The sequence below is a fragment of the Helianthus annuus genome, chromosome 12, assembly GCF_002127325.2.
Source record: "Helianthus annuus cultivar XRQ/B chromosome 12, HanXRQr2.0-SUNRISE, whole genome shotgun sequence".
In the NCBI taxonomy this organism is placed as follows: Eukaryota; Viridiplantae; Streptophyta; class Magnoliopsida; order Asterales; family Asteraceae; genus Helianthus; species Helianthus annuus.
Genome location: NC_035444.2, coordinates 23,799,433 through 23,871,521, shown reverse-complemented (window position 1 = coordinate 23,871,521; position 72,089 = coordinate 23,799,433). Strand labels below are relative to the sequence as shown.

General features: G+C 37.9%; 3 protein-coding genes and 1 long non-coding RNA gene across 4 annotated transcripts; 1 reads left to right on the top strand and 3 right to left on the bottom strand.

The window, feature by feature from the left end:
* Window positions 1–12,084: 12,084 nt before the first annotated feature.
* LOC110894400 (plasmodesmata-located protein 6) lies at window positions 12,085–14,342 on the bottom strand. Its single transcript, XM_022141630.2, has 3 exons — window positions 13,658–14,342; window positions 13,365–13,571; window positions 12,085–12,603 (listed from the first exon to the last, which is right to left on the bottom strand). Exons 1-3 carry the CDS (start codon window positions 14,340–14,342, stop codon window positions 12,323–12,325), a joined length of 1,173 nt encoding a protein of 390 aa, XP_021997322.1. The 3' UTR covers window positions 12,085–12,322.
* A 12,798-nt stretch (window positions 14,343–27,140) lies between these two features.
* On the bottom strand, window positions 27,141–29,700 carry LOC110894399 (plasmodesmata-located protein 6). Its single transcript, XM_022141629.2, has 3 exons — window positions 28,997–29,700; window positions 28,752–28,910; window positions 27,141–27,554 (listed from the first exon to the last, which is right to left on the bottom strand). The coding sequence occupies exons 1-3, from the start codon at window positions 29,679–29,681 to the stop codon at window positions 27,310–27,312; spliced, it is 1,089 nt and encodes a 362-aa protein (XP_021997321.1). The 5' UTR covers window positions 29,682–29,700; the 3' UTR covers window positions 27,141–27,309.
* A 7,758-nt stretch (window positions 29,701–37,458) lies between these two features.
* Window positions 37,459–50,409, bottom strand: LOC110894397 (plasmodesmata-located protein 6). Its single transcript, XM_022141628.2, has 3 exons — window positions 49,701–50,409; window positions 49,441–49,596; window positions 37,459–37,823 (listed from the first exon to the last, which is right to left on the bottom strand). Exons 1-3 carry the CDS (start codon window positions 50,401–50,403, stop codon window positions 37,624–37,626), a joined length of 1,059 nt encoding a protein of 352 aa, XP_021997320.1. The 5' UTR covers window positions 50,404–50,409; the 3' UTR covers window positions 37,459–37,623.
* Window positions 40,017–42,981, top strand: LOC110894398. Its single transcript, XR_002566293.2, has 3 exons — window positions 40,017–40,146; window positions 40,992–41,059; window positions 42,785–42,981. It is a non-coding gene; the product is annotated as an uncharacterized LOC110894398 (long non-coding RNA).
* Window positions 50,410–72,089: the final 21,680 nt, after the last annotated feature.

Sequence of the window (72,089 nt, the reverse complement as noted above, 5' to 3'; positions counted from 1 at the left end):
TTATATTATTTGGACCCCAAAATCCAGAGTGTGAACCTTAAACCCATCTAAAACAAGTCTCTGAACTTGTTGGGTCAGAATCACACTCCATTCTCGGTTTTCGCCTTTTCGCGCGATTAAACCGTATTCACATATCGGAACCAACCGGTCTAGGCTACGGCCAATATAAAGACTCGTTAGGATTCTAATAGGTTAATTAAAACCTTCGTTCTAGAATAGGAGCCCCAGTAAAAGCTATCGGTGATTTAATCAAATTAAGGATAATACTTGCAAAGGTAAATACTTTAACTTATTTCCCCTTATACGGGCTTGGGATACGATATATTAATACCGCTTGATTGAGCATTATATCTTCCATCGCTTAGGTGGTTAATTGAATAATGTGATCGGCTCATTTAAACAATCTTGTTACTTAAAAGCCTTTGGGGGGTTAATGACCGTTGTCCCGGATATCCTTGGCATCATTTTACGAAATGGCCACGACCTCGACATCCCGGTGTAGGCGTACACCCGGTATATTATGTCGACATTATTATTAAAAGACGTAGCCGTTGGTTTTTACACTACGGTTTTACGCAATGTGGTGTGTCTATTAATCTTTAACCCGGACAGGATCCGGGCTACTGAACGCATAAAAGGACATGTAATTCGTTCACAAGATTTTAATAATTTTCCCAAGTTATAAAAGAGTTTGTGCCTCGTGCATTCAAATCAATTTTAATAAACATTTTCAAATGTGTCAGTTGAACGTATTTACCAGTGTAAACTGACGTATTTTCCCCAAAAAGATTAAGTGCAGGTACTACACGAAATTGGCTGGTAGTAGCTTCCTAGCATCGTGATAAGTCTCGCAAGCTTGATGCTGTATCTGACTGAACAATATTTTATTTTATTTTGATCCGCTGTGGATACATTCGACTTCTCTAAAACATTTGATATTACAACCAGAGGTTGAAGTATATATTTATCTTTAAGCTTCCGCTGTGCATTTATATAATTGTGTGGTTTGACTATAATGTTGCCAACTACGTCACGGTAATCCCCCACCGGGCCCACCGGTGATACACGTGGAAATCGGGGTGTGACATATTCACATTACACATATAACACATAGCATGATAGACGTAACATTCTGTTGAAACCAAGTACATTAACTGGTCACGTATTGTTCAAACAAGTAGATCAAAGCATAGCAAGGAGGTTCTAAAACACAAGTTGTCACATTATCCCCACGTTGAAAGAAATTTCGTCCCGAAATTTGGTACGTACTCACTGAGGAAGCTAGTTGAGTTGCATGGTTTCCTAGTTTTCCTGGGGTGTCACATCCTTCCCTCGTTGGTTTGGAATTTCGTCCCGAAATTCCGCAGTAGCTTCAGCCTCAGTAGTGGTTGCACTGTTTTCCAATAGTTGGGGATACTTTTGTTTCATTTGCTCTTCGCGCTCGCAGGTGAACTCTGGGCCACGATGGGAGTTCCAACGAACTCGAACAAGAGGTATTCTGGTGTGCTTGAGGACCTTAACATCCCGGTCCGTGATTTCGACTGGTTCCTCGACGAATCGAAACTATTCGTCGATAGTGAGCTCCTTCATAGGAACTATGAGGGTCTCATCTGACAGACATTTCTTCAGATTTGACACGTGAAAACCGTTGTGAACTCGACCGAGTTCTGTTGGTAGGTTCAGTTTGTAGGCCACTTTGCCTATCCTTTCTATGATTTCGAACGGTCCGACATACCGCGGATTGAGTTTGCCTCGTTTGCCAAAATGAACCACACCTTTTCAAGGTGAGACTTTGAGTAGCACTCTATCCCCAACCTGGAACTCGAGTGGTTTCCTGCGCTTATCAGCGTAACTTTTCTGACAGTCACGAGCTACCGCCATTCGTTGTCGTATCTGTGCAATCCTTTCAGTAGCATCAACTACAAGTTCTGGACCCGTGATCTGACTATCACCCACCTTTGCCCAACAGAGAGGTGATCGGCATTTACGCCCGTACAATGCCTCAAATGGAGCAGCTTGAATGCTGGTGTGGTAACTATTATTATACGAGAATTCCACTAAAGGAAGGTGTTTTTCCCAGCCGTTGCCGAAATCGATTACACATGCACGAAGCATGTCTTCAAGAGTTTGGATGGTGCGTTCAGACTGCCCATCCGTTTGCGGGTGATAAGCTGTGCTCATGTCTAATCGAGAGCCAAAGGACTTATGCATTGCCTACCACAGTTCAGAAGTAAAAAGCGTGTCACGATCGGAGATAATGGAGGTAGGCACCCCGTGCCTTGAAACCACTTCTTTTAGGTAGATGTCTGCTAAGCTAGAGAACTTGTCTGTTTCCTTGATAGCCAAGAAGTGTGTAGACGTAGTGAGTCGATCCACGATCACCCAAATAGTATCATCCCATGTTGAGATCTAGGTAAGCCAGTAACGAAATCCATGGAGATTTCCTCTCATTTCCATTGTGGTATCTTTGGTTGTTGTAGAAGGCCCGATGGTTTCTGGTATTCCGTCTTGACTCTCGCACAAGTCAAACACTTGCTAATGTAAGTTGCCATGTGGGCTTTCATGCTAGGCCACCAATACGTAGTTTTCAAGTCGTGGTACATCTTATCCGAACCAGGATGTACTGAGTAGCGAGACTTATGAGCTTCATCCATTACAAGCTCGCGTAAGTTTCCATAGAGTGGGACCCAGATGCGTCCTGTTACGTAATAAGCGTCGTCTTCCTTTTGTTCTAACCATTGCCTTGAGCCGCGTAGGGCTTCAGCCCTGACGTTTTCTGGTTTCAATGCTTCTACCTGAGCATCTCGTATCTGTGTAGGAAGACTAGGCTGAATGGTAAGTTGTAACGCCCGCACGCGTCTAGGTGCAGTATCTTTTCGACTGAGGGCATCAGACACAACATTGGCTTTGCCTGGATGGTACTTGATAGCGCATTCGTTAATCATTCAACAGCTCGACCCATCGTCGTTGTCGCATGTTCAACTCCTTTTGCTTGAAGATATGCTCGAGACTCCTGTGATCGGTGTAGATGGTGCACTTGGTACCGTATAGGTAATGTCTCCATATCTTAAGCGCGAAAACCACAGCTCCCAGCTCTAGATCGTGTGTAGTGTAATTCCTTTCGTGGACCTTAAGTTGACGCGATGCATAGGCTATGACCTTGTCACGTTGCATCAACACACATCCAAGACCCTAAATGGATGCGTCGCAATGAAAGAATAGGTGCGCTGCAGAGCCTATCCTTTAAGTGCTGAAATGCTGATTCCTGTGCATTTCCCCATCGATAAGTAACGCCCTTCTGCGTTAGTGAGGTGAGAGGTTGCGCAATCTTCGAAAAGTCTTTGATGAACCTCTTGTAGTAACCTGTCAAACCCAAGAATTGGCGAATTTCTGTTGGTGTGCGAGGTGCAGGCCAGTTCTTAATCGAGTCTACCTTGGATGGATCAACATGAATCCCATCCTTGTTCACCACATGGCCTAGAAAATGGACTTCACGAAGCCAAAAGTCGCATTTTGAGAACTTGGCATATAGTTGCTCTGTACGAAGGAGTTCCAGAATAAGTCGTAAATGTCGTTCGTGTTCCTCCTGACTCTTAGAATAGATCAGGATGTCGTCGATGAAAACTATAATGAACTTATCCAGATAGGGCTTGCACACCCTGTTCATAAGATCCATGAAAACTGCAGGTGCGTTTGTTAACCCGAATGGCATGACCAGAAACTCGTAATAGCCATAACGAGTTCTGAATGCTGTTTTGGAGACGTCCTCGTCCCTGACTCTCAACTGATGGTAGCCTGACCTCAGGTCAATCTTCGAGTAATAGCTCGACCCTTACAACTGGTCGAATAAGTCATCGATGCGTGGAAGAGGATAGCGATTCTTCACGGTCTCCTTGTTGAGTTCACGATAATCTATGCACATTCTGTAGGTACCGTCTTTCTTCTTCACGAATAATACCGGAGCTCCCCAGGGCGAAGAGCTAGGACGAATAAAGCCCTTATCCAAAAGCTCTTGTAGTTGTGCGGATAGTTCTTCCAATTCCGATGGAGCTAAGCGATACGGTGCACGAGCTATTGGTTCTGCTCCTGGAGCTAGCTCGATCTGGAATTCGACCTGGCGATGAGGCGGTAGCCCAGGTAAATCTTCAGGAAACACTTGAGGAAAGTCGCGTACTATTGGAATATCTTCTAATCTCTTCTCTTTCGCTGATGTGTCAGTAACAAGTGCTAAGATAGCGGTGTGGCCCTTTCGTAAACACTTCTGGGCCTTCAAGAAGGAGATGATGCCAACCACGGCACCACTCTTGTCGCCTTGAACTTCGAGAGGTTCTTTACCAGAACGGGGAATACGAACAATCTTCTCCTTGCATAGGATCTTTGCTTGTTGTTGAGATAGCCAATCCATACCAATGACGATGTCGAAACTACCCAGAACTATGGGAATGAGATCGATAGAGAAAGTCTGACCAGCGAGGATAAGATTACAACCCTGAACTATGTGTGTGGCCTCTAGACTTTTACCGTTAGCTAACTCTACGACATGTTTAGTGTTCAAAAGTGTTGGTGTGCGCTTGAGCATTTGACTAACTTTCAGAGACATATAACTGGTATCCTTACCCGAGTCAAATAATACAGTAACATAAAAGTCGTCGAGAAGAAACTTACCCATCACCACGTTAGGATCATTCCTTGCATCACCCTGACCCAGCACAAATGCACGACCCCTAGCGCCGTTGTTATCATTGTTTCCCCCATTGTTGTTCCCATTGCCCTGATTATTGTTGTTGTTGTTGTTCTGATTCTGGTTTAACTGGGGGCAGTCTCGCTTGAAGTGGCCTTCAGCACCACACTGAAAGCATCCCCTGTTGCCTCGCTGCTGTTGTTGCTGCTGGTTTCGTGGAGCTGGTGGTTGTTGTTGCTGGTTCTGATTCGCATGTCGTGAGCTCCTGCAATCTTTAGCTTCATGACCCATCTTGAGACACCTCTGACAACGACCCTTGTTGCACTGGCCATTGTGGTGCCAGTTGCATGTATTGCACCTTGGGAGGTTTCCTCGATATCCACCCTTCCTCTGACTACCAGAAATTTGCTGACCAGGGCTCTGGTAGTTATCAGTCTTTCGCTGCCGTGCCTGGGACTGAACTGTAGCTGAACCCTTGCTGGAATCCCCATCCCATTTCCGCTTGTTGTCACTGGGAGTAGCGGAAGTAGTAGTATTAGTAGCACCGATACGTTTGGGTAGCTTGTTCTGTTCCACTGCCTGATCTGTGAGGCGATCAGCAAGACGAGTAATATCCTGGATAGTAGCAAGGTTTGCCGATGTCACATGACTTTGAATTTCTGGTACTAGTCCTTTGAGATACAACTCAATACGCTTGACAGGAGGGTCCACCATAGTTGGACACAAGATGGCCAACTCGTTTGACCTTTTCGTATACGCCTCAATCTCTGACCCCGTCATTTTCAGATTAAAGAATTCCACTTCCAACTTGTGGATGTCATCACGAGTGCAGTATTCCCGCTTAATTAGTTCCTTGAATTCGTTCCAAGAGGTGGCGTTAGCAGCTGCCAACCCTAACATCTGAACTTGCGCATTCCACCAGGTCAGCGCAATGCCTTCGAGAGTACCAATGGCATACTTCACCCTGCGAGCCTCATGGCATTCACACATCTCAAAGACGGACTCGAGCTTTTCAAACCAATGGAGGAGTCCAACTGCTCCTTCAGTGCCACTGAATGTGCTAGGACGACAGTCCATGAAAGTCTAGAAGGTGCAAACAGGTGGCTGAGTGTGCTGACCTGTTGTGTGTAAGAATCGGGACAAGGTTAAACACGGGAGTTGGTTTAGGAGTGTAGGATCTAAAGATCCTAGTGTGAGTTACGACTGCAGGGTATACCTCCTGCTTGAGTGGCTGCTAGGGCCGCAACAACTTGTTCGTTAATCAGAGCCGTCAACTGGGCTTGAGTCATGTTAATGCGTCCAGCCATGATCTTCATATCAAGGGCAACCTAAGTAAGAGAGGTTCGTGAAAAAATGCGATGACAGAAGAGAGTAAGCACACAAGCGTTCTCAAGCAATAGTTGTTATGTTATCTAAGCATACTATGAACAAAGTCCTATGTAATCTAGTAAGTAGGCAATGTAAGCATGAACAGTATCACGTATAGTGTTGAGTCTTGCACATGGAGCGAAGCGTCGTTGAGGATCGTTGAGCGCTGTACAGGTTATAGTCTGGTTTTAATAAAAACATTTTTCCCTTATTAAAACCGAGTTCACTATAACCAATGGCTCTGATACCAATCTGTCACACCCCCAAAATCCACACGCGGAGTATCACCGCCTGGAGGCGTGACTGACCAGGATCAAGCCACCAATCATATTGAACAATGTAAATAGTAAATGTAATTCAACCAAGAAATATGAAAGGTGTTCAAAACAAAAGTATAGTTCAATGTTTAGCGGAAGCATAAATGTAAAACCCAACCTCAGTAATAAGTTTGAAATGTCATAAATGTTTAACATGGCATCCACGACCCATGTCCCACAACGACTATGCCTCCCTGTGCAAGCTCCCTGAGTACCTATCGACCTGCAAGGCATGTAACAACGAGTCAACAACAAAGTTGAGCGAGTTCACAGTTGGTTGTTTAGTCATAGAATTCGTTTCGTAAATCATATGTTCGTTTTGTAAAACCACGTACCGTATTAATTCGTATCGCGGTCTCCCAGACATGTTTGCGATGGTTAGTGGGGGTTTCCCATGTGTCCTAGACTAGTTGTATTTGTATTTGTATCGCGGTCTCCCAGACGTGTTTGCGAAGGTTAGTATTCGTATCGCGGTCTCACAGACATGTTTGTGAAGATTAGTGCTCGTATCGCGGCCTCCCAGACATGTTTGAGAAGATTAGTGGGGGCTTCCCATGTGTTACTAGTCCAGTTGTATCTATAGGTGTCCTTCTCCTAACGAGGATAGTGGTATGTACTCCAGTAGCGGTGATGGTACCAGTAATCATTCAATTCCATTCCCAACCCACCGGGAATCCCATGCCTTGGTAAGAGTGTGAACTCACCTTGGTTTGCTCGGCAGATACACGAAAAGGTTACTTGAGCTATATGTGGTCAACCACGTCCTAACATGGTTACCGTACGTGTCAGATTCTAGGTTTTAAGTAGTGCACATAAGTTTACATAAAAGCTTACAGGTTACGAACACGTATTGATCATGGCATACACGTATTTTCACGTTAACAGTCAAAACATAACATTCTCGAACTTGTGCGACTCAGATGATTGGGCTGTTGAGCTTGTGCGAGCCCAATCATCTTGTGCGATTCAGTATTGAAGACCATTGAACCTTCGGCCCAATTAATAACAAACGTGGGTCTTGTGCGTCCCAGTTGGACTTGTGCGATCGGATTTTGGGCTGTTCGGCCCAACTGCTTATCACAATAAATTATGTTGGGCGGCCTAACATCTTGTGCGATCAGCACAATCTTGTGCGATCCACAAGATGTTGTGCGATCCACAAGATGTTGTGCGATTGTGCTTAATGAGGTTGTACAAGATGCTTTAGCCAAGGTACCCTAGTTTAATTAGCTTGTGCGATTCCCTTGTGCGTGAGGTCTTGTGCGACCGGAACCTCTTGTGCGATCAAGAGACTTGTGTGATCGGTTAAACGTTTCCTAAAATTGTGCAATTAACTTGTTTCCTTTTATTTTGTAAGATCAATTCTAACAGTTTCCAATTAACAAATACTCGATAAAATCAAGAAATCATCATTAATTCACATGAACCCTAATATCATAGCAACTCATCATCATCATCAACGAATTAACAGTAGAGTTAACGCCAAGATTCTTAAGTCAACATGCAACAACTATTGACAACACACAATAATCATCCGAACCCAATTACACTTCAGCCGACTAACATGTATTCGATCCTAGACCCTCCTTAGCACCAAACGATTATCAAACCCTATCTACGCATCACACATGTGAGCCAAAATACAAAACATCAATTCTCATCAATTACATTACGATCAAATACATACCATCCATCAACAAACAGTTCCATTATCTATCCATATTGAAATCGAACATATACTTCCAACTCGAAATCATAATTTCCATCAACATTTCTACTAGCATGAAACCCTAGTTTACATATAGAATCCTAGCAATCACAAAACCATGAATAATAACAAACTAACCACAAAAGATCACTAACCGTGATGTTCGAGTAGGTTGGTTGGATCGATGGAAGGGACTTCGAATGGGGCTGCCGTCGAGTTTCCAAGAGATGAAGGAGAGAGCTTAGGGTTTTTGAGTGTTTATCTTGTATTATGAAGATAATGAGGGTTACATGTTATTCGAGGGTTATAAGGGTCGGGCCCGGCTTGGGCTTCCGTTGAGTTGTATTTGGGCCGAGCACAATCATGTGTAGCCGTGTGGAATTGTGCGACCCATGGAGGGTGTTGTGTGATCGGTCAGATTTTGTTCGACTAAGTTAGTGTTATGCGACCACGGTTTAGTATATTCAAATTACACATATAACACATAGCATGATAGACGTAACATTCTGTTGAAACCAAGTACATTAATTGGTCAGGTATTGTTCAAACAAGTACATCAAAGCATAGCAAGGAGGTTCTAAAACACAAGTTGTCACATTATCGAGCCTGACAGGTGAAGCTCGTCAGGCCCGTTCTTGAGCCTTAGTGTAATATTTGTTCTTTATAAATATTTAATTAAGCTTAATAAACTACCAACGAGCCAAGCTCGAGCTCTCACAAGTTAATTGTGCTCAAGCTTTGTCCAGCTCGGGCTCATGTATGTGTGTGCATGTTTGTGTGTTTGGGGGTGTCACAAGGATCTTAGGAAGTTTTAGGGATCTTTGGACACCCTAAAAGTATAGTAGCAAGATCAAAAGTTAGTGATTAGTTAACGAGGTAGTGACAGAACACACTAAGTGTTAAGTTGGGGGTGACAGACGTCAAAGTGAAACAACATCAGTTAACGACGTATGCGTATGTGTGTGTTTCATTCTTGAAGTTTTATTCTTTAACTTTTTGGTTCAACCCTTTGATTTTAATCATTCGAGTTTCTTGAGCTATTTGATTACACGTGAAACAACATCAGTTGGTATCAGACCACTACCTACCTACCTACCTACCTGCCTTGACCACCACCACCTTCCACCTCTGCCACTTAAACCCAACGCCAACATTAGCCCCCTCAGCCACAACCCACTACCGCAAACCCTAACCCCCAAACTCCATCATCTTACACGACGACACAGTACCAAATACAATGTCCGCACTCATTGCCACCACCCCCAACCGAAGTTAACCGAAACCCTAGATTGCACCAACAGCTGCCTTTGTAACCCACCCCAATCACTTGAACCCAAAAGGAACCTATAAACAGTTAGGGTCTCATCTTTCATTCCCCACATTCTCCACACCTTTTACCACATTGACATTGGTGGATGCTGACTTCACCGGAGTCATTGTGGATGTATCTGGTGGTGATTGGGCTCGTAACCGCGATGATTATAGTGGCGGAAGTCATACGTATGCGTTTATGTATATGTAATTGCATCGTATGTGTGTACGTTTGTATGTGTATGTGTCAGTGTATGAATGTATATACGTGTGTATGTACTAATGTGTATTGTATGTACATAGTATACGCGTGTATATGTGTGTACGTGCAGGAATGGCAATGGGCCGGGCTTGGGCCGGGTATTGGTAATCCCAGGCCCGTACCCGATTGTAATTCTTTGTCCCATACCCGGCCCGTTACTCGTCGGGTATTCGTCAGGTAATTACTCATCTGGTATCGGGCATACCTGCGGGTATCGGGCATACCTGCGGGTATCAGGTATACTCGTTAATTTCATAAAAATAACCATTTGTACAAATGTGCAATTTTTACTTTGATGTTTATATAATTACTATTTTAATGACTATAACAAATGAAAATATGATTAATAACTTATATATCATATTCAGACCATATATACCAAACTAAATCAAAACGATGACCACCTAATTGCATAAATCTTCACATAATAAAGGTATAAAGGTTGATAGCTTCCATATCCAATATACGTGCTAAAAAATAAGTTATTTGTTTACTAAGCACTTACCAGATACATATCCACATATCACTATAGGGAAGTTAATAAGTACATTTACTAAGTTTATATATATAAAATTCTATAATATGATACTTTCGGGTATTATTCGGGTAAATGGGCCGGGTATCGGGCGGGTATCACTAAATCCCATACCCATACCCGATTTTTTCTTTTTTAAGCCCGTAGCCGGCCCATACCCATTGGGCTTCAGGTATACACGACTCGTATGTTTCAGGTTTTGGGTATACCCATCGAGCTTGGGCTTTTTTGCCATCCCTATGTACATGTGTGCATATTATGTATATAATTATTATCAATATAGTAGGCAAAAAATAGTTTTTTATTTTTAAATTTTATAAATACAATTTTCATTTTGTTTGGATTGTTTTAAGAAATTAAATTAATTAAGCTATGTAGAGTTGACCAGTCAAAAAATTTCAGGGTGGGCGGTGTGGTTTGCGGGGACTTCATCGGTGAGTGGAGTCACCGAGTGATTAACCACACCGTGGTGATTGAGTTGGGTGTTTGAGTAGGAAAGAGGGTGAGGAATTGGTGTATAGTCACCGAATGTGATTGAAGAGTGATGGAGGAGAGAGAGAGAGGAGAGAGGAGAGAAGAACCAATCAAAAAATATATAACTCAAACACCTTAGAGTGATTAACCATACCAAGTGATTGAGTGCAAAATGGAGAGTGGAATGGGGAGTTGACATGGCATAATATTATTGGACAGAGAATCACTCAATCACCCTAGAGTGATTAACCACACCGTCCACCCTCATATCTCATCCCTAACCAGCGCCAATCATCTACCCTTATTTTCATTTCCCTCCTAATCTTCACCCCATTTCCCCAACTCATGCTTCCAAGGTCTTGCAACCCCTTCGACCAATCCCCACCTCTTGCCACTGTCGCCACCACTTCCACATTTTTTCCGTTGTCACCGTTGCAACCCCGTTGCCGCCGTCACCACCGCAACCACCTCCGCTGCCGCCACGGCCACCACTCACCCCATTCCCGTCGCGTCACCACCTCCGTCGCTATTTCGGGCGAGTCATAGAACTTTTTTTGTTTGATTCATCCGCTGCCGCCACGGCCGCCACGGCCACCACTCACCCCATTCCTCTCTACAAATGCATCTCTAGCGGCGACACATATAGAGGCGACTATTGTGACTTATAGGGATGGGGCGATAGAGACAAATCTTATAGAGACGACATGTCGTCTTTATAAGCAAAAAAGACCTATAGAAACGATATGTCCTCTCTACAGACCTTAAAAATTTCGTCTATATAAGGTTAATTTCTTGTAGTGAGACAAATGATCATAATTAAGTTTACAGCATCCAATATGTTTTATATTATCGAAAAGATTAAGAAGTACTTATTTAACTGATTTATGTGGTTTTGTATTATATACTTAACTAGTCTTTAGGACCCGCGCTTTGCGGCGGGATTGTTAAACCGAACCAAAAATAGAAGTAAAAACGTTGGACCATGCACACGCGTTGCAGCGTGTCAACTTGCATAAATTAGAGTGAAACTTTAAACATATAAAAGAATAACCAAGTCGACTTAGGACCCATACATTTCCATAGGGTCGTTAAACCGCAAAATAAAATAACGTAAAAACTTTGAACCACACATGCGTGTTGTAGTGTGTTAACTAACAAACTTTAGATTCAAACGCAAAACGACAACTTTGAAAAAAATAAAAAGTATATGAGATCAAAGTTGAAAATGAAAAAGTGTTTGAGTAAAAATAAAAAAGGTTTTGTGACAAAGGTGTAAAATACAAAAAAACTGTAAGTGTGAAAAATGTAAAAAAATGAATTGTAACTCTTACAAACAAACCAAAACTTGGTAAAGTAGATTGAAATGAAAGGTGCTTTTGCTAATTGTACTCAAAGGCTATGATAACTTGTACAAAATTGAATACTATATTCACCTCACAAAACCTTTTTTGTGAATTAATATAGGGGAAATAGGTCAAGGTGGAAACAGTATAATAAAATGTTGAGAACAATACAGCACAAACCATGTGAACTATTCACCAAGGTAAAGTTACATGTTTATCCAAACATAGACGAGTGAATCGTAAAAAGCGAGCACTTTTTTCTGAATCCCTTTAATTACCCATGGCTGGGGACTTTTTGCTAACTTTGATCAAGCACTGGAATTTTACATGACAGAACACCCATTCGAATTGGGATCTGAGTAATAATAATTATAGGTAGGCGGCATTTGCTCTGGATAATTAGGATATTGTAGCACTTTTCTTTCCTCGGCTTTCTTTGCTTTTTTCTCTGCTTCTTCTGCTTTTTTCTCGGCTTCCTTTGCTTTTTTCTCGGCTTTGTCCGCAGCATCCATGGCTTTTCCCGCAGTGTCTTTGGCATTGTCTGCGTTTTCGTTGGCTCTTTTCACATCGTTTTGGAAGATATTGTAGTTTCTAATTATGTTGTCTGCCAAGGATTCATAAACGTTCTAAAAGCATGTATTACTAGACCTTTAGAAATTTTGTGACATACATGCAAATAATATTAGAAGGCAAGCAGATATTAAACAACTATTAATGTACGTTTATTAAAAGAAGGTGTGTATATATATCTCATTAAATGGACCTTAGTTTAGAAATAGCGTGTTTAGATGAAAAGTATTAAATGGTCACTACAAGAGAAAATTACTATTAGCGGCGACACCTTTAGCGGCGACAAAAGTCATCAATACCGGCGACGCCTGTCGCCGCTAAAGGTGGGCCGTTCTTGTAGTGGGTGTTTGCTCCCACAAAGTATAACAAATTGTTGTTAAATATGATGAAGAATATTTGGTAGTTAGAGAATAATAAAGAATAACATCATTTGTTTATTAAAATAAAAACATTGTATATTTATATACCCAATAAAAAATATGAAGAATATTAAATAGTTATAAAATTAAAAAGAATAGCATCACCATATCATCATTGTTTACTAAAATACAATGATTGTATATTTTATATACACAACGAATAACACAGAGTGTTTAGATAGAAACTATAAAATAAGTAGATATCTAGAATACCAGTTCTTATCTTTGACTGTATAGAGAACGAGAAAAGATAAAATCAGAATTCATAAAGGGGAGGAAACGTAGTTATCTAAAATGTGTAATCATAATTCATTTTTAAGAGCCAAAAGTTATCTCATATGTTCAATCATATATTCTTATATAAAATGTTATGTACCGTTTCTATTTTCGATGGAGTTTTTATTTTCGTTGGCGTTTTTATTTTTGTTGGTGTTCTTGCAAGCAAAAGTTACACCCACTCCGGCACCGAGGGCGGTAACGACTGCGGCAATAATATACCCAATCCACTTCATTATGTCGTCCTTGCTCGCCCTGCTATTGCTGCTATTAGAAGTGGAGTTACCGTTATTTACAAGACCATTACCTGCATTAATTTATGCAGACTTTATATGTTATTGCTATATAGATATGACTCTTAATACAAACCATGACGACCACAAACATACTTACCCTGATCAGCATATCGAATATAACATTTTCCTAGGTACATATCACCCCAGGTAGATGTCTCACACTCTGATCTCAACCGTCCACTTGCCTCGGCAAGACAATCTTGACAATCGCTTAAACTCAAATCTTGTACGCATTGTGCCACACCTTGTATGCTTCCAAAATCCCCCCCACGAAAGTATTGTCCGTTCCCACCAACTAGATATGCCAACGCACCATCTATACGATTCAAAACATCAGAATCATAGCCAATCGATGGGCCACATTTCCTACACACCTCCATCTTGTCTTGGGCCCCAAAAAATGAGGTATCATCATACTTCACAAAACATTCTTCTAGCTGTATTTCACCACCAATCGATAGAGAACAAGTTGTCTTGAGTTGACCTACAGAGCTGGCCACACACTCTTTGCAATTAGGGGAGCTAAGGTCACCTCTACATTGGAAGAGGCCATACACACCATCGTTTTGTGGGGAGGTTTCAAATTTGTTGAAGTTGTAGATAGAGGCTGAGTCAACTAAGGAAGTGAATAGTGAGTTGACATTCGACTCATATGGTGTCATTGAGGTGAAATTGACCTGAGAGCATTTAAGATAGACGTTGGAGTATGCGGTACAAACTGATAAGAGGGATAAGACTAAATAAAATATGAAGAACGAAAGGCAGAAAACTTCTTGAAACATTTTTAGAGAATATAGTAACAATCCTTTATTGAATTCTACACCTTATGAGTCATACACAACATGTTATATACACATATACAACTTGCAAAAGTTCTATATGTAAACAAATAATATATATGATAGTTTTGGAACTTTATAACTTAAAAGATAATATTATATTATATCATCTCAACTATCTACGGGATAAACTCCTATAATATTTCCATATGATTGATTTCTTCAATTATTAGTTTGACTTTGTAATTTTCAAAAAAAAAAAAAATAGTTTGACTTTGTAATATACTTTAACTATTTCCTTTTGTATGTAACTAGGTTATAACCCTGTGTAACCCGTGTATTACACAGGGTTGAATAAATAAATTTTATATACTAAATAATAAAACAATATATCTTTAAAAACCTTATTTATTGTATGAGTTGAATAAATATAATTTTATATATTAAAAAATAAAGAATTTATATACCAAATAAAAAAAGTTATATCTTTAAAACCACGTGTATTAGGGATGAGCATATCGGTATCCGATACCGAACCGATACCGATACCGCCTAATACCGATCCCGAATTTCACCCAAACTAGGTACCGATACCGATACCGAAACATGTCGGTTAGGTATCGGTACGGTACGGTATCGGTATTATACCGTATTTTGAGGGTCGGTATCGGTATAATACCGATACCGTACCGTACCGATACCGAAAACGCCAAAAAGTGGATACCGATCGGGATACCGATCAGGATCGGTACGGGATCGGTACGGGATCGGTATGGGATAGGTATTCGGTGGCATATGCTCATCCCTAACGTGTATTACACGGGTTGAATAAATGTAATAGGAAAATTGGTATTTAATAAACCAACCTTTAACGAGTTGGTAAATAATAATCCAACCTATAGAATTGGTATATAATAATCCTACCTATCAACATGTTGGTACTTAATGAACTTCCGTTATTTTTTTTAACTGAAGTTAGTTTTTAAGTTTTATTTATTACACAAACAGTCCCTGTAGTTGTAATTTACTCGTTTTAACTATTTTATAAACCTCAAATCGAGAAACAGGAGGATTTTCGAGTGGTTTTTTTGTTTCATAAAATAGTTAAAACTAGTAAATTACAACTACAGGGACTGTTTGTGTAATAAATAAAACTTAAAAACTAACTTCAGTTAAAAAAAATTAACAGAAGTTCATTGAGTACTAACATTTTGATAGGTAGGATTATTATATACCAATTTTGTAGGTTGGATTATTATTTACCAACTGGTTAAAGGTTGGTTTATTAAATACCAATTTTCCAATGTGTTGTTTACCAAATAATAAAATAATACTTCTTTAAAAAACCTCATTTATTACACGGGTTGAATAAATGTAATTTTATATACCAAATAATAAAAAAAATATATCTTTAAAAATATGCGCATTACACGGTTTGAATAAATGTAATTTTCTGTACTAAATAATAAAAAAAGATATATATATCCTTAAAAAACCACGTGTATTGTACGAATTGAATAAATCTAATTTTATATATCAAACAATAAAAAGTTATATCTTAAAAAACCTCATGTATTACATGGGTCGAGTAAATGTAACTTTGTATAGTGAAAATAAAAATATTTAATATATTAATACAAAGTTTGGTTTTCGTGATAAAAATAGATTATTTTGTTGTTGCAAAATTTGTTAACAAAGTCTCAATAAATTTAACCATTTATTTAAAACTACGTAAATGTATAAATGATAAATAATATTAGTTAATTTTATTTTAAGTTTCATAAAATCTATTTGATACCAAACTAAACAAAACATTCAAATATAATTAATTCAAATAAATAATATTATAAATGAGAAAGAGATTAAACTAAATAATAATTTTCTATAAGATATTAAAGTTATAATATTAAGTAGAAGGGTTATCTATAATATAAAATATTAAATTAAATAATATTTAGTAGAAGGGTTATCTATAATTAACTAGAAGAGATTAAACTAAAATAATAATTATCTATAAGAGATGGCCTAATATGATGACAAATGTTCGTAAAGTGGTTTCTTTTATTATATAGTATAGATTGTAAAAGTCTATATAATATCAATATACAATGTCTTTCAATCATAGAGAGTTTTGATCCTTTTATGGTATCAGCCAGGGTACATTTCATTTGATCTTCTTGTTTTTTTGATCACCTCCCATGGCGCCGACTGTTTTTGCATCGTTTTCCTCCTCTTCCTTTGAATCCAAACTTCCTATAACAACCATTTTACACATGATTACCATTTAACTCTCCACCTCTAATTATCTCTCTTGGCAATATCAAATTTTACCTCTCCTTGCTAACCAGGGCCTTCTCGGCAATGTTGATGGATCTTCCTCTCCGCCTTCCAAATCTATCCTGATCGATAATAAAGAATAACTGAATCCTGAATATTCGGCTTGGTCCCTTCTTGATCAACAAGCTATCCTTATTCTTAATTCCTCCCTTACCGAAGATGCCATTGCCGAAATTCTCGGCTTAACCACTGCTAGGCAGATCTGGACTGCCCTTGAAGCGGCTTATAGCAACACGTCCCTTGAACGTATGCATCTTCTTCGTGATAGTCTGCGTCAACTAACCAATGGTTCATCAACCGTGGCTGATTTTGGTCGAAAATTTAAAGGAGTATGCGACCAGTACTATCGGCCATCGGTCATCCGGTTAGTGACACGGATAAAACTCATTAGTTTTTGGGTGGTTTAGGTCCCACTTTCGAAAGTTGGTCGACGACCATTAGAACCAACCGTGACCCGATGCCTTTCCGCGACCTTCTAAAAAAAGCCGAGAGCCAAGAACAATTTCTTGCGTCTCTTCAGCCCCCGTCTCCTGCTCCGGTCGCATTCACTACCAATTGGTCATCTGGTTATAATCAAACTCGCTCCCGCAATGCTTCTTCCTCTTCCCATGGACAGTCTACTCAACCGCCTGCCAAGGGAAATTGTCGCCCACCGCAGTGTTAATTATGCAAACAAATGTCCAAAACTCGCATCCTTTGCTACTTTGGCCTCCCTGCTCGTGCGTTTCACTACAAGTACAATGTTCATGATGATGTTCCTGATTGGACCGCGGATAGTGGAGCCGATCTCCACATGACCAGTGACACCGGTAAGCTTCATTCTTTTTCACCTTATAATGGTAAAAATTCCGTTGTCTTTGGAAATGGTTTATCTTTGTTCATCTCTCATAAAGGTCATACGGCAATTAACAAAACCATTCCTTTAAAAGATGTCTTCGTTGTTCCCAAAATAACAAGGCATCTTCTTTTGGTTAGCAAGTTGACCAAAGATTATCCCGTTGATGTGCTTTTCTCAGATTCGTTTTTTGTTATTCAGGACCGGAAAACAAGCAAACCGCTCGCTGAAGGACGATGTGAGAATGGACTTTATGTGATTCGGGACAAATCTTTTACTTTTGTTGCTTCTGTTTCGTCAAATAAAGCTTCATTTGAAGTGTGGCATAATCGTTTGGGATATGTTTCTTTTGACACTATTTCTATTTTGCAAAAACTTGGTTGTTTGTCATTTACATCTATTTTGCCTAAACCAAATATTTGCTCTCCTTGTCAACTTGCTAAAGCACATAAATTGCCATTTTCTCTAAATGAAAAACGTGCTTCTCATCCTCTTAAGGTCATTCGACTCATATGGTGTCATTGAGGTGAAATTGACCTGAGAGCATTTAACATAGACGTTGGAGTATGCGGTACAAACGGATAAGAGGGATAACACGAAAGAAAATATGAAGAACGAAAGGCAGAAAACTTCTTGAAACATTTTTAGAAAATATAGTAACAAGCCTTTAGTGAATTCTACACCTTATGAGTCATACACAACATGTTATATACACATATACAGCTTGCAAAAGTTCTATATGTGAACAAATAATATATATGGTAGTTAGTATTGGAACTTTATAACTACTTGATAATTGGTACATCTTTCTATTTTTATTCTTAAATAGAATCTTTTGATTACATGATAATTAAAACTTACATGAGTAAAATAGAAGCTCTTTTTATTTTATTTTTGGAAAAATTACAAGTTTTGTCCTTTATCTTTATACCACTTTTCAGGCGGTGTCCTTTTTAACAAATGTTGGCAGGCGGTGTCCTTTACTAGGTATTTTGTTGCAAGTTTAGTCCTTTACACCCAACCCAGTTAAAAAACCCTGTTAATTGTTGGGTGTAAAGGACTAAACTTGCAACAAAATACCTAGGTAAAGGACTAAACTTGCAACAAAATACCTAGTAAAGGATACCGCCTGTCAACAATTAACAAGGTTTTTTAACTGGGTTGGGTGTAAAGGACTAAACTTGCAACAAAATACCTAGTAAAGGACACCGCCTGTCAACATTCGCTTAAAAGGACACCGCCTGAAAAGTGGTATAAAGATAAAGGACAAGACTTGTAATTTTTCCTTTATTTTTTTTGAAAATTGAGAAGCTCTTTTTAATGAACAATTGATCGTATGTTTTCCAGAGTAGTAAGGTTAGTTGTCCAAGACAAGTTTAATCCGGTTTTCAAAGCATTAGCCCTATCATGGTTGCATGGCTGATATAAAACTTTTGAGCCTCGTAATAGACAAAAACAAATAGGCCCCTCCCTGTAATATAAACTCATCAATCATATATCAAAAAACCATAATATAACGTATGCTAATTGCGATAAAATTAACATAACAAAAATAGTATAGCAAAATGATCAAACTCACTTACTTACGCGGATCGTGAGACTCTCCTAGCGTTTATGGAAGTAACGATCTCGATCAAGTATTTATAATCCATATCGATTCTTCCCTATATTTCAATGTATCACAATTATTCATGTTCATAAAGTGAATGCACAACTCAAATTAGCAATGATTAAAAACAATAAATCCTAGTTTTATCTTACAAATAAATTGATACACCTAACATTAGTTTCAATACCATCCGGACAAATAAAAATAACTAACACTTGAATCTTTTTTAGCAAAAAGAACTATATATTGAGTTCTTCTAAGTTTATATTGTAAATGGTTAAATGAGAAACGAAAAGTAAAAAACCCTACAAATTTAAACAAGTAAACATGTAAAGTTTGTTATGTAAATGGTTAAATAGAAGGAAAAAATCAAAGAACTTATAAATTTATGAAGGCCTAAATTTAAATGTGAAAATTCCAAATTAAAACTAAAAAATAAGGTTGTAAAGCTGTAATTGGTATGAGTTTCTATCGCGTAGTGAAAAATCCAAATTAAAACTAAGTGAGTATGTACGAATGTATGCACGTATGTAGGGTTGTGTGAAGACATGTAATAGGTATGTATGTAGGTATGTATGTAAGTATGTATGTAGGTACGCATGTATGTAAGTAGTTATGTGTGAACATATGCATATATGTAAGTATGTATGGAAGTATAAATGCATGTATTCAATGAAATTGAGTATTGACGATAATAATAGCTTGCCTTGTGAACGAAGTGTAGCACAGGTACAACGAGGAAGTCTCACCACGGAATGTATAATCAGATGGAAAGCTGGAATGTAAAGAAATAATGAAATGAATAGTCAGTAAGGAGGAATCTTATTTATGCTTACAATGTGTACTAACGTTATGAATGTATGTGATGAGCGCAGGTTGATCGGGTCACGGAGGATCATCAAGGAATGGAGATCGAGGACCGAGTCGCAAGATAGATTGTACGGGGACGTTTGTGTATGTAATTAAGCAGACATAAGTTATGTTTTTATTTAGTAAATGAGTCGATTGATGCAAGTGTGTAAAAGAGTATAAAAAAGATGGATGAATGTAATTTCAAACAAGTCAAGGTATTATAAGGAAAGAAATTTTTAGACATGAATTTCTGTTGGGACTTTTGGTCAAACATGAATTAGGGTCTTGCAAGTTGGTATCAGAGCCCTGGTTTGAGAGAATCAAGTACGAGAAGGTAAGTACTTGAACTCAAACCTATGTGCTCTTGTGATAAGGAATCCGTATAATCCATGACTCGATCAAGATCTAAAGGTAGAAATGGAATGAAAACGTGTATGTATGTATGTATTCATATGAAGAAGCTAACGGTTTGCTATGTGCAAGGTAAGCTTAAAAGTTTGGAGAGGATGATCCGTGAATGCAGTCTAAGATGGATGCTAAGGCAGGCAAGGATGCGAATGGACAGACTGACCCCAGGTACACAATATTAATATGTATGGGTACCGGTGTTAAAAGAAAAAGGAAGAAATCTCCTTGGGAGGGTAAGTATTAAACGGAAGACAACGATACTGTCTTGGTAAGATTTAAAAAAAATGTTGCACGAACTGGGACCCACTACTTCGGAAATAAGGCAATGATTTCATGAAGGCACGAACTAGTATGTGGATTGCGCACCTGGCCAGTATGCAAGAAGCATATGACGTTCGTGAGACCGTGGTAATTATCACAGGTATGTCCGTTAGAATTGGGTAACAGGTGGGCGTGCGGGAGAAATGGGTAGTAAGACTCTCGGGAAATTGAGAGTACTATGTAGGAATGAAAAGTATGAGTGATAAAAAAATGAAGAATGTTGAATCCGTAAGAAAGTACGGATCAACAAGATATGAATGAAATGATTGAATCCGTGAGACGGATTCAAGGAATGAAAGGTATGAATGAAATGTTTGAATCCACGAGACGGATTCAAAGAATGAAAGGTGTGAATGCAATGTTTGAATCCGCAAGACGGATTCAAGGAATGAAATGCAGAAAATGATATGTTTGAATCTGTGAGACGGATTCATCACATGTAATGAATGAAAGATGTGAATGGATGATGTAAATGAAATGTTTGAATCCGCGAGAAGGATTCAAAGCATAGAAGGAAGAAAATGTATGAATGGTATGTTTGGAACCGCTAGACGGATTCAAAACATGGAATCAATGAAAGGTATGAATGTGACGTTTGAGTCCGCGGGACAGATTTAAAATATAAAAAGGATGAAATTAGTCCACATCACAATGTGTCGATAGTTTGACCGTGGTTGTGTCAAACGAGTCATACGGGTAAATGTAAAGTAATAAACAAAAGAATGATCGTAATGGGCATGCAAACCTAAATTTTAAAACGAAAGAAAGAAGTTCGAACAAGTTATGTGTTAAATGTGTTAGTAATTGACTCTTAGGAGTCATAATGAATGACGGGCTACGACCCAGACAATGATTTAAGTACGAACAAGAAGGGTAAGTTTTGTTAAGAATACCGAAATGATGTAATGAATGTCTTTGCAAGTAAGCTTGAATGGAAAGAAGTACGAAGAGTACCTCAATGCATCTGTGGTAAGTAAGAAATGACAGTCTGACCTGGAAAGGTCAAACTGCAAAGGTTGATGAAATGAGCAACCAGAATAAAAGAATTGCATGTAAGGAATGAAATGCGGAATGTGTTAAAGTTTGTACGTAGGACGTTGAAAAAGGAATTATAGGTGAGTAATCACCTAGTATAATGAATGCTTGAATGAAATGTGCTAACCGCTAAAATTATAGATGATAATGTTAGGAACTCTTGATGTGATGAAACCAACCGAATTGGTGGAAGGATGTGCACGGGCGAAAGCGCATTACGCGGATGAATGAAATCTAGCCTGGTATGGCTAGTACTCGTGAAGAATGCGGATCGATCTGGGTTACGGATCGTCGATTGATGATATGAGATGAGGTCAGTAAAAAGTTTAACTTATGTTAGATAAGTATGAATTGGTTAATTGGGTACGACCTACGAATTGAATGATGGAATGGGTATGGTATAGTATGGGAAGTTTGATTTTTTTAGTTGACATAAGAAGAAAACCATGTCATCAAGAAGTGAATCTCAAAGGTTTTGAGTGAAAAGTTCGAGTATTGGTTAAACTCTCATGAAATGAATTGCACGACACGTATGCTTATGCAAAATAAGTAAGGCACGAAATGAGAGGTATAGTAATGTAGAACGAACGAGGCAAGTTGAAGGTAACGTAAGGATATGTAAGGTACAAATGACTATAGAAAAGTAGAATGATGCTAACTATGGAGTTAAGCATGTAGGTGTAACTATGAAGTAGTAATTTTGTTGTGATAACAAAACAAGAGTTGAATGTTATAGAATGTGTGTATGTAATGTAATCTTAAAAGACAAGATGAAAGTATTAGATCCGTTATAAACAAATCCTATGAATGAACGTATTATCACAAGCTTGAAGAAGTATGTATATTGACCTATTATAAATGGGTCAAGGGAAATGAAAATGTTATGTGAAGGTATGGTATGAAAAGTATGGACTTATTATGAAAAAGTCAATAGTATGAATAAATATGAACTGAGATAGGATGATTACTTATAATTATGATGTGACTATGAAGTCAAACATAGATGTGTGTGTGTAAGAGGAAATGAGAAAGGTTTCAGGGACAAAACCTTATTTAAAGGGGGTAGACTTGTAACACCCTAAAACCCGAATGTTTATATTCGTTAAATGTTATGATAGGGTACATCAAGAAATAAATAACTAGGTTATTTGTCCTAGTTAACAGTATGGTAGAAACAAATAAGGAATGAAAGTTGTGTCAATTCTAATTAGTGACAAAACTTGAGGGACCAAAAAAGGTTAGGATGGAAAGATGGGTTTTATTTATGAAAATCAACACACACAAACACACACATTCGTGTGTTCTAGAAATCGATCAGGAGCTTCATGAGCTCGAAACCCTAGTTCCCATCCATTTCATCAAATCAAAAGGCAAGATGAAGCTTAAATTCATAACCGAGCATGGATTAGTGATCACCTTCTCATGGGGATCATAAGGTATGTCTTAAAGATTAGATTGGTGATCTTTCATGAAGTGGGTTATGATGTAAGTTGCGAATTTGTACGAAATTGAGAATGAGTATGTGTTAGAATTGTCATATAGAACATGGGATATGTACGGTTTGGGCTAATTTGATGTTTAGAGATGAAACCCGTTGATTATGGTTATGATAACGACTTGAATGGTCACCCATGTCCAATTCTTGCTTAATATTAATGTATTTTGATTTGTATCATGGATTCTTGTTAGAGGAATTGAAATAAATGTGATACTAGTATGTTTGATGTTTATGCATGAATGATTTATGTTGATTAGAAGGAGGAATTTGTTGAATTATGAATGAGAATAGAAGGATATGCATGAACTAGTTGTACACTATGCTTAGGAGGTAGTACACACATAAAAAGTATGATGAAATTATGAAGAACTTAAGATTTGATCACTTGTAAGTGATTAACAAAGTAGCTATGGAGTGGGATTTTGATGATATGATGAAAATGATAATATGATTATATTAATGATGTTTGAAATCGATTATGTGTGTGAATGTTTAAAGAAAAAATCGGATAAGAATTTATAGATTAACATGTTATAAGGTCGAATGATGATTCTAATATAAGATCCGTGTGATGAAATGGTTGTGATGAATGATGTATAAGCTAACTAGCTTGAGAATGCTATATGATAGTTTGATGCTTGGTAAGCGGCACGGAAGCTTGGGAAAGAAGCGGGTCAAATGGGACTTATGCGCACGGGAAGCATATTCGGATGCTAAGTAAGTAAAACTTACACCCCTTTTTTTTGAATATCTATTCAATGTTTAGATTACAAACATGGTAAGTAAATATGTGAATTATGATGTTTCGACAAGTCTTGGTATGGGTCGGAACATGTGGTTATGTCAAGAAATTAAGTTGATGGTTAAAAAAAGGGTAAAAGGGGCATTATGGTAATTTTGGTTGCAAGTTAACGAAGTAATAAGTTACATGAATGGGACAATGAATAACAAACATCCCACAAGGATAAAATGGACATTTGGACTTAACGGGTCAAATGGTGAAGATGTCACCCTTCAGCGTTATCGACTAATGAATTACTTTGTTAAGTATTATGAATTTGCAGAATGTATAGAAAAAGGATTTGCGTTGCTATTATCTAGCAATTTAGCGGATGAAGTATTAAAATGGGTCATAACTTTGATCCGAGCCAGGTATGCGCATTTACAATTGTAGATAAGTCGCATGAGTTAATTATGCAATGAAGTCTTTTGTAGTAAAGGATGGGTCAAAGTTGACAAAAACGCCCTTGATGGGTAAAACGGGCAAATGATCTTAAAAGTTGATTACAAACAAGCTATTTGATTAAATGAATATTTTGAAAAAGTAAGAAAGCAAGAAGTATGATTTTCGTAAGCTAAGGACCTTAAAATGCGCAAATACCTTTAACGGGTCAAAATAAGCTTTCGAGCGAAAATGGATTAAGAGGATGCAAGACATCCGAGGATTTAGTTTTTATGATAGCCGTCATTGATATTATTAGGTTCATAAGAAGTTATGGTCAAACGAAAGAGTTATGTTGATAAATGCATGAATGGGTCAAAATTTGATAAAAGAGTAATAAGCCGAAGGCTTAAAAGTCATAAATATCGGTAGTCCAAATATTGGATTTTCACTCCATGTGATGGAGAATTAAATTACGGTCGCGTAGAAAAAAGAATCGGGTAAAACGGATCAAAAACGAGAAAGTTATGTTCGTTTCCGTAAAATCCGGACGTGCTGGGAATGTGCAGCAACCTGCTACAACTTTCTGATCATATTAGGTGGTGGCGTAGCGCGACGGGGAAGGCCCCAGGTCGTGGCTCTACGCCACGGACTCCAGATTTTAGAAAAATTAATATTTTAATGTTTTATGCAATGCGAACCCGTTTGGACCGTTTTTAAACGCGTATAAGCTAGGAATGACTAATTTTTTCCTTGTTTTAGGAAACGTAGATGCGTATGAAGGTATGTATGTATGTATGAATATAAGTGGTATGTATGAATGAATGTATGCGTGTAGGTATGCAAGTAGGTAGATATGAGCGTATGCACGTATGTAGATATGCATGAAGATATGAACGTATGTATGTACGTAGGTGTGTATATAGGTAGTATGTGATATATATATATATATATATATATATATATATATATATATATATCCAAGTGAGTGTGTACGAATGTATGCACGTATGTAGGGTTGTGTGAAGGCATGTAATAGGTATGTATGTAGGCATGTATGTATGTATGTAGGTACGCATGTATGTAAGTAGTTATGTGTGAACATATGCATATATGTAAGTATGTATGGAAGTATAAATGCATGTATTCAATGAAATTGAGTATTGACGATAATAATAGCTTGCCTTGTGAACGAAGTGTAGCACAGGTACAACGAGGAAGTCTCACCACGGAATGTATAATCAGATGGAAAGCTGGAATGTAAAGAAATAATGAAATGAATAGTTAGTAAGGAGGAATCTTATTTATGCTTACAATGTGTACTAACGTTATGAGTGTATGTGGTGAGCGCAGGTTGATCGGGTCACAGAGGATCATCAAGGAATGGAGATCGAGGACCGAGTCGCAAGATAGATTGTACGGGGACGTTTGTGTATGTAATTTAGCAGACATAAGTTATGTTTTTATTTAGTAAATGAGTCGATTGATGCAAGTGTTTAAAAGAGTATAAAAAAGATGGATGAATGTAATTTCAAACAAGTCAAGGTATTATAAGGAAAGAAATTTTTAGACATGAACTTCCGCTGCGACTTTTGGTCAAACGTGAATTAGGGTCTTACAGAGATACGGGTTCGACTCCCACTTGGTGCAGAGTGAGGCACTGGTGGGCAATGATAGGAGACCCAGGGAAACCTAGGTCGGATCCTTGAGCCAAACGGGTTTTACCGGTAATTTCACTGTCGTGCCTACGGGCGGGTGGGTTACCAGGTTTTCCCCGGAATTGGTGGTGGACTCGGGTTACTCTCGGAGTACTCCGTTTGTCCAGTGGGTGCCCCGAGAGTGCACGGAATTGAGTTTGTTGGTCGTTAAAAAAAATTCGACACAAACCATGTGAACTATTCACTAAGGTAAATTTCCCTTTTTATCCAAACAAAATGACGAGTGGATCGTAATAGCGGGCCGTTTTTTTTCTGAATCCCTTTACCCTTGGCTAGGGACTTTCATTTTCAAGCACTGGATATATTTACAAGTAATGTGGATAATAAGGGCCCGGAGGCGGCATTGACGTTGGCATTGGTGGCCTTGGCATTCGCCTTGGCATTGGATAATTGTTAAAAGGGTTTTTTTTCCTTATTAAAACAATCACTCAATATGTCAGTTTTATATTTTACATATGTTATTTTTTTATTGTTCTTGTAAAATTGTTCTATTTGTATTTGAGTTGGGCTAAACGCATGGGCTAGATGGGCTCAAGAGTTCAAGTTTTGGCAGTTGCGCTTAAGAGTTTCAAGGAAAGTGATGAGTGGGATAGGAGCTTGTGAAAAGGGTCTCAAGGCCTCACATATATAAAGCTTTGTCAGCTCATTTGTATTCAGTGTTACACAATAGCATCGTAGAATTATGTTTTTCTTCATCTGTGTTTATTTGATTGATTCTCGTGTAATCAGATCATTAAATCGGTGATCTGATCTTGTTGTGTAGTAGTTCTTGAGAGTTCTTTGATTGATTTATAAAGATTTGTTGTAATAGTTCATAACAAACTCCTGTTAATACCATTTTTTTGACAATAATAAGGACGATATTTTTCTCTGCATTTTATATATCATGATTTAGCTATAAATGTTTCTAAATAAACTAGTGTCAACCAGTTGATATTCTAAAGTTTTTGAAATGTATGATCGACCGAATGAACTTATATGGTTTTGGTTAATATACTTGATAGGTTAACGTAGAGGACAATGTAATAAAAGGCCGAGAAAGATACAACACAAAACATGAGAATTATTCACCAAGGTAAGTTTACATTTTAAGCAGATAAAAATGAGTGAAGAAGAAAAAGAGAGTAATTATTCAGTTTACCCTTTGCTATGTACTTTAGCTTGTCTTCTTCATTTTGAATCATCAAGGACAATTTTACAAGTAATAACATGTATTCGGATTCGAATGTGGCAAGTAAGGACACGGAGGCGGCATTGACATCGGTGGTGGTGGATATGGAAAATATAACGTTGATGGATCGTTCTTTGTTTTTTCGCCTGCTTTTTTCTCGGCTTCTTCTGCCTTTTCCTTGGCTGATTTTGCTTCAGATTTGGCTGATTCCGCTTCTTTCTTCGCTCCTTCCAAATCTTTCTTCAAAGTTTTTATTATTTTGTTGTGGACTAAGGATACACAAAATTTATAAACATAAGACATAAAGTATAAATCATCGGTTACAAAGTTCATAGAATTTATGTCATGAACATTGGAATAATGTTTAACTAGAGACATGCTGAGTAATCTAAATGTTTAATAAAAGAGTATATATGTATAAGTAAATGGATACGTTTAAAGATTGTCTACATAAAAACTAAAAAGAGTTATGTTCCAACTAAGATAAAAAGAACAATTATAAATCAAAGAAAATCCCTTTAATTTTTTATCTTCGGAAGTATAGATAATATTTTTAACAGTAAGAAACAAGTTACTAGCAAACTCAACTGATCGGGGAGCATACAAGTATCTTGCTAAACAATTCAATCAGACATCAGCTAAAGAAACACAAACTATTCCATCGCTTTGAAGGTTTTAATAATACACATATATAATCGTGATTTATAAAGGTGAAAAATACAAGTTCTTAAAATATTAGTAGTAAACAAATATAATTTAGGGTTATTGGATTTTGTCACCCTTAATTATTGGTCATTGGCCGCTGCCACCCCCAACTATCACTTTGACGTCTGCCACATCCAACTTAACACTTAGTGTGTTCTGTCACCAGATCACTAACTTTTGATCATATTACTATACTTTTAGAGGTGTCCTAAGATCCCTATGACACCCCAAAAAGTGTAGTAACAGGATCAAAAGTTAGTGATCAGTTAACGACGTGGTGCGACAGAACACACAAAGTGTTAAGTTTGGGGTGACGAACGTCAAAGTGATAGTTGACGGTGACAGCGGCCAATAACCAATGGTTGTGGGTGATAAAATCTAATAACACTATAATTTAATCATTAATGTATAATCTATTTACCGAGTAGGTATCACGTTGTTGTAAGGGGAGGAGGGGCACCAGCGGCTAGATGAGCGGGTACCCTCTACCCGCACCTAAACACCGCCACCGGTGGGGTGGGTAGGGGTGGGCATGTATGGGTTGGGTTAGATAGCTACCGCTTGGTTTTTGTGGTTATGAGTGAGGTTTTTTTTAGCAAAAAAAAAAATGTTAACCCAGTCTAAGTAACACCGGATAAGAGAGAATAGTGGATGGATTAAGGGACGTGATGATGCAAACATATTGGTAATAGATAAGGGTTAACTTACCCCCCTCACGGCCTCACCTAATGTATATACTTGATAAAAATGAAGTAGTGTACCATTTATATTGCAACAGTTTTTGGCAGCAAAAGTCAAACTCCCAGCACCAACTGCGGCCGCTAGAATATAGCCAAGCCATTTCCATACATTGTTCTTGCTCTTTCCACCACTACTTTTATTGGAACTAGAGTTTCCATTATTTGCAAGATTCTCATTACCTGCATTAGTTCATTCAAGCTTTATAATTATATGAAAAGTCATATATGAAACTTAAATACAAACTACCACCACAGCACACGCTTACTTTGATCAGCATATCGGATATAACATTTTCCAAGGTACATATCACCCCAAGTCGAGGTCTCACACTCGGTTCTCAAGCGTCCACATGCCTCTGAAAGACAATCTTGACAATCACTTAAACTCAAATCTTGTACACACTGTGCTACACCTTGTATGCTTCCAAAATCACCCCCACGATAGTATTGCCCGCTCCCACCAACAAGATATGCCAATGCTCCATCTACACGGTTCAAGACATCCGAATTATATCCAATCGAAGGGCCACATCTCCTACACACCTCCACCTTTTCCTGGACTCCAAAAAAGGATGTATTATCGTACTTCACAAAGCATCCTTCTAACTGTATTTCGCCACCCGTGGACATGGGACATGATGTCTTGAGTTGACTTATAGCACTAGACACACAATCTTTGCAATTGGGAGAGCTAAGGTCGCCTCTACATTGGAAGAGACCATAAACAGCATCGCTTTGTGGGGAAGTTTCATATTTGTTGAAGTTGTAAAGAGAGGCCGAGTCAACTAAGGAAGTGAATAGCGAGTTGACATTCGACTCATATGGTGTCGTCGAGGTGAAGTTGAGTTGAGAGCAATGAACATAGATGTTGGAGTTTGCGGTACAAACTGATAAGATGGAGAACATGAGAAATAAAATGAGGAACGAAAGAGAGAGAGCTTGTCGTAACATTTTTGGAGCATGTAATTTCTATCCTCTAGTGACTTGGACTTATGATAAGTTGTGATTCATACACATGCATGTACATAATATTACAACTAGGATATGGAAGGCATGCAATGATTGAGTGGTTGCTATAGGAACTTTGTTTATTAACTGCTTCGATTTAGTATATCTCGGTTCTAACCAATTTGTCATATTATAAATCTTTTACTTTTAATAAGTAACAATAATACATCAACCTAACGTATATGCATAACAATGCATATTTTTATTTTAAATATTTATTTTTTTGTAAATATTTTTAATGTACTTTACTCCAAGATAGAAGAGTTACACACATACAAAAAGATAGATATACCTCTCTATGTGTATGTGTATATATATATATATATATATAGAACAAAGAGCCGTTAGGAACCACCCTTTATTGCGAGAACCGCGAAAACTAATGTGAACACAACAAAAAATGCCTAAAAATAGCTAAAAAAACACACAAAATTTTTTTTTAATATTTTTTATAAAAAAATCGCTACTTTTAGTAGCAAAAAATTAAAAAAAAAATTTAATTTTTTTTAAATTTTTGGCTACTAAAAGTAGCGATTTTAACATAAAAAATATTTAAAAAATTTTAGATTTTTTATTTTTATTTTTTTAGATTTTTGGGTGTTTAGTTTTTAGCATTTTAGCTTGGGGGAGGGGGGTTAGTTTTTTTTTTTTTTTTTTTTTTTTTTTTTTTTTGGGGGGGGGGGGTGGGGGTTAGGTCTTTTAGCTATTTTAGGTTGTGTTCACATTGGTTCTCGCGGTTCTCCCAATAAAGGTGGTTCTCGCATAAAAAGATCCGTTAGGAACCACCCTTTATTGAGAGAACCGCGAGAAACAATGTGAACACAACCAAAAATGCCTAAAAATAGCTAAAAAACACACAAAATTTTTTTTTTAATATTTTTTTTTAAAAAATTGCTACTTTTAGTAGCAAAAAATTAAAAAAAAAAAATTAATTTTTGGCTACTAAAAGTAGCGATTTTAACATAAAAAATATTAAAAAAAAATTTTAGATTTTTTTTTTAATTTTTTAGATTTTTTGGGTGTTTAGTTTTTAGCATTTTAGCTTTGGGGGGGGTTAGTTTTTTTTTTTTTTTTTTTTTTTTTTTTGGAGGGGGGAGGGGGGTTAGGTTTTTTTAGCTATTTTAGGTTGTGTTCACATTGGTTCTCGCGGTTCTCGCAATAAAGGTGGTTCTCGCATGAACCTTACCCTATATATATATATATATAGTGGAGAGTTCAAATGAGAAGAAATTTTTTGTAAGAAGAAAAAAGAAGAGATTTCAACCAATAAGAATGCTTTATTTTACTTCATTTAATATAAGTATTTAATGTTACAACAAGGGTACATTGGTAAATATACATATGTCATTAATTTGTAGTCTTCCTCTTTAATAACTAACTACATTAATTTTTTTGTAACTTATCTTCAATATGTGTATTTTTTTTTCAACAAAATGAAATAAAATAATTTAAAGTGTAGGATAAATTACGAGTTGTGTAAGATGCATTACGAGTTGTGTAGGATAAATTTTAAGGTGTAGGGTGAATTTCGAAATTTGTAAGATAACTTTTGATGTGTGTAGGCAAAAATAAGTTAGTGTGGAGGATACTAGTCTTTATGACTAATTAATTAGTAAAAATGATAATAAATGAGATAAGTGAAAAACTAGTTAATGTTTTACAAAATTACCCTTTGTTCTTTTTCTTCTCAATTAAATTTTCTTCTCAAATAAACCTTCTCCTATATATATATATATATATATATATATATATAGGGTAAGGTTCATGCGAGAACCACCTTTATTGCGAGAACCGCGAGAACCAATGTGAACACAAAATAAAATCTAAAAAAAATCAAAAAAGCACTCAAAATTTTTTTTATTTTTTTTAATATTTTTTAACCAAAAATCGCTATATTTCGTTCCATTAAAAAAAAAAAAAAAAAAAAAAAAAAAAACTTTTTTTTTTCGAGTAACAGTTATCCATGCACATGTGCATATGTATCATTACTTCAACAAATTCGGTAATACATTATCAGGAATAGACAATTGCACTTTAATTTACAATACCATTAGTAATACACTACTTTTTACATTACCAATATTCAAAATGCACATGTGCATAATTAGGTATAACCATGATATAACGTGTTTTGGTACAAAAAGTTTGTGATTTTGAATGGAGAAGTAGACCCATATACATGTTTTTTGGTTAGTTATATCTAGTGGTTGATGGTTTGGTTATAGTTGTCAATTTTTTATGTAATATGTTGATTGGATGGTATAAATGGTGTTTACATACATGTAATAAAGTGAAAATATTGTTAATGGTGTTGTATTATGTATGGTAGGAGGTAATGGTATTGTATTATGGATGGTAGGAGGTAATGGTAGTGTATTATGGATGATATGATAGATGAAAGGGAAAGTGTATTCAAAGTGGTGTACCAAAACACCTTATTTCATGTTGATACATATAATGCACATGTGCATTTCTAATATTGGTAATGTAAAAAGTAGTGTATTACATATGGTAGTGTAAATGAAAGTGCAATTGTCTAATATATGTAATGAATTACGGAATTTGTCAAAGAAATGACAGAAATGCACATGTGCATGCTTGTGTATTATGGATGGAATGATAGATGAAAGAGAAAGTAGTGTACCAAAACACCTTATTTCCTGTTGATACATATAGATGCACATGTGCATTTCTAACATTGGTAATGTAAAAGATAGTGTCTTACACGTAGTAGTGTAAATGAAAGTGCAATTGACTATTATTTGTAATGAATTACGGAATTTGACAAAGAAACGACACATATGCACATGTGCATGGATAACTGTTACTCGAATTTTTTTTTTTTTTTGAATTTTTTTTTTATTTTTTTTATTAACAAAATATAGCGATTTTTTTCAAAAAAAATTGTAAAAAAATAAAAAAAAAAATTTGGGTGTTTTTTAGATTTTTTTAGGAATTACTGTTTGTGTTCACACTGGTTCTCGCGATTCTCGCAATAAGGGGTGGTTCCTAACGGATCTTTGTCCTATATATATATATATATATATATATATCCATGAATTAATAAAAAAAAGATAGATTCCTTTCTTATAATATAAGTTATTAATAACCCAAACTGGATTATTTAATAGTATAAGCTTCTGGTACAAACTAGACAATTTAAAAATCCAATTTATTATGATTTTTAGGGGGTTAAGTTCCAACTTGGTTGACTTCCATGGTTTGAAGTTTCATTGGTTTCATTTGGTGGTAGGATTCCATGACATGAAGCGGCCAATTAGGTTCATGGTATTGGTTATGATAAGTAAGGGTGCAAACGAACCGAGCTGAGTCGAGCTCAAGCTTGATCAGGCTCGAGCTCGAGATCGTTTCACATATGAAAGCTCGAGCTTGAGCTCGGCTCGATTCGAGCTTTATTTCTAAGGCTCGAGCTCGGCTCGAAGGTGATTTTTCAAGCTCGAGCTCGGCTCGGGCTCGACTCGTTTAGTATTTATTAATTAATTCATATTAATTATAATTATTATTATACATATAATTTAGTTATTTTTTTATATTTATATAAATGGTAATTATTATAATATAAATATATGTTTAATATATTAATAAAAATATATATAAATAGAAAGTTCGTTTAGACTCGCGAGTCGGCTGGAGCTCGATAAGTGAAACTCGGGCTAGAGCTTGTTTACTAAATGAGCTTGTTTTTATGCTCGGGCTCGAGCTCGTTTAAACTCGGCTCATTCAATCTTTTTTTCGAGCCGAGCTCGAATAGCTCGACTCGTTTACACCCGTAATTGATAAGGGCAATCCTCTTTTAGGTTGGTTTTTGTTAAGCGGTTGCACTAAGAAAAAGATGAAAAACAGATTAAATATCAGTGACGGAGATAGCTAAACTATGAATTAACTCATTCATAAAATCTTGCCTTTGTATTATCTATTAAATGTCAATTCATTTATTCATATTTATTTTTCTAACACAATAAAATTTTAATCTAAGAGAAACCTCAATCAATCAAAAGAGACAGAACAAAACTGAACAAAATTAAGGCATTGACGAATCAGATTCACTATAAATCAGAGAGGACTTTTATCAATCACAAAATTCGTGGCTTACTACACCTCCGATGGAGGCTCCATCTTGTTTACTCTTATTATTTAGTTCATATTAAAAAAAATAACGACTAATTATTGTGTAAAAGTCATAATAGCTTCTTTTTTATTAATTAAAGCATGGTACTATCTAATATAGTTAATTCGAGTAAACCCCAATAATGAGTGTTGGTCGGTCAGTAATTTGTGGTGTCCCGCCTTTAAAAAAAAAGGATTGATCGAAATATAAAATGATTATAATCAGTTGAATTCAAGTTACTTAAGATATGCATGCAACTTGTACTTGAGATGTCAGATTTGTCATGCATATCATGTGTCTTCGGTCTTGAGATTGGAATCCACTACTTTTCTTTAGTTATATATAAGTAGAGTGATTCTCGCATGGTTCGTTGCGAGCCTTTGATCATTATCAGTCTGATTCATTACAATAGCAGTACGATATTGGTATTTGCCATAGCAACTGTTGTCAATCGACACGTTTTTATATCGATTGAAAACCCATAAAAACGAATACCCGTACCAGTACCGGTGTTGTTTGGTCGATATAGATTTGTTACGATACTGGTATTGTACAGACACTTGATATAGCTTACGATACCAAAAATTAATTTATTGCGAATATTACTCAGTATTCAATGAATTTTATACCGACATGTCGAGAATTCTATAAAAACGAATACGGTACAGTTACCGATGTAGTTTGGTCAGTGTATGTTCGGTTTGTAATGATAAATAAAATCAACTATATATGACCCGTTCGAATACCGATGTTGTTTGATGCTATATGTTCGGTTTGTGATGATAAATAAAATCCACTATATATGACCCCTTTGAATACTAATGTTGTTTGGTCGATAAATGTTCGGTGTGATAATAAAAAAATCAACTATAAATGACCCGTTCAAGTAGAATTTTTATTGAACCATACATAATAATAGGCACATGATGACGTTATATTAATAAACTATACTGATTTATATGGTACCGGTATCGATGTTCAAACAGTGTCAGTAATAATAAAAAAATCAATAAAAGTTAAAATTAAAGAAGTATGTTTAAATTTAAAGGAAATATAATAATAATCTATTTTAATATTGAAATAATAAAAATTAAAAAAATTATATATACTATATAAAAATCATATTACGATTTATGAAAAAAGAAAGTATATTTATATTTATATTTATATTATTATAAAAATCAAACTACTATTTATACTCAATTTCCAATTACATATATACTAGTGTGATTTGCGTGCCCTTCGCTGCGGGCGTTTTGTCATTATCAGTCTGGTTTATTACAGTACTCGTATTGGCACTCGGCTAGACAATCGTTGCCAATCGACACGTGTTTTACATCAATTGAAAACAATAAAAGCATATACCGGTATCGGTGTTTTTTGGTCGGTATCGGTCCGTTGCGATACTAGTATCGTATAGACACTTGATATATCTTACGATACCAAAAAAATAGTTTATTGCGAATATAACTTTGTGTTCAATGAATTTTAAACCACCACGTCGACAAGACTATAAAAACGAATACGGTACTGTTACCAATGTTGTTTGGTCAGTGTATATGTTCGTTTTGTGATGATAAAAAAATGGGAAATTGGCCTTTAATAATCCCACCTAGACCTTATTGGCCATTAATAATCTCATCTCAGAATATTCCCCCCACCAGTCCCACCTTTTACATATTTTTCCTACAATGGTCCCCCGTTAAAATAACTTAACGGAGTTAAGCTTTTTTCCAAATTACAAACAAATTTTTAGGGCTTTTGATTAGAGCGACGATACGAGTCCATTAATGTAAAACTTCCCTCGAAACAGTGCTCCAAACGATGAAAACGATGCTTCAATTCGGGTGTTTAAATTTCCAATTAACCAAAATCAAGTCACTTGGAGCACCATTTCGAAGTAAGTTTTACATCAATGGACTCGTATCATCGTTCTGATCAAAAGCCCTAAAAAATCTGTTTGTAATTTGGAAAAAAGCTTAACTCCGTTAAGTTTTTTTAACGGGGGACCATTGTAGAAAAAATAAGTAAAAGGTGAGACTGGTGGTGGGAATATTATGAGGTGAGATTATTAATGGTCAATAAGGTCTAGGTGGGATTATTACAGGCCAATTCCCCTATAAAATCAACCATATATGCTCATTTATCGAATTATACATAATAATAAGCACATGATGACGCTAATAATAAAAATAAACTATACTGATGTTATACAGTATGGTACTGATGTTGTTCAGACAGTATTAGTAATATTAAAAAAAGAAAATCATTAAAAGTTAAAATTAAAGAAATATGTTTAAGGTTAAAGTAAATATAATAGTAATCTATTTTAATATTGAAATGTTAAATGTATAGAATAAAAACTTATATGTTATTAAAAAATCAAATTTCTTTCACTTTTCAATTATACTTTTTGACGTTGCGTTGCAGCGAAACAGAACAACTAATAATGTAAAATAAATGTTATGAGTAAACTGCCAAAATGGTCCTTTAGGTTTGGTCATTTTTGTCACTTTATGTCAAAACTCAAACCCTTTAAATCTAAGTCTCTGTGGTTTCAATTTTGTTGTCATTTTCATCCAAAATCAAAATTTGGTTAGATTTTTCAGTTAACATCCAGTTTTTTTTTTGTCTTTTTCGTCCCTTTTAATGAAGGACAAATTGGTCTTTTAACGTTTTATTATAACAAATTTAAAACATCTGACCATTTTGTCCTTCATTAAAATGGAGGAAAAAGAAAAAAAAAACTTGATGTTAACTAAAAAATCTGACATATTTTGTTTTTAGATGAAATGGCAACAAAATTGAAACTACAGGGACCCAGATTTAAAAGGTTTGAGTTTTGGACTAAAGTGAACAAACCTCAGAGACCATTTTAGCAGTTTACTCTAAATGTTATTTAGCAATGAATATGTTGTTTAGAAAGTCAAACCATTAAAATTGGTTCAGTTATCACCGTACCATTTTACAATACCAAATAAACACTCATGTTCGGGTCTAACAGGTCGGGTTGACACGATATGCCCGCCCTACATATTTATAATTTTGTAAATAATAATTATTATTTAAATGTATATTAATATATTAGTTAAAAGTTATATGAATAGTGGGCTCGTTTAGGCTCATGAGCCGACTTGAGCTCGATTAGCGAAGCTCAGGCTCAGGCTAGTTTACTAAACGAGCTTGTTTTAAGCTCGGACTCGAGCTCGAACTCGTTTAAACTCAACTCGATTCGAACTTTTTTTCGAGCCAAGACGAGTAGCTCGGCTCGTTTACAGTCGTAAAAACATGCTACAAATTATGTAAAATGGAATATCAGAGGAAGTGGGGCACAACTATGTGCTCTGTCACACATACACATAGTTGTCTGCTGTTCCCAAAATCTAAAAATATGAAATTTTGATGGTAATTTTCATGACAACATAAACCATTAAACCCAAACATATAGCCGTGTATTTATAGTTTACTACTATTGACATGTGGGATGCACATAGCCAAATACCCATAAGTTGACATGTTGGTTAAAATGTGACATTTTATGTCACACGACTTTGTAAATGAATCTTAGTTTTACCTTTTCAACATGACATGTTACCACAATATTACAATTTAACTTTGTCAGTTTAAGCCACAAAATCTTAGTTATCAAACCAAACTGACAATCCATTGTTTAAAAAATACACAACTATCGAACATAGTCGTAACATAAAAACGGAAAAATTACATCATGATCCCCAAACATAGCCTTTACTCACTTTATACTCGACCAGTCGAACTCATACTCTTATACCAATCTCGTTGTCGGCTAAGCGTGTCTATTTGTAATTTTTGAGATTCTGATTCTCTCCTGGCTATTTTTACTTCCTCTTGGGCCGCTTTTGCTTCTTCCCTTGCCGCATGTGCTTCTCTCTGGACTTCTTCTACTTTTTGCCTCACTATTGTTACTTCTTTTTTCACTGAGAATCAACAAAATAATTATATATATAGTGTTAGAATCAAGTACAAATAGATTTAATCTGCTAAATATACAAATAACTAAAGTCATTAAGTGAACACCCATGGTTGTTCGAATAGAGTATTTCTTATTAGGGAAATATCATAAAAAACCAACTTATGTTATGTTCTTTCTCACAAAACTCCCTATCATTTTCATAAAATTTAACATAAGTCCTTTCAGTTTTATTATTAGTCCAATTTCACTTCACTTAAGTTCATTGGCCCAAGCCCAAGTCATTAGCACCTAGGGGCGTAGGTACTTAAGAGGGTATGGGTTGACAAGCGGTCCATTGTAAATTTCCAAACCCATAGGGAAAAAACATGGCTACACCACTGCCAACACCCTTTCTATCCATGTCTGAAGCTTTCCGGCCACCATCGCCGACAATTCCACGTTCACCATGACAACTACCATCACACCCAACCCCATGACCTAAAACCCACACCATACAAATCTAACCTAAGTTATCATTGCCTCCCACTAAGCGAGTGATGGTTTCCAACACCGCCTTTGATCCCCCAAATCTGAGTTCCATCCAATCGATCCCTATTCAAAATTCGCGAACAGAAACTCCACATCGAAAAGTAATATGCCTTCTATAAATCACGTTCAGATATGATGTGGAGCATCCGGAGATAGGGGTTAGATCTTGGGGAGACAAAGAGAGATCGAGAGCAATATAGGTCGTCGGAAGGTGTGTGGATCTAGGATAAAGGACACTAGTTTCACAAGAGAGTGTGGTGTTGGAAGTTGCCATAGGTGGCTTGAGTACGCATGAAGATGCGGGAAATATGTTGGATTTTGTTTTCTATGTAATCTTTTTATTTGTATGACTTTATATTAAGTGGTCTTAAGCCCCCGTGTTGGGGTGCAGGGGGGCATAAACCCGTGCTACCAGCAATGTGTGTGGGGGGTGGCGTTATTGATGCGGCTGGTCGGAAACCACAAAAGCGAATACCAGTATCGCTTCCGATGATATCAATACTCGTGTCACTAAACCATATTAAAAAAACTAAACTGTTGGTGCATAATGTCTAAAGCCTGCGTCTTAGTTGTAGTTGATTAATGTATAGGGTCTATTTTGGTTAATTATGTAATGTACAGGGGTTAAAGGTGTAATTGTATGTTTTTGATGTTTAGGTTTCGCTTGAATGGACACATGCCATACAAGCGGAACTACTTGATAAGGTTTCGCTTGTATGGTCATGACCATTCAAGCGGAACTACTACACTTATATAAACCCCAAGTGTTTTCGCATTTTGTACGTCGATGTCACAAGTGTAGCCGACCTGCTGACCTTGTATTTCATGAAAGTTGAATGAGAAAACAGTGTTAAAGTGTATCTCTTCTGTTTCTACTCATTTCTTCTATAGTTTTGCTTTGATTCATGCCAAATATGTATTTCCGCTACATATTCGGTAGGTGCTAGCTCCGATTGTCTCAAACGAAGGACAAACTCGATCCTACATAAACTCACTTAATTTCTGTGACTGAAATTATAAAAAACCAAAGGCTTGTTGAAACATGAAAAACCCTAAAGTTTACTATCTTTATAAAAAAAGAAGAAGATAATATTCTAAACCCTAAACCGTAAAAAATAACTAAACTCATTTAAGTTTTGTGGCTGAAATTATTAAAATCCACAGATTTGTTGCAAAACTGAAAAACCTAAAGTTTATTATCCTTTTAAATAAGAAGAAAAGAAAAAGAATAAAATACACGAAAAGAAAAAATAGGCACTATTCATCCAAAATTTTCAAATTATTTGTAACACTCCAAAAACGGGTTTAATAATTAAACCCCGTTAATATCAAAGAACGGGTAAAATGCTATCGGTATTAAAAGTTTACCAAATAAGCGTTAGGATTTTAAATAATCAAAGTTAACGCTATTTTAAGTGAACAAATACTTTGTAGCAAGTAAAAGTTAATAAAAGGCTCGGGTGAGTTGGACTTAAATTGAATCGGGTTATAACAACCAAAGTTAAGTAATTTGACTAGGAATATCTAAACTTTGTTAAATGGTTAATTGTTAGTAAGTGTTATATGGGGGGTTTAAACCAAGTTAAACTTGAGGGACCTAAGTTGTCAAAAAGAAAGCTTGTGTTATAAAAGATAAAATTCACACAACACACACATAGTGTGTGTGTAGGTCGATTACCAAGAGAGCAAAATAAGGGAAACCCTTATTCAACTTTTATCCACCAAATTGAAGGATGAATTAGGGCCAAATCACATGCATAAACATAAATTCGTGATCATCTAAGCTTGGAGATCATGAGGTATGTTGTAATTTATGTTTTGGTGATGATAATTGTATGGATGAACTTGAAGGTGATAACCTTGAGTTCAACATTTTGTTAGTATGGTGAATTTGATAAAGAAATTATGTGTGTGATCATCATACTTGCAAGTATATGTGAAATACTTGCACAATTTTGTGATTTGAATAAGTGTTCATGTATGACATGAAGTGGGTTTTGATTATATAATGAAATTAATGATATATGAGTATTCATGATCATCATACTTATATGTATGTGTAAGATACTTAAACAAATTAGAGATTCGAGTAAGTGTACATACATGACTTGAAACGGGTTTGTATGATATGATGAATTGATGCTATGTTAATCTTAATAGGTGTTTGAGATCATGTTGTCTACCAGTTTGTATGTAGAACTTGATTATATTAGGTATTCGGATGAATGTCTAGTAATATGTTGAAATGGGTTTTACATAGAAATGAACACCCTTAGTTTTAGCATAATGAATGGATAAATTAGCATTGATAAATGAAAGCTAAGTTAACTTGATGTTAATAATCGCCCGAGCTTGTCAAAGTGAAAGAAATTATATGAATTTGGTTTGAGAATTTAGTTAAAATGGTAGCCTAAAAATAACGTCTACCGGGTACTTGATGAAATGTCTAAGTGAGTTCGTCGAACCTAATTGTGCATTTGGATATGTTAATAGGTCAGTTGACTTTTAAAAGTCAAACTGACCTATAATAAGATCAAATGGTAATTTTGATATAAAATGCGTAAGGTGGGATAATCATGTCAAACAATGACTAATCTAACCATCTTGCAAACTATAATTGATAGTTTGATACTTGACAAGCTAGGTGGAAGCTTGGGAAAGAAGCGGGTCAAACAAATCAAGTACGAGGAAAAAGCATAATTTGGATGCAAGGTAAGTAAAACTTACATTTTTAAAATGGTATATCTATTCATGTATATGATTAAGGACGAGGTGACTTAGTATTTGAAATAAGTCTTTGAAATACGACGTTCCGACACAGATTGATACGGGTCGGAACAAGTAAATAATGGTAAGAAACCATATTTGGTAGTAAAAAGTGTAAAATGGTAATTCCGTCACGTCTTGACGAATAAAAAATAAGTTTTGATAAAGATCACATTATGGTGTAAGCCATAATGGATAAAATGGTAATTTTGTCATGTGTTGACGAATAAACAATAAATTTTGATAAAGATCACATTATGGTGTAAGCCATAATGGATAAAATGGTAGAATGGTAATTCGGTCACGTGTTGACGAATAAATAATAAGTTTTGATAAATATTACATTATGGTGTAAGCCATAATGGATAAAAGGGTAAAACGGTAATTTAGTCATGTAATGACGAATAAATAAGGAGTTTTGAAAAAGACACCATATAGTGTAAGCCATAATGGGTCGAACGAATTAAGAAACGACTATTAGTAATATAATCATACGGTGTAAACCGAAACGGACTAAATAGTGAGATGGTAAATAAATACCATCTCATAAAGATAAAATGCTCGTTTAGGCCAAACCGGTCAAATGGTGATATCGTCACCATTTGATAATAATAAGTAATGGTCGCTAGCCGAGTTTTGTGTTTACAAGATATAGCGTATGGTTGCGTTGCTATTAAAATAGAAATTAATAGTGCAAGGTAGTAAAACAAACGGGTCAATACTATCATCCGAGCCAGGTATGTGTAACGGGTCAAACTTTCAATAGGACTTAAGGTCCGATGAGAGTTAAATATGTCATGGGTGGACATTAGGTTACCTAAGGTAAGGTATATCTAATGATTTGAATAGTAGACATTATGTTCTTATAATGATTTTTAGTTAGAATATTGATTAAAGGTGCTCACTTGGTCAAAATATGCTTGTAAAAGTCCTCCGTCATAGAAAGGACTAAAGTTGACCAAAATGCCCTCTAATTTGCAAATCAGGCAAACGACCCTTAAGGGTAATTTGAAAATAAGTTTTATGATCAAGTAAATCCTTTTGATAACTGTAAAAGTGAAATATATAAGCCTTTTTGGTCTAATGCCTCGAAATGGGTCTTTTTCGTAAATTGTCAAACCGACGGGCACAATTTGAAAAATAAAATTTTACCATATGAAATCCGCCACAAATATAGTTGTGGTGGAAGATAAATGAAAATCCTAGTGTGAAAATAGGAGGTATGGAAAGTATAAGCGAGATTTAAGCCTAGTGCTCAAATCTTGAAACGGGTCGAATAATTTTCATAAATAAATATTCAGCCGAAGGTTTATAAGATGAAAATTTTGTTAATCCAAACAGTGGATTTTGAGTCCAAATGATAGAGGACCAAATTACGATCACTTAGGAAGAAACGTGAGGTTAAACGGATAAACAGTTTGAAAGTTACGACCGTTTTCGTAAAATGGACCAAAACTGAAAAATCTGCAGCTAGGCTGCAGCGTAACTTACGTTTCAGAGCTGCAGTCCAAGTTGTTTCATGTGCGCCGTAAGCTACGGTACATCAACCGTAGCCTACATCGGGCTTGCCAAACTTGATTTTGATTGTTTATTGTTTATTTGTTGTTTATGGATTATAAATACAAGTCTAAGCACCATATAACTAACATTTGAGTTGTTATTGGTGCATAGGTGATAGCTAGGACCTTACGGATGATGACCAAACTTATTAGACGAACCGAACACAACTGAATTTCAAGCTTCCGCTTATTTTCGTTATTTTACGAACCGAATCAATTATGAAGTTTGTAAAAGATTTATATTTTACGAATGTATTAACGTGCTAAAGAATTTAAGTGTTCTAAACACTTATGAACTTTTATAATTTCTAAAACAACGTATGCACGTTTAATTGCATTATTTGTATTAAATGCAAAAGTGTTTATAAATTCTCAGTTTTGTAAGCTTGGTCTTACATTATTTAACTACTTTTTTAAGTAAGAGTATTTTAGTAATTTTATAACTACTTATAAAAAAAGATAGCAACGTTTTCGGGTGTGATACACATGTTACCTATTGCAAAAGTTGAGGCTACCCTTATAGTTTCTACTTGATATATATCAAAACCGTAATATTGACGACAGGGGACAAGTTGTTTAATTAATTTTTTTTTTCTTACAAAAAAATCACAATTATAATAATTAAATAAAAGCCGAGGGACTTTAATATCAAAAAAGGAAAAAAAGGTGGAGAGTTTTGTGAGAGTAAAAAACAAAAAGAAAACAGGTTGTTTTTATTAGGGGTGTTCATCGAATCGAATATCGAATTTTCGAATTATTCGAATCGAATTGTTCAAATAATTTTTATTTTTCATTGAATTCGTATTCGATTCGAATTCGATTAAAACCTATCGAATTCGATTCGAATTCGTATTCGAATAAAAAACCCAATTCGTATTCGATTCGTATTCGATTAAAAATTCGAATTCGAATAAATTCGATTTAATTCAGATTCTTTAAAAACATGTAAAAAAACTTTTAAAATGAAACATAAATTTTAAAGCAGCCATAAAGCACAATATCACATTAAAAAGTTCAAAATAAAGTACCATAAGTCTAAAATTCGAAACGAGAAGTCGGGAATAACCACTCCACATTACAAGTTAATATTTTTACGCTTAGAAATCTATTGATAGATTTGTTACTTAGGTTTTAGTTATGGGCCATGTAGTGGGTTTGATAATGGGTAATTTTAATACTTGGAAAAAATGAGCATAATTTATAGTATAGCCTAATAAAAGTTATATATGTATCATATATAAAAATAATAAATAAAACGTATAATTTTTATTCGAATTTCGAATCGAATCGAATTTGAAATCATAAATTCGTATTCGATTTACTTGACTCGAATTGAGTCGAATTCGAATTCGAATTCTTATAATCGAAACGAATTCTTGATAATCGAATCGAATTTAAACGAATTTCGAATTTTTCGAATTCGAAACGAATTCTGCACACCCCTAGTTTTTATGGTATTTACTCTACTTCACTTTTATACTTTTATACTGTAATTAATAAACAAAATTGTTGAGTAACAATAAGAGCATCCATAAGACCATGTGTAGTGGTAGCAATTTATAATGCCCCCACCATGGGGTATTATATGACGTGTGGCATCCTAGTCACACTTGGGCATTATAACAAAAGTGGTGTAGTGGGCATAATGCCCTATAATGCCCTACCAATCATTAAAAAAAAAAAATTATTTTCTCATTGGCTAGTCAAACCCATTCAAACCTTCCACAATTCATTTAGGCGTTTTCATTAAAACGCCAAACCCATTTTTCTTTGCCCTATAATGCCCTATGTAATGGAGAAGGGGGCGTTTTTTTTGCCCTATAATGCCCCACTACACATGGTCTAATAGGATGTATGTTAATGTTTTTAAGGAGAGAGAAATGTGAGGTGGATGAGAGAGGGTGAGGAGAAAAGGTGTGCTGGTATATGTAGGAAAAACATGTATTTGAGAAGAGAAAAAAGTGTTGTGAGAGGGAGGGAGGAAAGAGGAGAGAAGAGGGAGAGTGTTGTTTTTGGATGATAATATGGGGCAAAAGAGAGAATGTGTGTGATTGGTGGGGCAATGCCACATTGGCACAATAAAAACATCAAAAAACACCTCTTACTGGGGATGCTCTAATTACTCTAGTTATTTCTATGTTTAATAGATCCATTTCATTTGTATTGAATCTCTTGTGTCTTTTTATTACTCTACTTCACTTTTATACTGTAATTAATTACTTTTGTTTAAAATTGTTGAGTAACAATAATTACTTTAGTTATTTTTACATTTAATAGATCCATTTCGTTTGTATTGAATCTCTTGTGTGTGTAATGGAGAATTGGATTTTAAGAATCAAAACATTAACTTGTTTCTTGATAAAGTTAAGGCTAAAGGGGGTGGTCATGATCCTCTACATAGGCGTCAACCTTTAATTCATCATCCAAAATCACTACCCTAAAAGTATGGTCATGGCCAATGACTTCTAGCTCAAGTAGACCTGGCAAACGGGTCGGGTCGGATCGGGTCATGGGTCAAAACGGGTCAATTAAAAAAGGGCTGTTTTGGTTCGGTTCGAAACGGGTTCGGATCAGAACGGGTTCGGGTCGGAACAGGTTCGGGTCAGAACAGGTTTCGGGTCGGGTTGGCTATAAAAATACAATTGTATTCGTAATGTTAAATGACGACAATTTACAAAATTTAAAAACAAAAGAAATAAAAATACAATTCTATTGATATGCAAATGCACTTTAGATGGATTGTGCAAGATAGCTGCTTACTAATCATTGCTTCAAGTTTGAGACATGGTCATTAAGAAAAAATATGATTGGTCAACAAGAATATCCATGTTTGTGTAGTTCTTTTGTAGTGTGTACGAACCTTTTATTTCTACAAGAAGCAAATTATGGTTTTGAATTAATTCTGAATTTTTAAATTGTGAAAATGCCAACAATGTGTACACAAAAACCATATGTTTTTCCTGGTAACAAGTAAAACTATAATCACATGAGATCGAAATGGTACAGGTCGAAATGGTACAGGTTGAAACGGTTCGATTCGAAATGGTACTGGTCGAAACGGTTCCATTCGAAACGGTTCGCGTCGAAACGGTTCGATTTGAAACGGTACTGGTCGAAACGGTACGGGTCGAAACGGTTCCCGTTGAAACGGTACTGGTCGAAACGGTACGGGTCGAAACGGTTCGCGTCGAAACGGTACGCGTCGAAACGGTACGGGTTGAAACGGTACGGGTCGAAACGGTTCGATTCGAAACGGTACAGGTCGAAACGGTACGGGTCAAAACGGTACTGGTCGAAACAGTTCGCGTCGAAAAGGTTCGATTTGAAACGGTACTGGTCGAAACGGTACGGGTCGAAACGGTTCCCGTCGAAACGGTACTGGTCGAAACAGTTCTCGTCGAAACGGTACGCGTCGAAACGGTTCGCGTCGAAACGGTACGAAACTCGTTCTGACCCGCAACTCGTCTCGTGCAGAAACTTGAGTTGGCCCAAAACCCGTTGCGATCCGAAACCCGTCCCATGCAGAAACTCGTGTCAGCCTGAAACCCGACCCGAACCGACCCCGTTCCGATCCAAAACCTGCGTCGTGCCGAAACCCGTCTCGGCCCGAAATTCAATTTGAACTGAACCCATTCCGATCCGAAACCTGCCCCGATTTTTTAAGACACTAACCCACATCGACCCATTTCTTTAATGTTGTCGACCTGCTTTGACCCGAAAATAACAAGATGGAATTCCAAGTGACCCATTGTGACCCATTTAGTTAAAATATCTTACCCAAACCAACCCATATAATTTTAAAAGCAACCCAAATTGACCCATTTGGTAGACTTTGGGTCAAGATTGCCCACTCTAAGCTCAAGTGGTCGGAGGACTTGAGTTCTTCTTTGAAGACTCAAGTTCAATTCTCATTTGGTGCAAAAAAATGAGTAAGACACTGGTGGGCAGTGATAGGAGACCCAGGGAAACCTGGGTTCGATCCTTGAGCCAAACGGGTTTTACCGGTAATTTTACCGTCGTGCCTACGGGCGGGTGGGTTACCGGGTTTTCCCCGGAATTGGTGGTGGACGACTCGGGTTACTCTGGTAGTACTCCGTTTGTCCAGTGGGTGCCCCGGGAGTGCTCGGGATTGATTTGTTGGCCGTTCAAAAAAAAGGTGTTGTCATGACCCAAACCGCTATCTCTTTATTATTTTAATATATTTTTTTCTCAAAGTCATCAAATAGAAGAGTCGTTGTATTCATGGTTTAATCCACACCAACCAGTATAGCCTTCCATTCATATTCTTAGATGACGAAACATGTCCCAACAATGACTCTCATACCCTTTAGCCTAATAACTCATTTTGAGAGTTCAGTAAATTACAGTAATTACAGTCCTAACTGATAACTTTCTTTTACAATTGTCAATCTAACAGAGAAATAAGTCATATTCTCCCAATCAATGATGTGGCATCTACTTATATATATATATATATATATATATTTTTTTTTTACAATCCAAATCATTGAAAGGTCATATACTATGTTATTAGAGATAGACAAAGTTACTTCTTTGTTTGAGTGATATTGTCTTTGCGAACTTAAGGAAAGGTTAGAAGTCTTATTGGTTTAATTGTCGGCATAAGCCGTTTACCAGTTATAGTTTGAATTATTAAAATACAATGTGTCTAAAAATATTACGTGTTGTTTAACTCATAGCGTTGAACTTGTAAAACTTTCCTGCTTCGGGTTTTATTTTTAACTTACGAATAAAAACGAGAAGAGTTAGACGTCAATGGTAGAGTAAATGCATATTTATTTTTATATATTTTTTCATTGCATTATGTATTGTGTAATGGTAGTCTATACTTCTAAAACAGGAAAAAAATACTTCAAAACAAATCAGTATATCATGATGCATAAAAATAACCCTCTTATAAAACATAAAAAAGTCATTTCTTTATAAAACACAAAAAAAATCATTTATTTTGAGACTTCGATTATTAAAGGTCGTAAAGATTTTAAACCATTTAGAGTGAATTTCAAGGATTGTCCTTTATCTTTATACCTATTTTCAGGCGTTGTCCTTTATCTTTAAAATTGATGAATTTTGTACTTAATGTTTCTAAATGCTACGCATTTTGTCCTTTAGTCCCAACTTGGTTAGATTTTCTGTTAAATTTAATCATGTGACTTGTATGTGATGGCAATTTTGTCATTATTAACCTTTATAGGGACTAAATGGGAAAATAGCTTATATACCCAACATCTCTCTCTCCCCCTCCCTTCCCCCCACCCACCACCTGTTAATTCATGCCAACCCCGCACTACCTTTAGATGTTATTTACAATTCTTAACCTGTTAACCACCATCATTTCTACCATCTGTTATATTGCCCAAACATCCACAAATCTCAACAAAACAGGTTCATAACAAAAACAAATTAACGGAATCTTGAACAATTTCATCTTAATTAAAGAAAAAAGAATCATAAGTGGGACACCTCATCCACTACAAGTTGGGCACCTCATCCACCAAAGCCTAACACTTCTGATTCAGAATTAATTGGGGGAAAACATAACTTAAGACCGATTTAATTGAGAAAAAACACCAAAGCATGATTCAGATGATTCAGTTACAGAAGACGATGGTGGTTGCAGCAAGGGTTAGGTGAAAAAAAAAATCATCACCGCCGAACACCGCCCCATCAACCATCACTGCTCACTACTGCCCCTGCCACCATCCAACAGAACACACCAAATCAAACCACAACCCCACCTGCCACCATCCAGCACACGAAAACCCCCTTCTCAATTTTGAACAATCCCGTCACCATCCACCACCACCACCAACCACCCACCCTCCACCACCTTCTACAACCACCCAGCGTCGCCGCCATCAACCACCAACAACCCAGAATGAACCAGCCACCACCTTCCACCAACCACCATTGTTGGTTAGAGAGAGATAGGAGAAATAGAGAGATGAGAGAAAGAAAACATGTTTTTTTATTTAGAGTGAATTTCAAGCACCATCTTTAAAATTGACCAACCACCACCCTCCACCAACAGCCGCAACCATCCTCCACCTACTGCCACCACCAGCTCTTCAACATCAGTCGCCGATTAAAGATAGAGATGGTGTGTGAGAGAGAGGAAAGAGAAAGAGAGAGAATACATGTTTTTATTTATTTATATATATGTTTTTCATTTCTATACACTATAGTCCCTTGATGTTAATTATTTGCACAATTAGTCCCTGCGGAGGTGAATATGTGCAAGGCACATGACCAAATTTAACAAAAAAACTTAACTAGGTTAGGCTAAAAGGACATAACGTGCAAGATTTTGAAACAGTAAGTACAAAATTTGTCAATTTTAAAGATAAAGGACAACGCCTGTAAATGGGTATAAAGATAAAGGACAATCCTTGAAATTCACTCAACCATTTATTTAGTGTACGAGAGATGATCATTTTTAGAAATTAATCAACCAGAAGAAAAATATCATTAAAGAAAATGTTTAAGGCTAGCCAGTGTGGAATAAGGCCCCTCTGACGCCCTTCCATTCGGAGGAATTTGATAGGGCCAATAAGGTTCCAAAATAGGGTCCACAAACAGAGCCCTTTCACGCCCGTCATTATACTCATTCGAGCACCTTTGGCACCTCCTTTATAGCTTGTGGGGCGGTGTTACGACATTATCAAGCTGATTTAGATTTAGAGGGAGAGCGCTACTCTACACCACCCAGCCTAGTAAAATACACGTTGGAATTTTGTATAAACGTACCTCGTATTCTGTAAACTTTGACTGAAACAGATAGGGTAAAGCCCAAAACACCTGTCCCCAAAAGTATGCCAAAAACAATCCCAACCACCTTTTTTATGTTTTTACTTTTTCTCGTACCACCATGAAGATCCTCATTAATGTTAACAACACCTATACCTGTATTCATACATGCAAATTCAATTTCTATGTTAATAAAAACCCTGAAATATGTATAGAACCATAGGTATCACGATACACGTATGGAGCAAGCTCTATCTTACCCTTTACAGGGCGAAAGCTACCATCGGCATATCGAATATAACATTTCCCTAGGTACATATCACCCCAAGTCGACGTCTCACACTCTGATCTCACCCGTCCACGTGCTTCCAAGACACAATCTTCACAATCAGTTACATTCAAATCTTGTACACATTGCATCATACCCTGAACACTCCCCAAAACACCCACACGAAAGTATTGCCCGGTTTTACCAACCAGATATGCCAACGCATCATCTATTCGGGTCAGCGTATCCGAATTATAACCAATCGAAGGGCCACACCTCTTGAACACCTTCAACTTGTCCTCTACACCAAAAAATGATGTATTGTCATATTTTATAAAACACCCTTCTAATTGTATTGTTCCACTAGTTGACTTAGGACACGTTTTCTTGAGTTGACTCACTGAGTTTTCCACACAATCCTTACAATCATGGTAGCTAAGATCACCTCGGCATTGAAAGAGTCCATAAACAACATCGCTTTGGGGTGATATTTCAAATTTGTTGAAGCTCGAGATGGAAGCCGAGCTAATTAAGGAAGTGAATAGTGTGTTGACATTTGACTCGTATGCTTTCGTTGAGATGGAGTAGAGTTGAGAGCACTCGAAATAGACGATGGACTCCTTGGCGAAAACGGATAAGAAGGGAATTACGAGAGAAACTAAAGCAAATGAAAGATAAATAGCTTGTTTCATCATTAAAGAGCAGCCTTGTATATAAAGCATGAACAGAGGTTGATTCATGTTAAGATATAAGAGATTGATTGTTATTTCTAGTATTATAATTATTATATTTTGCATATTTTTATATTCGAAGATGATGTATGGCATTGACTTGGAATGGGTTGAACAATATATGACTTTGTAGTTTGTCTAGCATTTTCTGCAGGAATGTGCTTCCATTTCTTTGATTTCTCTCTATTCATCATTCAACCCTTTAGTCCATTCCATCATTTTCTTTCCCTGTCAATCTATATATAAATTATTTCCTCACCACTTGATAAATGTTTTAATATTTTTATAGTATTATCAAGTATTTTGGTCTTCTTAGTTTAAGACCACTTTGGTGAATTTAATATTCAATATTAGAAGGTATCTGGGACCGTAATTTACGTCGCTACTCCACCACCGGACCCGACACCATTTGCACAACCATCGGGATTGTCACCAAAATCTTCTCCAACATTGGATGTGCTCGACCAGACACTTTCTTCCAAAGTTGATGACCCCAAACAGAGCCGGGTATGATGGTGTGCGGGGAGAACCTCCGCACAAGGCCCGTGATTTCGAGGGGCACGTGATTTTTAAAAAAAAATCGATATATATGTTATTTAAAAAAAAATATAAGTACATACCAATTCCAATATAGGCCCATTATCAAATATTATTCTATAGTTTATAATTTAGCCCACTTCACATTATTAATAAATTGTTCGCCGCTCATTAACTTCCTATTTTGATAAAAAAAAAAAAAAACTGCTTTTGAGATGATAATGGTCGTCCAAACACGATGGTTATTTCTGAGTTTAAATCTCAGCCGTAATAACCTTCAAAAATTTGGCAGTTTTTTTTTCCGAGCAGTTTAAGGGTTCCTCTGTTTTCAGCCTTTTTCTCGGTAACCTCTTCCACGTCTGGCCAATAACTGATTAGACGCTCCTCTTACCACCTATATAAATACCCTTCCACCACTTTAGGGCTGGCAATTCTGACACGAACACGATAACACGAGCTACACGAAGTTATCATGTCTCATGTTTGACCTTAACATGTTTCGTGTCTAAAACAAGTCGACACAATAAGACCTTAACAGGTTTCGTGTCTAAATAGGTTAAAACCCGTTAAGCTTTTAAGACCCGTTAAGTACATGTTAATAATTAAAAATTAAAAAATATTATATGTGGGTGTAGACATGGGGTCATCAATTATGGTACATGAGATGAATTATACACAAAAACACGCGGTTCTTTTTCCACAATTTAATCCCTAAATATTAAATCTCTCTCACAAACACCACCATTCCCTATCCGGTTCACAGTTTTCCCAATTTGGTCGTGTTCGTGTCTTAAACAGGTCGTATGATATGTTGGTAATTTTTTCGTGTCTTAACATGTCGTTTCGTGTAACCTATTTATTAACAGGTTCGTGTTCGTGTTTCAAAAATCTGACACGATAAGATTTCGTGTCGTGTTCGTGTTTATGTATTTCGGGTTCGTGTGTCTTAACAGATCGGGTTAACCCATTATGCCAGCTCTACACCACTTGCATATAGGGCTGTTCAAAACTATATGTATCCGAAAATCCGATCCTAAATATACGATATCCGAAAATTCGGATATCCAAAATTTCGGATATTCGAATTTTTCGGATTCAGATAGTGATTTTAAATTTTTTCGGATATTTCGGATATCCGAAATATCCGAAAATTTAATTTTTATTTTTTTCGGATATCCGAATATCCGAAAATATCCGAAAAATATCTGAAAACATATATCCGGATATCCGAATATATCCGAAATATCCGGTTCCGAATATGAAAAAATAATAAAAGAAATTAAATAAAATGTTGAATTTTCGGATATCCGACTCACTATCCGATCAGATATCCGAATTTCGGATACAGGTACAGATAGTGAAATCTGGTATCCGAAAATTTTGGATATCCGAAATTCGGATATACGAATTTTCGGATATCCGGTTTTGAATACCCCTACTTGCATATACTCCTTCGACTACCACCCAAGCACTAATTTCTCTCCAGAACCTCATCAAATTGATTATCATCGACTTTTGGCGGGGTGAAATCCGGAGGGCACTTGGCGGAAATTGATATTTCTACTATTGAAGCAACCGAGATTTTGCAGCCACCGTGAGGGGAAGATGATGAACCAAGTGCTAACAACGCCTGCCTTCTGTCTCCGTCAATCCCTTACGCTACTGACATCATAGAATCGTTCATTGTTTCATGCTCGATATTACTTAATTGCTTCTTACATTCTCATTTTCTTCTAATTTGTTTTTAATCAATCCAAGGCTCCCAAGAAAGGTGGAAAGCCAGAGTAGCAACCAAGAAGAAAACAGTACTGTTACTGAAATTGAAATTTTGTTTGGTTTTTTCTGTTTGTATTTGGGTTAAAGGGTTTCCGTCCGTATTCAGCTTCAATTTACGATTTTATTGTTTCTTGTAATCCAGGAGAAGGCAGTGAATCCGTTGTTTGAGAAGAGGCCGGAGCAGTTTGGATCGGCGTTTGATTGTTGTTTTGAATCGAAGGTTTGCCATGTTATCAGGTCAGATGACCATTTTTGTAAACGTGTCAGAATTGTCTTGTGGCTGCCTACAAGGTGTTTGATTGATGGCTTCTCATTTCATATGTATTATTTCATATATTGTGTTTTGAAGTTGAAGTTGATTTTGTGTTTATTTCAAATTCAGGGTCTACGCCTGTGACACTCTAGGTTTTCCCGAACAAACATCTTGTAATATCACTTTGTATATACATTATTAAATGAAAATGTGACCTTCTTACATGCTACGTGTTGTATGTATGTGTATATATATATATATATATATATTTAGGTGTTTGTGCTAGTGAGTTGAGACCATGACTCGAGACCACTCGGTCTCGAGTGGGCCGTAACCGGTTGGGCCGAAAACCCCCTTAGCCTACTCGAAACCAAGTATAAAACCCCCAAACCCTCCCCACTTCCTTCATTTCTTACACAAACACACACACTCCTTCCTTCTCTCTTTCACCAAAAACCCCAAACCACCAAACCCATCTTCTTCCCTTTTCTCTCGAATCTAACCAGCAACAATAAGGAATCTCGGTCAAGAAACTCGGTCAAGATCATCACCACAAATCGGACACTTCATTTTCTCACTTTCTTCCTTGATTCGGTGCCTTCTTCATAAACGGTTAGTGTTCTATTGTGTGTGTAGGATATATGTGTGTGATGTGTGTAAAATGCAACATATAAAACACATCAATTAAGGCATAAAACTAACCCTTTTTAAGTACTAATGTTGGAAAAAGAGTGTTTTTGTCTTCCTTTTGTATTTTCAGGATGAAATGAGCTCAAAATCACAAAAGAAGCAAAAAAGACCACTAATTCTACCATAAATACAAGAAAAGGAACAAAAGTGGACTGCCCGGACCCTCAACGGCACCTCCCAAGGCAAAAAGAAGGAAACAGAGTCTGAACACGCCCCGTGTCCAGCGAACACGGGGGCGTGCCCAGGAAGCAGCAGAAAAGACAAACCAATAGAAGCTTCCATTGCCCACCACGGGGCCGTGTCCAGCGAGCACGGGGGCGTGGTGAAAGTACAGCAGGCGCATTAATTGTAATTTGCAATTACAATTAATGAGGAGAGAGAGTGTCAGGCGGGCACGGGGCCGTGTCCAGCGGACACGGGGCCGTGTCCAGCCTTCTGTTCAGCCTATAAATAGAGGAGCTTGGCTTCATTCTCTCTCATCCCTTGGCACACCACCTCTCTCACACTTCATCCACCACCCACCACCACCATAACACCATCATCCACCACCATCATCCATTGTCCATCGTAGAGTGTGTGAGTCGTCTCGGGATCCAAGATTGATCGTAAGAGTTCTTGACAATCAAGGCCATGTTTGCCTAAGTCTCTTACATCACTTGGTGAAGACAAGTGTTTAGTATAATACTTTTTATTTTTAATCTTTTGCACTTTTTATTTGGTTTTGTATTAATGACTTTAATAACTAGTTACTTATGTTGAAGGTGATCTTTCCTTATCGTTTGTCCGTGGTGTCTTGGCGTTATTTTACTGTCTATATAAAATAAAAGATTTTCACCATTCATATCTCCACGGTCTATATGGAGGTATGTTGGCTACCTGGTCGGGGGTTAAGGGAACGGTTTGGTAAGGGTCTTGCCCTTGTTCAGCGTTTAGAGGTCCTGCTTGGGACCTGGGTCAAATTTAGTAGGATCTCCTTCAATGCCCATAGGTATTGGATGGCGGGGATCCAAACTCTTTGACCCCCTCATAAGTTAACTACTATTAATACTATAACCCGGCTATTTAGGACTGTATCCCTGCTGACTCAGACTACTTAGCCGAGGGTAACGTCGCCGCCAAAAGCGGGGCCTACCATAATTTGCATTAATAACTTAATTCATTATCTTTCAATAATCCGACCCTTTAGGATTGTATCCTTGCTGACTCAAACTACTGGGTTGAGGGTAACGTCGCCTTCAAAAGAGGGGCCTACTACAATAACTAAGATAATCTCTTAAACAAGTGCAAAAGTGCGAAAATAATCAAAGGTTATACTAATACACGTGTCGGATCCAAGTGATTCATCTTGTCTATCTGTTTTTATTTTATTTTTATTTTATTTTTATTTTCAGCATTTTAGTTAGTTTTTATTTTTCTTAGTTTAAAACATTTTTCTAACCTTTTTGATTTGATTAGACGTTGAGGATAAACCGGTATTAAAAGCTCTTGTGTCCTTGGACGACCTCGGTATCTTACCAACACTATACTACGTCCACGATGGGTGCACTTGCCCATATGTGTGTTTAGTGTTAGTAAATATCGTGTTTTACAAATTTAAAACTTGGCTAAAAGTGTAAAAGGGCTTAAATATACATCAAAATTATATACACACCGACACACATCAAGTTTTTTGGCGCCGCTGCCGGGGGACACAAGGATTTTAAGAAAGTTAGGAATCAACGGCCTAATCATATTTTTATTTTTCTTTAATTTTTTTAGGATTTTTTCTTAGATTTTTAGCTTCTGCAGAGCTCAACACGGGGCCGTGCTTGCTGAACACGCCCCGTGCTCAATCATTGGAACTGGCAATCCTGTTTTATATCAGACAGTAGGCTGAACACGGGGCCGTGTCCACTCAACACGCCCCCGTGCCCAAGATTCAGTTGCTGAAAACAGAACCGTTAGATCCCGGCGGTTGGTAATTTCTGATACAAACATGAGTGATAGTAATTCTTTTTACTTTCGGCACTCTTATGGTTTGTGGTGTCGAATATGTGGAGGCGAACATGAGGAATTAAAATGTTTCTTCCTCACTTATAGGCCCCACTATATAGACCCACCGATTCCTTGTAACCTTAAGAGGGGCGAAAGTAAAAATAAGCACTATTTCTCCCTCGAATGCGCCCAACCAGATATTCTAGGAGAAATGCTCCTTGACGAGTTATTTCAACTAGAAGAACTACTTCTAAATTGGTCAAAAGAACTTAGGAAGGATTTTTTAGATCCATCCCAAGATGATGACCATGAGGAAATGTTGGAACCGCATTCCGACAACCTCGTTGCTCCCGAAAATACCTTTTTACCTAGACAAGACGTGGACGATAGTCGTCCCTGTGCCGATTGTGCAGTGAAGGACTCCCCATCGACTTCGTTCGGTGCATACATAGACCTGAGCGATTCGGCATACACCTTCTTTAACGAGAGCCCGGGAAAGGGTTGGACTTGTCCACCTAGAATGAAAATAGGAATTACCCTCACCGATAACCTCTTGCGTTCTCGCCTTAGTATAGGACAATTAAGGTATCTTAGGCACTATGGGGTTGTTCCAACAAATCAAGAGCCACCCGACATAGATTAGCTCCTTAGTAAGAAATAAAACTCCATAAAACAGCCTACCGACACGAGGCCGTGCCCGGTCAACACGCCCCCGTGTTCACTCAGAAGATTCTCTGCTGATTCTGTCAGAATACGGACAAAATGTGTCAGGATTTTCTCCGCACACGGGGCCGTGTCCAGTGGACACGGGGCCGTGTCCAGTGTGCTGTCGTTTTCTTTAAATGCAGCCTGAATTCTGCTCATTTTTGACCACTTCACCAAGCAGAGATTCCTGGGATCTTCACATATACCATCCTAGGTAAGTGCTAAAAGAAGGTTCCTAAGGACCATCTTGTCTTTTCCACTTTTGTTCATTTCCCCTTCTTCCAAAATTTTTCAAACCTTACCTCCATGGAAGCTTGGAAACCCATGATTCCAACCTTCTATGAAAGGGTTTGTAGGGATTTTTGCCACGGATTCTTGTCTAAAGTTAGTTCTATAACTTTGTTTTAAATTATCTAAGCTTAAAACACAACAAATGTGTATTAAAATAATTTAAAAACCTAGAGTCGTTAGGCAAAAATCCTGCAGATAGCTGAACACGGGGCCGTGCTCACTGAGCACGGGGCCGTGTTCGAGGTACTGTTTTGCAAAAGTTTAGTTATCTTCGGATTATTTCGCAGAAAATGGCCAGCAGAAACAGCGGAACATCTTCAAGAAATAACCGAAATGGAAGGAGGTCGTCTACGGCAGAGGATTCCCTAGTAAACTACGTTTACGCTTTGAGGGAAGCCATAGACGAGATGACAGGAGTAGAGGAAGCTTTGGTGGATCGTATTAATCATCTGACGGTAGGTTTGGAGGGTTGCCTACGGGAAGTAAATCTCCTGCACCAGAGATTAAACCTTCTCGCTTCCCCGCCTTTGGTCCCGGTGATAACCCAAAGGGCGTGGAATGTAGTACCCGAGGTTATCATTCCAGCAGAATGGCACGCCATGCACCAAGTACCTCAACCGAGGGTGGTGCAAGGAATCCCGGTGAGCATTCCTCCTCAAGACACCGAAGAGAATGAGGCCACCTTCCACCTCCCTAGGGAGATAGAGGAATGGCTTTGAATGACAACCAAGGAGCCATCGGCTAAAGAGAGTTACTACATCGGGAAGCTATTCCCGAAATTTTCTTAAATAAGTAGAACTCTTATGATAACCTTATGTATCCCCTAGTTATTCAGCTAACTTAGTGTAATATATCTCTATGATTTGCAATGTTATGATGGTTTTTATGATTGATGGTTGTTTTGAGAATAAAACACACTCATGGTGGTAATGGATGAAAAAGGGAACGAGAAAAAATGGAACCATGCATGAAGAACAGAGCAACCCGACAAAAATCTCCATCACAGAAGGCTCAACACGGGCCGTGCCCAACCAACACGGCCCCGTGCTGAGCCCCTGCAGAAAAATCACCCAGTTCAGGTAACTGGACACGGGCCGTGTTCAGCGGACACGCCCCCGTGTCCAGGCTTCTGTTTCAATTCTGAAATTTTTGTAACTGGCACTTGACCACGGGGCCGTGCCCGGTGAACACGGGGCCGTGTCCAGAGTGCCAGTAACACAAATATTTGCTTTTTAACATACTTTTATACATTCTAATCAACCAAAAATATTGTTTTTGGACACATTGAGGACAATGTGTAATTTAAGTGTGGGGGGATGCTAAAACCTTGAAATTTTGCAAAATCCTAAACACAAGCCTTACACAAAACTCTATTGGAACCGCTAAACACCCCAAATTTTTTCAAATACCTTTTTCATTTTTTTTATTTACTTGTCTTAGTTTAAGTTGGGAAGAACAAGTCCTAAAAAGGTTATATTTTTACAAGTTTACAACCGATAGCGTCGTGATAAAAAAGGGAACCAACATAAGAAAATTATGAAACGGCATAACAAGTCTAGTTTAAAATTCGATTATATATGCTTGGTCACATTTAAAAACCCATTCCCACAAAAGTGAGTTTTGAGCCTTTATTGAGCATAAAAATACACATATTTAGATTAAATGCTCATTTTTCGTTTCTTGTGTGAATAGCCGCTCGGTCCTTACAAATCTAGAACTTGCCACAACGATACATTCCCAGTCCTTACCAACTTAAACCCAAGTAAGTAAATGATGGAGGCATTAGGACTAACTATTTTTCTTTCAAAACCATTATTTTTCATTTTTTTTACCTACCCAAAATCCCCCTAGATAGCCCCTTTGAGCCTAAACCTTTCATTTCATTACCCCAAAAACCATTTTTACCCACCAAAAACCTTTTTCACTTTTTTCACCCTTTATTTTAGTAACAAGCTCGGTTTTTCGTCAACTTGCCCTTTCATGTGACATCAAAAAAAAAAAAAAAAAATCTTATATGAAGTCAAAAACAAACAAAAGCTACAAAAGCTTGTTTGGAGAAATACTTCAAAAAATAATAAGTCACTAAAAACAAGGTATTTTACGAAAACCGACACTTGTTACGATTTTTCGCCCTTTTAACTAACCACTAACCAACCACCCACCTTTAAACCCAAGCCTTCACCCCAAAAGTCCTCTTGATATTTACAAAGGTAAAAAGTTAAAAAGGAGGAGGATTGATTGCTTGGCAAGCCTATGGAAATACGTAAGTTCCGTGCCGCTCTCGAGTGATTCACTAAAATATACACCTTCGGCCGAGTGTTGAGTGATCTCCCGTGAGGTATGTGAACTTGTATATAAATGGAATTTTAATAAGGCATGTTATGCCCAAATAAGTAGTTTATCTTGTGAAAAGTTCAAAATAAATCATAACGAATAGGATTGTAAATAACTAAAAATAAAACCTATAAAAACCTTGGATTCCCGACACTCTAAGACAAGCTAAAAAAAAAAAAAAAAAAAACTTCTCTTCTACCTATTCCACTTGGGAGTGTAAGCCACATTTAAAGAGTTTTGCTTGAGGACAAGCAAAAGTTCAAGTGTGGGGGTATTTGATGTGTGTAAAATGCAACATATAAAACACATCAATTAAGGCATAAAACTAACCCTTTTTAAGTACTAATGTTGGAAAAAAAGTGTTTTTGTCTTCCTTTTGTATTTTCAGGATGAAATGAGCTCAAAATCACAAAAGAAGCAAAAAGACCACTAATTCTACCATAAATACAAGAAAAGGAACAAAAGTGGACTGCCCGGACCCTCAACGGCACCTCCCAAGGCAAAAAGAAGGAAACAGAGTCTGAACACGCCCCGTGTCCAGCGAACACGGGGGCGTGCCCAGGAAGCAGCAGAAAAGACAAACCAATAGAAGCTTCCATTGCCCACCACGGGGCCGTGTCCAGCGAGCACGGGGGCGTGGTGAAAGTACAGCAGGCGCATTAATTGTAATTCGCAATTACAATTAATGAGGAGAGAGAGTGTCAGGCGGGCACGGGGCCGTGTCCAGCGGACACGGGGCCGTGTCCAGCCTTCTGTTCAGCCTATAAATAGAGGAGCTTGGCTTCATTCTCTCTCATCCCTTGGCACACCACCTCTCTCACACTTCATCCACCACCCACCACCACCATAACACCATCATCCACCACCATCATCCATTGTCCATCGTAGAGTGTGTGAGTCGTCTCGGGATCCAAGATTGATCGTAAGAGTTCTTGACAATCAAGGCCATGTTTGCCTAAGTCTCTTACATCACTTGGTGAAGACAAGTGTTTAGTATAATACTTTTTATTTTTAATCTTTTGCACTTTTTATTTGGTTTTGTATTAATGACTTTAATAACTAGTTACTTATGTTGAAGGTGATCTTTCCTTATCGTTTGTCCGTGGTGTCTTGGCGTTATTTTACTGTCTATATAAAATAAAAGATTTTCACCATTCATATCTCCACGGTCTATATGGAGGTATGTTGGCTACCTGGTCGGGGGTTAAGGGAACGGTTTGGTAAGGGTCTTGCCCTTGTTCAGCGTTTAGAGGTCCTGCTTGGGACCTGGGTCAAATTTAGTAGGATCTCCTTCAATGCCCATAGGTATTGGATGGCGGGGATCCAAACTCTTTGACCCCCTCATAAGTTAACTACTATTAATACTATAACCTGGCTATTTAGGACTGTATCCCTGCTGACTCAGACTACTTAGCCGAGGGTAACGTCGCCGCCAAAAGCGGGGCCTACCATAATTTGCATTAATAACTTAATTCATTATCTTTCAATAATCCGACCCTTTAGGATTGTATCCTTGCTGACACAAACTACTGGGTTGAGGGTAACGTCGCCTTCAAAAGAGGGGCCTACTACAATAACTAAGATAATCTCTTAAACAAGTGCAAAAGTGCGAAAATAATCAAAGGTTATACTAATACACGTGTCGGATCCAAGTGATTCATCTTGTCTATCTGTTTTTATTTTATTTTTATTTTCAGCATTTTAGTTAGTTTTTATTTTTCTTAGTTTAAAACATTTTTCTAACCTTTTTGATTTGATTAGACGTTGAGGATAAACCGGTATTAAAAGCTCTTGTGTCCTTGGACGACCTCGGTATCTTACCAACACTATACTACGTCCACGATGGGTGCACTTGCCCATATGTGTGTTTAGTGTTAGTAAATATCGTGTTTTACAAATTTAAAACTTGGCTAAAAGTGTAAAAGGGCTTAAATATACATCAAAATTATATACACACCGACACACATCAGTGTGTTTAATGAACTAGAAAGTTATTAGTTAGAAGTGTTATGCATGATTTTCGTATGATTTGTGAGTTTAACAATATGTGTAAACCATTATATGATAATGCTTGATAAAATGTTTAAAAATGGCTAATGAATGGTGATGTTTGTAAAATGCAACATATAAAACACATCAATTAAGGCATAAAACTAACCCTTTTTAAGTACTAATGTTGGAAAAAGAGTGTTTTTGTCTTCCTTTTGTATTTTCAGGATGAAATGAGCTCAAAATCACAAAAGAAGCAAAAAGACCACTAATTCTACCATAAATACAAGAAAAGGAACAAGAGTGGACTGCCCGGACCCTCAACGGCACCTCCCAAGACAAAGAGAAGGAAACAGAGTCTGAACACGCCCCGTGTCCAGCGAACACGGGGGCGTGCCCAGGAAGCAGCAGAAAAGACAAACCAGTAGAAGCTTCCATTGCTCACCACGGGGCCGTGTCCAGCGAGCACGGGGGCGTGGTGAAAGTACAGCAGGCGCATTAATTGTAATTCGCAATTACAATTAATGAAGAGAGAGAATGTCAGACGGGCACGGGGCCGTGTCCAGCGGACACGGGGCCGTGTCCAGCGTTCTGTTCAGCCTATAAATAGAGGAGCTTGGTTCCATTCTCTCTAATCCCTTGGCACACCACCTCTCTCACACTTCATCCACCACCCACCACCACCATAACACCATCATCCACCATCATCATCCATTGTCCATCATAGAGTGTGTGAGTCGTCTCGGGATCCAAGATTGATCGTAAGAGTTCTTGACAATCAAGGCCATGTTTGCCTAAGTCTCTTACATCACTTGGTGAAGACAAGTGTTTAGTATAATACTTTTTATTTTTAATCTTTTGCACTTTTTATTTGGTTTTGTATTAATGACTTTAATAACTAGTTACTTATGTTGAAGGTGATCTTTCCTCATCGTTTGTCCGTGGTGTCTTGGCATTATTTTACTGTCTATATAAAATAAAAGATTTTCACCATTCATATCTCCACGGTCTATATGGAGGTATGTTGGCTACCTGGTCGGGGGTTAAGGGAACGGTTTGGTAAGGGTCTTGCCCTTGTTCAGCGTTTAGAGGTCCTGCTTGGGACCTGGGTCAAATTTAGTAGGATCTCCTTCAATGCCCATAGGTATTGGATGGCGGGGATCCAAACTCTTTGACCCCCTCATAAGTTAACTACTATTAATACTATAACCCGGCTATTTAGGACTGTATCCATGCTGACTCAGACTACTTAGCCGAGGGTAACGTCACCGCCAAAAGCGGGGCCTACCATAATTTGCATTAATAACTTAATTCATTATCTTTCAATAATCCAACCCTTTAGGATTGTATCCTTGCTGACTCAAACTACTGGGTTGAGGGTAACGTCGCCTTCAAAAGAGGGGCCTACTACAATAACTAAGATAATCTCTTAAACAAGTGCAAAAGTGCGAAAATAATCAAAGGTTATACTAATACACGTGTCGGATCCAAGTGATTCATCTTGTCTATCTGTTTTTATTTTTATTTTTATTTTATTTTCATCATTTAGTTAGTTTTTATTTCTCTTAACTTAAAACATTTTTCTAACTTTTTGATTTGGTTAGACGTTGAGGATAAACCGGTATTAAAAGCTCTTGTGTCCTTGGACGACCTCGGTATCTTACCAACACTATACTACGTCCACGATGGGTGCACTTGCCCATATGTGTGTTTAGTGTTAGTGAATATCGTGTTTTATAAATTTAAAACTTGGCTAAAAGTGTAAAAGGGGCTTAATTATATATTAAAAACATATACACACTGACACGCATCAAGTTTTTGGCGCCGTTGCCGGGGACACAAGGATTTTAAGAAAGTTAGGAATCAACGGCCTAATCATCTTTTTATTTCTCTTTAATTTTTAGGATTTTTTTTAGATTTTTCAGCTTCTGCAGAGCTCAGCACGGGGCCGTGCCTGGTCGGACACGGGCCGTGCTCAGCAACATTACTGGCAGTTTTTGTTTTTCAAGTTACAGAAGGCTGACCACGGGGCCGTGTCGGTGCAACACGGGGCCGTGTCCAACTTCCAGTAACTGGGATCTGAAAAAAAACAATCTCTGTAATTCCGACCACGGGGCCGTGTTCGCTGAATACGGGGCCGTGGTGAACCATCTGACCGATATTCTTTTCTGTTTTTATTGCAGGACTTGGAACCCAACGCCAACCTCGCGTAGTGTATGAGCTCCAGTTCCAATAAAGACATAAAGGAACCATTAGAAGAACCCGAACGCTTTCTCAGGAAAAGGTTAAAAGCCAAAAACCAAGAGAAGGTTTCGGGTAACCCAACCCCAATGGCGGACCAACGTACCCTCATGGATTATCTACGGCCCACCGTAGGTAATCTAGGCGCCGCTATCAATGCTCCGAATGTCGAAGCCAATAACTTCGAACTTCGACCGCACTTGATACAAATGCTCCAAAACTCCGCAACCTTCCACGGGCTTGCGGACGAGGATCACCATCTACATATAACTAATTTCTTAGAAATATGTGATACCTTTCGAATCAATGGAGCATCAAACGACGCCATCCGCCTCCGTATGTTTCCATTTTCACTAAAAGACCGAGCAAAAGCTTGGCTCAACACCCTCCCAGCTGGATCGGTAAACACCTGGGATGAACTAGCCCAAAAGTTTCTATATAAGTATTTCCCTCCTTCTAAAACTGCTAAATTAATGGCTGAAATTAATACGTACTCACAAGAAGACGGGGAATCCTTATATGAGACCTGGGAAAGGTTCAAGGAGCTATTACGCGAGTGTCCCCATCACGGCCTCGCAATATGGCAATAAGTATCCACTTTCTACAATGGATTGTTGCCACACACTAGGCAGACACTTGATTCTAGCTCCGGGGGACTTTTAGGTAATCGTCGCCCGCACGAAATATATAATCAAATTGAGGAAATCGCTCAAACCAATTTTCAGTGGCACACTCCCCGGGGAAATAAGTCTATTGCCCCGGGCGCCCATAAGGTCGACGAAAGCACCTCTTTACAAGCCCAAATCGAGGCCCTTTCTTCAAAAATAAAAAAATTAGAAATGACAAAAACAGTCTCGGTTATGGCTTGTGATGGGTGTGGTGGGTCACATGAAAATTGGAGTTGCATGAAAGAAACAGACGATCAACAAGAAATGGTAAACTACATTGATAATAGACCTAGGCCGTCGGGTCCTCCAACGGGAACCTACAACCAAGGATGGCGAAACCATCCAAACCTTGGTTGGAGGGAAACCGGCAATAGTAGTAACCAACAAACCCAACGAACAAACTTTCAGCAATCAAGAAATGAGTCACAAAATTTCACTCAACAACAAGGTGGACGAGAAAGGCTCGAAGATACTATATCTCGCCTCGTCTCTGACACTGATAAGAAAAACTCGGAAAGGTTTCTACAATTAGAATCTAATTTTAGGAATCAACAAGCTAGCATTCAAAACATAGAAAAACAAATAAGTCAACTAGCTCAAAATTTTTCCGAGAGACCGCAAGGCGCATTACCTAGCAATACCGAAACCAACCCAAAGGCGCAAGTTCACCTCATCACACTACGAAACCGCACCGTAGGGCCTGCAGAAGTACCTCCAGAAATGGAAGAAACAACGCCAACACATCTGCAGGAGAAGGACCCTTCCCCATCAACGGAACCTACCAAGGCTCCTCGAGTTCCGTACCCCGGTAGGTTAATTCGTCAGAAAACCAATGAGCAGTTCGCAAAATTCGAAAGTCTTTTAAAACAATTGCATGTCAATATTCCTTTTATCGAGGTCCTAACCCAAATGCCCAAATACTCTAAATTTATGAGGGACTTCCTTACACATAAAAAGAAAATTGAAAATTTGCAATTAGTTAACTTAGGCGAAGAATGCTCTGCCCTCGTACTCAATAAACTACCCCAAAAGAAAATCGATCCCGGGAGTTTCACGATTCCATGCTCAATAGGGGAATCACCCGTTCGCAATGCCTTGGCCGACTTAGGGGCTAGTATTAACCTCATGCCCTCATCGATGTTCAAAAGGCTTGGCTTGGGAACCACGAGCCCTACAAAAATAAGCATATAACTCGCTGATCGATCAGTCAAGTTCCCGCAAGGCGTCATTGAGAATGTCTTGGTAAGGGTAAGCAGATTCGTTTATCCAGTTGACTTTGTCATACTCGACATGGAGGAAGACACCGAGGTCCCCCTTATCCTAGGGAGGCCCTTCCTTGCCACCGCACAAGCGGTGGTAGACATGAATGACGGGACACTAACTTTGAGATACGGGGACGATGAGGTGAAGTTCGGAGTTGGGAAGAGAATAGAGGACGACGACCCGGTCAACTACATGAAGGTTATTGACTCGAGCTTGGATGCCGCTCTCCGACGGTGTAACTTGGGAAGCAAGGCACTCCACTCTGAAGACATATGACCGGGAATCAGGTCTAGCCAAGGACCCTTATAAACGTGGCGCACCACGGAGGCATTCCGCGGAACTATCCTTAGTTTAGTTTAATCTTTTAGTTTTTTTGCAGAATAAAACACACTCATGGTGGTAATGGATGAAAAAGGGAACGAGAAAAATGGAACCATGCAGGAAGAACAGAACAAACCGACAAAAATCTCCATAACAGAAGGCTCAACACGGGCCGTGCCCAACCAACACGGCCCCGTGCTGAGCCCCCTGCAGAAAATCACCCAGTTCAGGTAACTGGACACGGGCCGTGTTCAGCGGACACGCCCCCGTGTCCAGGCTTCTGTTTCAATTCTATAATTTTTGTTACTGGCACTTGACCACGGGGCCGTGCCCGGTCAACACGGGGCCGTGTCCAGAGTGCCAGTAACACAAATCTTTGTTTTTAAACACACTTTTACACATTCTAATCAACCAAAAACTTTATTTTTGGACACATTGAGGACAATGTGTAATTTAAATGTGGGGGGGATGCTAAAACCTTGAAATTTTGCAAAATCCTAAACACAAGCCTTACACAAAACTCTATTGGAACCGCTAAACACCCCAAATTTTTTCAAAAACTTTTTCATTTTTTTTATTTACTTGTCTTAGTTTAAGTTGGGAATAACAAGTTCTAAAAAGGTTATATTTTTACAAGTTTACAACCGATAGCGTCGTGATAAAAAGAACTAACATAAGAAAATTATGAAACGGTATAACAAGTCTAGTTAAGAATTCGATTATATATGCTTGGTCACATTAAAAACCCATTCCCACAAAAGTGAGTTTTGAGCCTTTATTGAGCATAAAAATACACATATTTAGATTAAATGCTCATTTTTCGTTTCTTGTGTGAATAGCCGCTCGGTCTTTACAGATCTAGAACTTGCCACGACGATACATTCCCGGTCCTTACCAACTTAAACCCAAGTAAGTAAATGATAGAGGCATTAGGACTAACTATTTTTTTTCAAAACCATTATTTTTCATTTCTTTTACCTACCCAAAAATCCCCCTAGAAAACCCCTTTGAGCCTAAACCTTTCATTTCATTACCCCCAAAACATTTTTTTTTACCCACCAAAAACCTTTTTCATTTTTCACCTTTATTTTAGTAACAAGCTCGGTTTTTCATAAACGTACCCTTTTATGTGACGAAAAAAAAAAATAAAAAAAATAAAAAAAATAATTTTTGAAATAATGAAGTCAAAAACAAACAAAAGCTACAAAAGCTTGTTTGGAGAAATACTTCAAAGAAATAATAAGTCACTAAAAACAAGGTATTTTACGAAAACCGACACTTGTTACGATTTTCGCCCTTTTTACTAACCACTAACCAACCACCCACCTTTAAACCCAAGCCTTCACCCCAAAAGTCCTCTTGATATTTACAAAGGTAAAAAGTTAAAAAGGAGGAGGATTGATTGCTTGGCAAGCCTATGGAAGACGTAAGTTCCGTGCCGCTCTCGAGTGATTCACTTAAATATACACCTTCGGCCGAGTGTTGAGTGATCTCCCGTGAGGTATGTGAACTTGTATATAAATGGAATTTTAATAAGGCATGTTATGCCCAAATAAGTAGTTTATCTTATGAAAAGTTCAAAATAAATCATAACGAATAGGATTGTAAATAAATAAAAATAAAACCTATAAAAACCTTGGATTCCCGACACTCTAGGACAAGCTAAAAAACTTCTCTTCTACCTATTCCATTTGGGAGTCTAAGCCACATTTAAAGAGTTTTGCTTAAGGACAAGCAAAAGTTCAAGTGTGGGGGTATTTGATGTGTGTAAAATGCAACATATAAAACACATCAATTAAGGCATAAAACTAACCCTTTTTAAGTACTAATGTTGGAAAAAGAGTGTTTTTGTCTTCCTTTTGTATTTTCAGGATGAAATGAGCTCAAAATCACAAAAGAAGCAAAAAGACCACTAATTCTACCATAAATACAAGAAAAGGAACAAGAGTGGACTGCCCGGACCCTCAACGGCACCTCCCAAGACAAAGAGAAGGAAACAGAGTCTGAACACGCCCCGTGTCCAGCGAACACGGGGGCGTGCCCAGGAAGCAGCAGAAAAGACAAACCAGTAGAAGCTTCCATTGCTCACCACGGGGCCGTGTCCAGCGAGCACGGGGGCGTGGTGAAAGTACAGCAGGCGCATTAATTGTAATTCGCAATTACAATTAATGAAGAGAGAGAATGTCAGACGGGCACGGGGCCGTGTCCAGCGGACACGGGGCCGTGTCCAGCGGACACGGGGCCGTGTCCAGCGTTCTGTTCAGCCTATAAATAGAGGAGCTTGGTTCCATTCTCTCTCATCCCTTGGCACACCACCTCTCTCACACTTCATCCACCACCCACCACCACCATAACACCATCATCCACCACCATCATCCATTGTCCATCATAGAGTGTGTGAGTCGTCTCGGGATCCAAGATTGATCGTAAGAGTTCTTGACAATCAAGGCCATGTTTGCCTAAGTCTCTTACATCACTTGGTGAAGACAAAGTGTTTAGTATAATACTTTTTATTTTTAATCTTTTGCACTTTTTATTTGGTTTTGTATTAATGACTTTAATAACTAGTTACTTATGTTGAAGGTGATCTTTCCTTATCGTTTGTCCGTGGTGTCTTGGCATTATTTTACTGTCTATATAAAATAAAAGATTTTCACCATTCATATCTCCACGGTCTATATGGAGGTATGTTGGCTACCTGGTCGGGGGTTAAGGGAACGGTTTGGTAAGGGTCTTGCCCTTGTTCAGCGTTTAGAGGTCCTGCTTGGGACCTGGGTCAAATTTAGTAGGATCTCCTTCAATGCCCATAGGTATTGGATGGCGGGGATCCAAACTCTTTGACCCCCTCATAAGTTAACTACTATTAATACTATAACCCGGCTATTTAGGACTGTATCCCTGCTGACTCAGACTACTTAGCCAAGGGTAACGTCACCGCCAAAAGCGGGGCCTACCATAATTTGCATTAATAACTTAATTCATTATCTTTCAATAATCCGACCCTTTAGGATTGTATCCTTGCTGACTCAAACTACTGGGTTGAGGGTAACGTCGCCTTCAAAAGAGGGGCCTACTACAATAACTAAGATAATCTCTTAAACAAGTGCAAAAGTGCGAAAATAATCAAAGGTTATACTAATACACGTGTCGGATCCAAGTGATTCATCTTGCCTATCTGTTTTTATTTTTATTTTTATTTTATTTTCAGCATTTAGTTAGTTTTTATTTCTCTTAGCTTAAAACATTTTTCTAACTTTTTGATTTGGTTAGACGTTGAGGATAAACCGGTATTAAAAGCTCTTGTGTCCTTGGACGACCTCGGTATCTTACCAACACTATACTACGTCCACGATGGGTGCACTTGCCCATATGTGTGTTTAGTGTTAGTGAATATCGTGTTTTATAAATTTAAAACTTGGCTAAAAGTGTAAAAAGGGCTTAATTATATATTAAAAACATATACACACTGACACGCATCAAATGGTAGTTTAAGAGTGTTTATGGCCAACCGAACTATGTTCAAGGTTACAAAATGAATGTTTCATTTGTTTCTTGCAAAATGATCTTGTTAAACATGTGATTTTGGTTCAAAGAATGCATGGTTATGTTTAATATGAAAACCCTAAAATGATGAACTTATGATGAACATGTTGAATATGGGTTGAAGATTTGAAAAAGGTAATGTTTGATCCATTTTAATTAATTGTCAGTTTAGAAAACTTGTTAGTTAACCCTCATTGGTTATTTCTTAAAATGGGCTTGATGCATAGTACAAATTGGCCTGCTATATCTGAATCAGCACGTGAACAAGTCAAGACCAGCATTGCGACTCGAGACCACGGCGTGACAACTCGAGACCGCAACGGTTGCGACTCGAGACCACGGCGTGACAACTCGAGACCACAACGGTTGCGACTCGAGACCTCCTCGTGACAACTCGAGACCAGACTCGGAACCTCTGGGGTTGCGAGTCAAGCCTGCACCACTCGAAACCAGCCAGTACAAGCGGAGACCTCCTGGTTGCGACTCGAGACCGCATGTTCTCGAGTCGAGACCACCTTGTCTCGACTGGGCTGTCCACTTTAGTTAGTGGGCCACAACGTGATTTGTTTGGGCTGCCTGTTTAACTGAACTATGTGTTAGTTGATACTGTTGACTGATCCAATAGTAGAACAGGCCCAATAACTCAACATGTAACGGTATGCTTGCTATGTGTTAGATTATGTGTATATATACGTGACATTCTCTGTACCCAAACCTGACCTATACTGGTAACCATGTTAGGACGTGGTGACCAGCGTGTTTGACAAGTAACCTAATCTGCCGAGCAACCCAAGGTGAGTTCACACACTAAAAGCATGCGTCCCGTGGAGGGACACGGACAAACTGCCAACTTTGGGAAAAATACTTTTGAACCATTATTTCCGGGGGAAATCAGAATGGGTAATTACTATCTCCGGGGGAGATACGTTTGGATATTATTTATAAATCACAACTAGCCAAGCTAAACGAAACTCTATCACCTTAAGTCCCTGCTTACAGTACCGATTAATCGCCGGGGGCGAACGGGTTATTAGTTGATAGCGCTATTAGGTTTGACAACCTCACACCGTGACCGGGGGAGATCGGGCGTGAACTAGTAGACCTTGCATCTTGGTCAATGACGATAGACATTGACTCGGGGGCACAACAACTTTCCGTCAACAGTTTCGGTATCTACAGTTTAGTGAGCTTACAGATGGGGTAGCTCCCCACAACGTGATTATAAATGCCTTATCTAAACAACTTAAGTTTTCGAAAACTAAAACTGGACAACTAGTGAACTCGCTCAACTTTACGTTGACACCTTACTGCATGCTTTGCAGGTACCCGGTGATTCAGGAGCTTGCAGTTTGCGGATGTGTAGTGGTCGTCTAACCCGTGTGTTGGGTTCTTAACAAACTTGAACTAAGAAACTTGTTTTAAACTATTTTGTCTATGCTTCCGCTACTTACCTGAACTATTACTTAAACTTAATACTTTTGAACTTTGACTATGATATTTGCTAATCTTGTGGTTGGTGAGTATTACTCATGATTAATTATTATATTGCTCAGTATAATTGGTGGCTGGATCCTGGTCAGTCACGCCTCCAAGCGGTGGTGTTCCGCATGTGGATTTTGGGGTTATGACAGATTGGTATCAGAGCCATTGGTTATAGTGAACTTGGTTTTAAAAAAAAGGGGAAAAATCTTTTTGAGAAAAACCAGACTATAACCCGTGACTCGTGACGACACTACACTCCAAGTGCAAGGCTCAACACATAGACCTCATAGCTTGGACTAGTGTCTACTTGGTTGCTTACCTTATGTTTTCTGTTTTGCTATACGTACTAGTGTGCCTAGTTAGATAAATACACCTCTCTCTCCTATCTCATTCTCGCTACATTACGACACCACACTCATACTATGTTTTCTGTTTATGAAGACAACGAGTGGACGTGGAAGAGGAAACATTAACATGACTCAGGCTCAATTCACTAACCTGCTTAACACGGTGGCTGCAGCTTTCACAGCTCACCCTGGAGGTAAACTCGTTATCCTAGGATGTTTAGATCCTACCGCCGCATCGCCTTTTATCCCTAAACCTGTACGCTTCGCTTCTCACAAACAGGTCAGCATGCACCTGCGCAACCACACGTGTGTACTTTCAAAACTTTCATGGATTGCAAGCCTCTCCCTTTCAATGGCACTAAGGGTGCCATAGGTCTTCTGCACTGGATTGAGAAAGTTGAAGCTGTCTTTGCTGTCTGTGAGTGTCCCCTGCGAATTGGGTGAAGTTTGCTACTGGTACGCTTGAAGGAAACGCGCTTTCCTGGTGGAAGGCGCAAATTCAGATGTTTGGATTGGAAACTGCTAATGCTACTGCGTGGGAGGATTTCAAGGACATGATTAAGGAGGAGTACTGTCACCGGGATGACATCCACAAACTCGAGAACGAGTACTTTGCGCTTAAGATGGTTGGGTTAGAGATTGAGACCTACACCAAACTGTCCAATGACTATGCTGCTCTTTGCCCAAACCTGTCTCGACCTATGTATCGAAGAATCGAATTGTACATCAAGGGTTTGGCTCCAGAAATCCGAAGCCATGTGACTGCAGCCAACCTCAATACCATTCAGCCGGTCATCCGTCTTGCTCACAAACTCACTGATCAGGCCGTAGAAGAGGGCAAGCTGCCCAAAAGGATCAGTGCTACTGCAGGAACTTCTAATGACAACAAGCGTAAGTGGGAAGGAAATCAAAGCAAGGATGCTAACCCCACTCAGGCCCCAGCATAGCAAAGGAAAACTGAAAACAACAAGGGCACTCAACAACAGGGTGGCTATCGCGGTAACCACCCCAAGTGCAACAAGTGCAATCGACATCACAGTGGGCCTTGTGGGAAAAGTCAGTGTCAGCGATGTAACAAGATGGGGCATGAGGCCAAGGACTGTAGGAGTCCACGTCCCGCGGGGCAGAACCAGCAGCAGCAGCAGCATCATGGGAACGTCAAGGGTTGTTTCCAGTGTGGAGCTGAGGGGCACTTTAAGAAGAATTGCCCTGAACTGAACCAGAACCGCAACAACA

Excerpts from the sequence above, each read along its gene's own strand:
- LOC110894397 (XM_022141628.2), bottom strand. The coding sequence starts at position 50,403 with ATGATGAAACAAGCTATTTATCTTTCATTTGCTTTAGTTTCTCTCGTA. Across the intron at positions 49,597-49,700 it reads TAGCTTTCGCCCTGTAAAGG|GTATAGGTGTTGTTAACATT; the intron begins GTAAGATAGAGC and ends GTATGAATACAG. Across the intron at positions 37,824-49,440 it reads CAAAGTTTACAGAATACGAG|TGAAAAAAGAAGTAACAATA; the intron begins GTACGTTTATAC and ends GTTGATTCTCAG.
- LOC110894400 (XM_022141630.2), bottom strand. The coding sequence starts at position 14,342 with ATGTTTCAAGAAGTTTTCTGCCTTTCGTTCTTCATATTTTATTTAGTC. Across the intron at positions 13,572-13,657 it reads TATTCGATATGCTGATCAGG|GTAATGGTCTTGTAAATAAC; the intron begins GTAAGTATGTTT and ends AAATTAATGCAG. Across the intron at positions 12,604-13,364 it reads CTCCATCGAAAATAGAAACG|ACAACATAATTAGAAACTAC; the intron begins GTACATAACATT and ends AATCCTTGGCAG.
- LOC110894399 (XM_022141629.2), bottom strand. The coding sequence starts at position 29,681 with ATGTTACGACAAGCTCTCTCTCTTTCGTTCCTCATTTTATTTCTCATG. Across the intron at positions 28,911-28,996 it reads TATCCGATATGCTGATCAAA|GTAATGAGAATCTTGCAAAT; the intron begins GTAAGCGTGTGC and ends GAACTAATGCAG. Across the intron at positions 27,555-28,751 it reads AAACTGTTGCAATATAAATG|TCCACAACAAAATAATAAAA; the intron begins GTACACTACTTC and ends GTGTATCCTTAG.